The sequence below is a fragment of the Columba livia genome, chromosome 1, assembly GCF_036013475.1.
Source record: "Columba livia isolate bColLiv1 breed racing homer chromosome 1, bColLiv1.pat.W.v2, whole genome shotgun sequence".
NCBI lineage: Eukaryota > Metazoa > Chordata > Aves > Columbiformes > Columbidae > Columba > Columba livia.
Window position 1 is genome coordinate 122,761,809 of NC_088602.1, and position 60,948 is coordinate 122,822,756.

The 60,948-nt window shown below is 37.6% G+C and overlaps 1 long non-coding RNA gene across 2 annotated transcripts; it reads left to right on the forward strand.

The window, feature by feature from the left end:
• Positions 1-1,340: 1,340 nt before the first annotated feature.
• Positions 1,341-60,722, forward strand: LOC110358877 (uncharacterized). 2 transcript variants are annotated; one of them, XR_010475319.1, is made up of 7 exons: positions 1,341-2,315; positions 21,164-21,240; positions 24,230-37,849; positions 40,572-40,696; positions 47,656-47,749; positions 54,545-54,646; positions 56,338-60,722. It is a non-coding gene; the product is annotated as an uncharacterized LOC110358877 (long non-coding RNA). The 2 variants fall into 2 exon arrangements; XR_010475316.1 differs by lacking the exon at positions 1,341-2,315 and adding an exon at positions 16,806-19,066.
• The last annotated feature ends 226 nt before the right edge of the window (positions 60,723-60,948 follow it).

Consider the following 60,948-nt stretch of genomic DNA (forward strand, 5'->3'; position numbering starts at 1 on the left):
AACACTGCAACTTAAAAATTCCGTGACCCATTTTTTAGATTTATTTGCACTAAACAAGTTGTTTCAAGGAAAAAAGCGAAAAAGCAAACCATTTATACTGATTTTAGGAAACCCGCAAGATTATGTTAATTTCTGTAAATCACATTTTATTCTTGAAAAATAAAGTGCATTGTTCCAAGGGGAAACCTGTAATCTATGGACTGTGTAGAGTTAAATTGGCAGACTAAACATTGAGTTATAATTTGTAGAAGACAGAAGTGTTGAAAATCTAGACTTGGCTTTTTAGATCCTGTGATCTTAAACCCTACTTAGTTATCTACTATTGAAAATTCAGGCTTTGGTATACAGCTCACCAAAAATATTTAGTAAATGTGAAAACAGGAGAAAGAAATTGAGATCATCTTTATAATGTTATGTAGTGTTCTAAACATTTATTTATAAATACAGAGTTCTTCCTGCTTTTCTTACTGAGAAAAATAACATCTCTTGAAAGCAGGGTTCAAAAATGTTTTGCTTGGAGATGCCAAAGCAGAAAAAATAATGGAGTTAAGGAATGAGTAAAAGGTATATTAAATGTTTTAAAAAAGCCAGAAAACAAAGTAAAATGCCCTAGAAGTTGATATATTGCTTATGTATATTATGGCTGTTTAAAGAATGAAAAGTCAGGAGACCTGTAATATGTTGTGAAAGCTTTGTACTTGGCTTGATGCAATTATTGGTATTCTAAAATGTATTTGCTTTCAAGATACCCCGTGCAGCCTGCTGAAGAACCATTAGTCATTTATCACACTAATACTCTACTGTGACTTAGTTCATATGGCTTCTGGACAAAAATGGGGTGGACTGGATGCTGATATAAATCCCATTCCATTAATTCTGATTTTGTTCTTGAAGCCTTTATTTTATTTTTATTAAAGATATATGACCAGGAAAGCTGATGTTTTATCCTGTGAACTAGAACCAAACACTTTGTTTAATTTCCAAATTAGACAGTATTTCTTTTTTGTTATATTGTGTGTGCTAATGGTCTGTAAGTGTGGGGGCTGAGTTGGAAAATCAAGGCGGGCAAGGCAAATAATGTAGAGTGCCATGCCTGTCTTGCTGAACTCTCCCTGGTTTACTGCATTATTAAATATTGCATAAATTATTCAATGTCCTTTATATCAAACAAATATTTTTTTGCAAGCAGTACTGTGTGAACAAATGAGTATTAAGTAAAACCCCCAGACAGAAATGAAATGGTGTTTCTTTTTTGTTCCTTGTAAAAAGCCACTGCTCTTTTTTTTTTTTTTTTTTTTTTTTTTTTAATTATTATCACTCAGGCATTTGAAGGAATGGTGACAATTATGTGAACTACTCACTTTTTGTGTGATATTAAAATACTCCCTTTCTGAGGCAGCCAGCACCTGGTGCAGGACATTATATTGAGGGGAAAGGCAAATGCAGCATGTTAGGTCTGGGCCGTCCTCGGTCACTTGCTGTGGCAGGTGCGTTGCCCTCATGCAGGTGAGACAGTGCAGTTGTTGGTGTTTTGGCAGCAACAACCTACTTAGTATGAGTGTAGCCCCATTAGCTGGTTAGAGCCTGGCCACAAAATTTGCTGCAGAGAAGGCTTGCTGGGAGAAGGAGATAATGCCACATGAAAAAGAACCATACCTGTGTATTCAGCCCTAAGTATCTAGTGGCCAGAGACTACTAATTTTTATTTGGCTTTTTAATCTCTTTGTGTAGGGCTGTATGATCCTCACGCACCTCAGGAACTTTCCTCATGTCAGCCATTCCATTATATGCATGAAGATGACACTCCTATTTGTATGTGCAAAAACACCAGCTGGTTCAGGCCCCTCAAAAGAGACTTACTGTTGGAGAGGGTCTTGAAATGAGGAGGTGTCTGGAGAGGAGGGGAAAAAAAAAAAAAAGACACCGTATGGAATAAAAATGCTTTTAATGTGCATGGAAGGTGGCTGGGGGGAAGGTTGTGTTTTGTTTTGTGTGTGTGTGTTTTGTTTTGTTGTTGTTCTTTTTTTTTCTTTCTTTTATTTTTTCTTTTCTTTTCTTTTTTTTTTTTTTTCTTTTTTTTTAAACAAGGGGGAAGGTTCCCTGTATGAGCACTTGTTCTGAATATTGCGTGGTCAGATTAGCCATGCTGCTCTGAGCAGTTTAAGGAGGTCTGGGAACTTAGTAATACCTTCCTCTGCCACCCTCCACACCCATAGCAACAGCAAGGAGATGAACTAAATAGCAGAGAAATAAGGAACCAGGGATGAATAATGGCCCCTAATTCTAGAATGAGGAGTGGTGAATGCATTGCTGAGGTTTGTGCATCTTTCCGTTTCGAATAACTGGAAACCTGTAGGGGGAATTGGGCTGTGGGGAGAGAGAGGTTAGGGACTAGGGAGACTCCAGGCTTCATTACCAGATTTTGTTCTTCAGCTTTTCACAAATGAAGGGGTCGGTAGAGGAAATTCCTGTGCCTGATCTGTGGAGAGCTGGAAAGGAAGTAGAGGTTTATTAAGCTGCTTTTATTCTCATGGTTTATTTACAAAGATGTTGGTTTTACAAAGGGCAAACCTATGCCTCTTGTGGAAAGCAGTTTATGGATTCACAGCTTAGTACAGAGACAAACTGATTTTTATTTTGTTTTATTTTGGAGGGGTCCATGTTTCTGTGTGTGTGTATTTATTTTGCTATGGTTTTCCTCAGAGAAGATGACTGTCTTCAGTTTGTTTTTAGCCTCTGAAAACACACAGGGTAGATTTTGTCACTTGGCCTCAGTCTGCCCTACCCTGTGTGTGATATCATGAAAACCTTTTATAGCAGCATCTATATTAATTGTGCTCAAAGGTGAAAATGAAGTGGTATTGACATGTTAGAGGCTGCGCCAGCATCCACAGTTTTTTTTTTTCCAGTTGCATTTTATTAAAATAAATACTTGATGACCACATACTATTTGATTTCTGAGCAAGAGGCTTACTGTAGTTGCTGTTATCAACAAAGCCATACTGTACAAAGGGAAGTGTTTATAATTATTTACTGTGCTGCAGCAACATCCACAGGGTGTGAGCAGGAAGGGGCACCCTCTCTGGTTCATGTCGTGTAAACAGAGGAAGTCATAGTCCTGGTTCCTGGAGAGTTTATAGCCTTAAATCCTGTTTTTTCTTTCATTTCACGCTTTCTCTTTAATCCTAAATCATAAACAATGATCAGCCATTTTTCACAAAGAGAATATTTCTTTTCATGAAAACATTAATACTTGCATTGCATCAGTTTAAAATTGCTTACTGAATTCATCTGTTGTGTGATATGAGAAATGATGTGGGACAATACGAAATGGTGCATAATGGAGGGATAAAGGGCACAATTTTAAAATAGAGAAACACTGCTACTTAGGAACTTAAAGGAGTTTAATTTTCACGGATATAGTTCAACACTCAGGAAAATCAAATCAATTGTTTTAGACCGCTAGCTAGACAATGTGGGACCTCTGTTGTGTGAAACATACTCGGAGAACTGTTTGTTAGTTTGTTTCACCAGTCTGAAATCGCTCTTCGTCTGGTCCTAAGCTTCCATTGATTCCTAGAGATGTCCATTAAATCTTATTTGATTTCTAAAAGGAAAGTGATCATATTAACAGCTACATAGAGGAGCAGTACTTTTTTTTTTTTTTTTTTTTTTTTTTTTTAATAAATTTACATTCGGAAACCTAGATTTTCTGGATAATTGATATTGCAGGTCATTGTATTTTTTGATTATTTTTTTTTAATCTGAAAGCAATGAGTTCTTTCCTTTGTGGATTAGCTACCACAACCGCTTTATCATTTTCTTATAGATGAAGCATATTGCAAAGAATAGGTTGGTCTAGGACATATATTTTTGAATGTATAGTTAGGACATATTGTAAAAATCCTAGTGTCTAGTATGTATTATTATTGAGAAATGCTACGGAAATTGACTTTTTTATTTCAAATTTCACCAGGTGCACTTTTAATATAGAAAGTCCTACTTACAGGTTTCCTTTTTAAATAGATTTTATTAAACTTCCATAATAACAACTAAAAGTTCCAAATAATTTTTTTCACATTTTTTTTCTTTCATTTGTATCATAAATGGTGCATTTGCTACATTTTCTTTGTTATTTGAGGGTCTGAAAGCTCTCAGTATGATTGTTTTGCCTTTATTTTAAAAGGAAAATGAGACCGTACTGTACATCCATGTTTTTGTATGTTACACTAAAAAAAGGAAATAAGGACTCTTAAAATCATAATCTACTGATAAACAATCTTGTCCTTCAAATATTGTGTGGTTTGACCTAATGGGTGTTTCGTGACTTGTGTGTCTGGAGAATTTCATACAGCAGTTTTATATACGAAGGCCAGTAATTGCACTTCTGGCAGATGAGTTCAATTGATATTCAGTTTTTTTTTTTTATTAGAAACAAACAAAACCACCACCACCAAAAACCAAACCAACCAAACAAGCAAAACCCCAACTCCTAACAGCATTTAGAAAACTATACACAGAGAATTCAAGAAATCCTCTATCTGCCAACATTTTATTAGGATGTAAATATTGTTGGGTATCAGCTTCCAAGTTTTGTTTTGGGAGTAGTCTCATGTGCATATACAGAATATTTTTCAGATTTATGTGCTTTAAAAATAAGCCTTTTTTCATAGGGGATAAACTGCATTTGTAGTTTGAGACGGTACTCTGAAGGATTTATTGCTTTGTGTAATGGGAAGAAAACCGCAAAATACATAAGAAATGAATTGGTTTTGATTATATATCCTTTTTAGTTTAATAATTTTACTCTTCCTTATTGATATTTTAAATTCACTTTATAACTTTTATTTTAAGAAATTTTACAGCATGTTTTAGAAATTAAGTGCGTTTTAGATTTGCCTCAAAGACCAATGGGAATAAGAAATTATCTTCAGGAATTTGTTATAATTACATTATATCCACATGAGCACCAAAAGAATTTAGCATGATTAATGCTATTATAAGGCATATGAGGGTCAGGAACAATAGTTTGTGCCTGTTCTGAAGAGAATTAAGTACTTGTGCAAGAAAAAACGCAAGAATTTAGACTAGCATTTGTTTTATAGTTGAGAAAATAGAGACAGTAGTTGTTTTATTAACTACTTAGGCAGTTGGACGATGAGAAGCATAGTAGTAAATCTGACAAGTTTGACTTAATTCTGTTGTGGATGAAAGCTGACAAGTGGAATAAACTTGTAGAGAATTATACAGCAAGTTTTCTTCTCTGTTTTCACTAGAGCACATTAACTGAAGTGACTCAAAATTTACTCCACTTTATCTTGGAATTACCTATCACCCGCACAATAAAACAATGCTCTTTAGGCTTCAAATAGTATATTTTTGGTATTGTGTATATATATTAAGGCAAGGCTTGTGAATTTACTATTTGCCTGGGTTCTAACGAGAGACAAAACAATGAGTTTCAGCACTGCCTGTGCCGTAAACCGCTGTTGTTCAGTCCTGCACGCGGCTTTGTCCTCGGCTCTTGGACACTGTGATGCAACCTCTGTCTTTATCCTGGTGCTGTCAAAGGTGGAACAGGGTCCGTTATAACCTATTCTTGAGGCTTTTGTGTGCAAATTGAGGGACGATAAATGCTAAAACAAAATCTTCTGTTAAAAAAGACCCGAACACCGAGCAGTTTCACAGAAATGATGCACAGCAAAGCCAACCTGTGATGCAAGACACAGCCGTGTTTAATGCAATATGAACGAAATGTCAATTTTCCTCCTAAACTTCCTGCTCTAGCCCCGGTTTTCATCCCTCCGGGAAAGATGACTGTTGTCAAAGGAACTTTAAACATTAGCCTGTGTATTATCTTGATGTGTTACTTCTCATCCCTTACCTTACTTTTACAAGCAAGTGTTGTTTAGTACAGGTTGAATTTTGTCCCCCTGTGCATTTCTTCTGCAGCTCTGTGTATAAATGCTTAAAGAGAACATCTATTATTCTGTGATGGTATTAACTATCTCGTACAGCATTATTTGGTGTGACAGTGCTTTTGACAGTGCTTTAGTTGTCCGTAATCCAGTTGTCATTATGTGCGTGTGGTTAGGGATTTCTTTTGCTTTGTTTTGTTTAACTGCAGTGAAATAGGTTGCTTTATTCTTTTTCTGAGGGAGGACAGGTAGCGGTGGAGTGAATTTTGTTATTTTTAGCTACTAATTGAAGTGTGATTTGATCTGAATGCTGGGTTTATTAGCATACCTGGCGTTTATGATGCTATTAAATGAAATATTGTGTCTGAGACTGTGTTCTTAACTCTGGTTTACTCAGTTCACTAAAAAGTAGAAACTGAGCTATTTTTTGTGCCTCATGTAGCCCTACTGCTAGCTAAGGAACTGAGGGGAGTTTGCTTTGAAGTAACTATTAAACATGGCTTGGATAATTCCTTTATATAATGGGTACTGTCTCTACAAGACCATTTTTTAGTTAACGGTAGTCAAACGACAGTGATAACCGTGAACGGAATTTCACTGTCAATGGGATTAACCATAACCTTTTCTACCTATTATACCAGTATTTCTGTTTTACTCTGCACATGCTGTTTACTGATTATTTCCTTCTGCCACACCCCCCATTCCTCCTTACTATCCTTGATGGCAATATAGAAAAAAAATAGTAGCCTAAAGGACTACGATACGTGGCAGGTTTGACTTTAAATATTTTTTTTCCTCATATTTTGGCATCCATTCGTCTGTTTGTTTTGTTTTGTTTTGTTTTTCTCAATTGAATCATCAGTTCTTGGTTGTGGGAAACACGGAACAAAAATCCTTTAGAAGGGAACAAAATAATATACCTTTTTTCATGTATAAGTACACAAAGAGCATTTATCGGTGAATCACACAGAGGCAAACACAGTCCAAGTGCCCTGCTGGCCACAGGCAGCCACAGCCAGATGTCCTGAGTACTGTGGTGGTTTTGAGGAGAAGGGAGGTCACAGCAGCTTCTGCCAACTTCAGCTTTGGCCCAAAGAATACAACTGCTTTCAGCTCCTGTTCCGTTCTGAGTATACTAGCAAAACCTATAGGTTTGGCTTCTAGAAAAAAAAAATGCACCTCAGAGTAGTGTTGTAACCTGGTCACAGCTGCTAGTTAATTTTGCCATGGGTAATGGATGATTTCTTCTGGATCGATGAAATCTGTGTTACTAGTCTATATATAGGATAAGCTAAATTTCTTTTGTGCTTTTTTTTTTTTTCCTTTTTTTTTAGTTTGTCTGATGAAATACTGGAACGCTAAAAAGGTTTAAAATAATTACTCCACTCCCAAATCCCTCACTTAAGAGTTCAATGGCATTTTTTTTTCCCCTATTATATTTGAATCTTGTCCTAGTGTTAACATGCACTGAAATTCAGCAATGCTGACCTAAAAATTGATGTAAGCAGGGTTTTCTTTGAGAAAGGGGGTTCTTTTCTAAGGAATATTTTTTTATATATCTTGGTGAAGTATGTACAATTAATTGTGGTACATATGTGAATACTGTACGTATTACTGTTTACATTCAGAAATCCAAAGTCAGGTCATACCTTAAAATGGATTTTAAATTTTGAGCTTGAATCACAGAATGGTTGAGGTTGGAATGGACCTCTAGAGGTCATCTGGTCCAACCCCACTGCTCAAGCAGGGCCACATACAGCCAGTTCCCTGAGACTATGAAATGAACCTGAAGATCTTTCTATTTGTCTAATAGCTTTTCAATCTCTTTGTACTTTTGATTTTCCTCATTACAATATAATATTTAAACCCTTTTATTTTAAAAAATGAAGGTTAAATGTTTGACATAATCCCGTGGTTCAAAGATACAGCAAGTATTTGAAAGGGGCACAGGAGGGGCATTTGAGCTGGAGATCCAGCAAGGCGCAGAGAGAACAGATGAGCCATTGGGGCTCTGTGTGTCGGAGCGCAGTGAGCACACAGTCATGTTTTTGACTTGCTGCCTTGAGCGATTCATCAGGAGGAAGATGGATTTGGATTAACACGGCTTAGCGCATCACCTGCACACACAAGTATACTTCTGCTGGCAGAAGCCGGGCTGAATGTGTTGTATGTATTAGTAGATGCTCGAAGATGGAATGCAGTGAAATTGCTATTCAGACTGTGCAGAAAAGTGCCTGTTTCTGTACAATAAAAACTCCTTCTGAAATGAATGTTCACATGAGTTTGGTAATATAGTTTTCCATACTACGCATTTTGCATGATATATCATCTTTTAACAACGTGCTTGAGGCAGTGATGAGGCTTTTATATTTAAGTGTAGAATTCATTTCTTTAAAAGCTGTCTTAGCAGGATGTAACAATAATTTAGTAGGTACAATGTATTAATTAGGAGAGTTTTGTCTGACAGTTTGGTTTAATACAGAAGAGCTAAATAGTGGTTATTTCCTTTGTCTCTAAAAATCTGTCAGTAAGATTGTAGGTGCAAATAGATGAGACGTGCATTACCTTGTGGCCTTTGTAAGTCAACTGCTCATTAGACAAATATGAAAAGCGACAGGCTTCTTACATCACCACTTTAGAATGATCACAAATTTTATCTCAAGTGTGCCTAGTCATTTTCCACCCAAAATCTGGAAGAAGCCTCCCTTTAGATGATTGTTAAATTTCTGTTTATAGAAAAGGAGCTTGAACTGGTTTGAGGTTGGGGGTGAGAGGTTTGCTGTCTGTTGCTTTCACACCTCCAATTTGGATAATGCATGCATTTACCTAACCTGCTTCTGCGTGCTTAAGGTTCCTGCATATTTAAAGGCTGGGTATTCAGGGATTATCTGTCATGCTTTTTCTTTTTGTTTTGATCACGCAAGGAGAGGATACTAGCCCACATAACCAGAGCAGAAGGGCAGCTTTTTTTTCCAATTGTATTTTTTTCCTTCCGGAAAGCTTTACTTTTACCACATGTTCTGCCAGACATTGCATTTTGAGGGGGGGAAAGTTACCAGTCTGAGTGTGCAACTTTATAAATCATGCGTCTGTGGAATACTTGCTTGTTAACACGCACAAGGCATTTAGCTTAAATGCACAATATTCCTTTTCAATCAGTCCTTAACAGTGAAGCAGGAAATCTTAAAGGCAGGCATATGATAATCGGAACAGTGCTATGAACAACTGCCAGTAGCAGGGAAAGAAAATATTAAAACTATAATTAGTGCTCAAGGAAAATACAATTACAAAGTGCCTTACGAGGCAAGTTGATTAAAATTTCATGTTTATATATGACAAAATTGAAAATTACATTTATTTTACTAAGAAAGCTGGAAAAAAATGACAGTAATGCAAAGCAACACAGAGCATCACTTAATTAGCTCTCCACTGTAGATTTGTTGCTCTGCTCCTTAAATTATATTTCAAGTAAGGTTCAAACTGTTATATAGTTAATTAAAAACATACTGTACATATTTTGTTTTGTAATCATGACAGCTCCCTTCACCCTCCCTGCCTTCCCTGAGAATAGTAGCAGGTACACTGGTAGAATAAGTGAAAAAGAGATCAGCCTGATGTGTCAGAGAGAAGGAGTATTTTGCTACACAGCTTAATTAAGCCTGAGGTTGGATAAAAAGAGGTTCCATGTTCTGGTGACTCTCTGACTCTTATTTTCAATGTAGATAACTCTAATTTTCATTTTCAAATGAATGTAACTGAATAAAAAAGGTGGTTTTGGTCTTTTTTTCTCCCAGTGTTAAATCCTTAATCCCATTTTAAGTACCAGCAGTATTAATGACAGTTAACTGTAATTACTGCATGTGTACTTTGATTCAGAAAAAAAAACCCAAAACAAAACAGGGGGTTAAGGATTGGTATCACACTACTGGCATTCTGTGTTGCAAATTGTTTGCAGATGAGGTTAATTGACCCATCTCACTCCACAGCTTTTATTCTGACATGCAGGTCACAAATTGAATCATAAACCCGTATAGTAATAATCAGCACATACCCTTTAAAGACTATCCCTGATGAGACTCAGTATGAAATGAACAGTTACATTTCTCAAAACCTGCTTTGAATTAGCATCCACAGCACAGTTTATAGTATTAAAAAAATCCTGTTTTAGCATAATTATGTACATATTTTCATATATTAGTGGATATGTTAATTTACAGTAATTGTATAAAGTTAATGACTTATTTTTATTCAATGTTTCATTTTAGCAAATTTCTCAAATTGATTATTATAGAATTTTCTTAGATGTAATTGTTAATTTCAAAACCATACAGAAATTAAGTGTAGAGACTTCAAAAGCTGCTCTTATGTTTTGCAGTGCCACATAATTAGTTTCCCTTGATTCTCTAAAAAAATGTGTGCATCCAAAAGTCATAGTGTCTGCAGCAAGTGATCTCTAATGCAATGGAAAACAATGTAAGTGAAGCCAATTTTAGTAGTTTCCCATATGAAACTAGTTTTAATACAGCTCTCCCAGCACTGTACCCACCATGAAAATTTGAATGATATACTTGTGGCTTTGAAAGCATGAGAATTGTATGTCTTACAATTCAAAGCAGGAAACAAAAGAAGAGTGATGGAAGCAATTCATTCCTCTTTCTAAATATGTTTCACTTTAGAAATACTTCGGGAGTGGTCACAATATTCAAGCTTTGGAGCAAGATCTAATTTGAACTATAAACTGTTTAGAATTTCTGAGAGTTGAGTGGGAAAAAATACATTGCCTAACTCAAATTATCTAATTTTATTGAATCATGTTGAGTAAAATATATAAAGTAGAGGTAGAATCTCATTTCAGTTGAACACCAAGAGGACCCAGTAGACAGTATCATGAGATTTTGAACTTCTTGGAATATCTGTTTTACTTAAAAACATTTTGTATGTGCTGTGCAATCTATACATGCAGTACACATTAACAAGCATAGTAATTCAAAGAAATGAGGTTTCTAGACAACACTTCTTAAACTCTGCAGGCAGGTCTTCTCCTGTGCAGGCAGATTTTCATCACAATGCAATTAGGAATGTTGTTAGTTGTTATACTTGCACACTTGGGCATATATGTAAGAAATATGATGTTTTACTGTATAGTCCAGGAAAGTGCCTTTTTTATTCTATATTAATTTGGAAAAAAAAAAAAGCCTTGAATTTGTGGTAAAAAAGCTCGGTGTATTATCACATTATGTCTTTTTTTTTCCAGTGCAAGGTCAGAGAAATAAAAAACAATGGATGACACTTTTCAGTATAAAAGCATGAAACTTGTGTGGTTGTGTAGCACAAAGGATGTTGGCTAATCAGTTATTCTGCATTTAAATATGGGTTTAAACAAGATTAGGGATCCAGACTGTGGAAGAGATTTTCAAGTCCAGAGGTCAGAAAACATGCTAATGCGATAATAGGAAGTATTCATGAAAGCTTATCTGTGTTAGAAATTCAGTTCTCCTTAAAGAAATCCTTCCACCAAAATACTAGCGGATTGTGTTTTTGATGAACAAATACCTAAATGCTATCAGACTACGTGTTAATTTAGAAATAATCTAAGACTCTTGAGGAAAAATCTGAATAAATTATAAATATTTCTGTGGAGAGCTTTAAATACAAAACTATTTGGGATTTTTGGTGGGAGTTGGTGTGTTGCATTTCCTTACTCTAATTTAGTTCTCTGGTACACTAGTATAAAGCAGAACAAATCTGATTCCTATAGAGTCTTGGTGACACATAAATATGTGGAGAGATTATAACCTTATTCTCATCTTGCTTTATTAGTTTATATGTAGGAATAACAACAACAACAGCAACAATAATAATAATAATAACAAATCACAATAATATCTTATAACTAGATTATCAATAGTGGATCTACTGAAGAAGTGATTTGAGGTTGGTCTTGTGATCTTTACTCAGAGTTGCTTTGGATATTTCTCTTCTCAGGAGGAAGTGCAGAATCGAGCCATAGATTATTGCAGGTAGCTCTGCTGAGACTGAGGGGATGCGCAGCCATCCCTAAAGAGGAAATCTGATTTTCTATTTCATCAAGCCCGAAGATACTAGACTTTATCATTCTTAGAGATTAAATTTTTTAAGCTGTTCTGATGAAAATTCTAATGAAAAATGTGGGGTTATGGAAGAATGCATTTTTGTAGACAAATATGAATGTTTTTAACATCCTGAACAACATCCTGAACATTATTGATCAATATATTCTATTTTAACTTCATGCCATTTTTATTTAAAATTTTAAAGTTACATTAACAAATAATTTAAAATTAAATTGACAATTGTTTCACTTTTAAATGAATATTTTAAAACTTCAGAAAAAATGATACTTGTTTTTTAAATCAGCCTAAAAATGGTAGATATTTTGTTTGTTTGGAGGGTTTTTGTTGTTGTTGTTTGTTTGTTTGTTTTGACAAGTCCGTTAATAATCCAGTTAATTGTGGAATACTTTTATAAGATGTCCTACAATGTGGCACAAAAGCAGGTCTGTTAACCATAATGAAATAAATTGTAGAGTTCTGCAAATATATATAGATAACGAGGTACTTTCTCTCACCCTGGCTTGTTCAAGAGGAACAGAATTGTACCTGTCACGGATGCTATAGAAGAAAAAAATGTCAGTTTTCTACTTCCTCTTTCCCTTTTTTGGAAGATGAAATGTTTATTTGATGTATACATTGCCAGACACCATTTAAAAAAAAAGACTTTTTCCAATAAATTCTTCTGTGAAAATTTCTGCTTCGGTTAAGGGAAAAAATAATTGTTAAAAATAGTTTCTATCAGGACGGAATATTTTTCTTAATCAGCTTAGAGCAACTGTGGTTAAAAATCAGACCAAACAAAAGGTCTGAGAGAACAGTATATCACAGTCTGGATAAACTCAATCAGAATAGTAAGACTCGGGGGAAAAGTAATTACTCCAGGAAATGCATAATTGTTGCTGATCAGACATTATTACACGTAATGTAAAAGCATGTTGTTGGTGGTTTTGGTTTTTTCCCTTGGCACAAAGGGGAAAAAAATATTAGCAGAGGAAGGAAAATTTTGATGCTTCTCCTTCGAGCTCTTCTCCCAAGGGCAACTTTAGTGAGGTGAGCTGGCGGCAAGGGGCTCGGCTCATCCCCAGCAGTGCGGGTGCTCTGCTTGCAGGCAGGGGTAGCCGTGGTCTCCCTGGGCTCTTGGGCCCTTCTCCTGGGGAAGCGGGTGAATTCATGGGCTTTCCAAGGTATTTTTTAGAAAAGGTCTCCCCTCTGGGAGGCTGAGACGGCTGCCTCCAGCAGGTCGGGTTTGGGAGGGTGGGATACCAAGGTGATACAAACCATGATATTTTCCAAAAGCAAACTTCCCTCCCTCCAGCTTGGTCTCAGAAATGAGACATCGTTCATAGCTGAGTCTGCACAAAAAGTTCCTTTATGAGCAATTAAATAATTAACAATGTTGACATCTAAATTATATTTGCTTGGCATCTGAGTTAACCCCTCACTGAGACCTTTGGGAAAATTATACTTCTCAGAGCCAATGATTTAGACATGGACAGACATTTCTGCTGCATTTCTGTGGTTTCACATTCATCTTTTTTTTTCCTGCTGTTACAGATGGAGATTTAGGAGTTGATACCGCACTGCATTTAGCACTTTGATGCGATCCAGTCAGATACTTCAATATCAGAGTCAATGAGACCATTTGCGCACTTGAAGAGAAACATGTCCTTAAGCAAAATACTAATTGGATCAGCTCTTTACTGGCTTGCTTTTTTTTTTCCTCCTAAGTGAAATCAAGTTAAATTTTTCACAATAAACAGTGCCTATTAAAGACATACACTTAAGCTGTTTTTTGACTCTAATATACACCAGAAAGTTTAGCATGTTAGTGTTTTTTCTTTTCTTTTTTTTTTTTTTTACAGTAGAAAAATGGCAGTGCAGTTCTGTTAAGCTACAAATGAGGACATCTCTTTGTATGTATTTCAATGTGTCCTCTCCCATTCAGCTCTGAAATAATAAAAAAATCAAACGATGGTCATGTATCAGCTCACTTGTTTTTTACATCTTCTTAACTGATAAAAGTAATCTAGTCTCTATTGTTTCAAGACAACTTAAACATTAAAAATAGTGTTGTGATCAAGTCAAAACATAGCTTGTCCCTCAACAGGAGCCTGAAGGAGAGAAATCCTTCCCTCGGCTTTTCTTAGCCATTTATCTCAGCAGTGCAGGCTATTATCAGGAAATAAACTCAGATCCAATTAGCTTTATCACTTAATTAGAGATATATTTTTGGATTTATGCTTTACTGACCTCACTGCCACTGAAATGAAATTATTTAACTTCTGAAAAAAAAAAACAAAAAACAACAAACCTCTACAAGTTTACATCTGCCCATTCATTAAATTATGTTCTTTGATGCCAGGCAACCAGTGTTTCATTTGAATCCAGAAATAATAATATGATAAACATGTCTGGGTAGATGCTACTGTGCTCAGTTCTATGAGCAGAGAATGAATAAATGAATCCATATTTGTCTCTCAAACACACAGACATTTCCTGCCCCCCTCCACTTCTGAAAAATAAAAAACACAACAAAAAGAACAAAATAGGTTACTTGGAGAAGGAATGGGTAAAATCACGAGGACCTTTGAAGAGTGTTGAATAACTGCGCTACTGTGGTGTGAATTTTGTTTTGTTTTGTTTTTAGAATAACTGGCTTTTTAGTTGTGATGTTTAGAAGGGGTTGTTAGCTTTTTGGTTTGTTTCTTAAGCTAATGCCAGCTGCTACCAAGCCCAAACTCTAACCTCATGTTCTGGAGCCAGCTTCCCAGGCAGTGCTTTTTTAGGCTTGTGTCGTAAGGAAACGAAGTTTATTTAGTTGCTTTCTCAGTCACATCCTGTCTGTCTCTCCTCCCCTCCCAAAGTATTTTGAAATTCATTCCTCTGGTTTGAGTCAACTTGAAAATGAAGCTGAAGTCGCAAACATTATTAAAGGTACAATAAGTTTCCTAACAGATATCCAGGGAGAGGAGACAATAACCCAAATAATGTTTCAGTTGAAAGGGAATGAGCTTACCTTAGCAGTCCCACCTGCTGGCTGCTGTTCAGCTGCTGAACACATGAGTAGGTGCTCTGGTTGTTATATCTTAGGGAGGATTTACATTTGTTATGGCTGGTGAAGGAAAGTAGCCATCAAGAAAGTTCAAAGAACCTCAGAAAAGCAACTTTGTGACTTCAGGGAATTAAACAACCATACTACAGCCCCGACCATTTTTTTCTCAGAACCACCACAGTCAGTGTAGGAAAGCTGAGCGTGTTGCGATGTGCTCGCTCCATGAAATTTCAGGTTTTTGGAGCTCATTAATTTGCTTTCATGTGTTATGCTTTACATGAAACCCTTACTGTCTATTGGTGGGTGGGGAAAGAAACTTGAACACAGTATGAGGGCTGTCCTTCCAGAACAGGCAACAAAACATTTGCATTTTAAGGAAAAAAAATGATGGGTCTTTCCCCTTATAAAGTTGTGTCGCTGCCATTTGTTCACCAGTAGGAGATAACACCTGATGACCCTATGCCTGGCTTCTCATTATATTCCATAATTTAAATTTTGCCTTTCTCTTCCAGAGCTTCTCATTCTTACTCAGTTCTCTACTCAATTCTTCTTTCACGTATCTTTTATATAGGAGCTGTGTGTTCATGGCACTAGGGTTTGGATTGTTTGCTTACTTTGAAATAAGGAATTCTTTCTCCAGAGCTTGGTAGAAGCTTTGTAGGTAATTTGTTATTTGTGTGTTGGTTGGGTTTCTGATATGTGGGGTTTGTTTTGTTTTTTCCTCTGGCAGAAGGAGAGTTAGTTCAAAATGGGTTGAGCTCAAAGTAGCTGTGGAGTGCCTGAATACTGGAAAATACAGTGGAATTTTTTAAGAGAGCATCTTGCAAAGGGCAGTTGATAGAACTGAAAGTCAGAAGGAACTGAGGATAGAGAGATGTCTACAATTCAGCTGGCAGGACCCTGATTGCCCTTCAGGCATTTTCTCCTGGGGTAAAGGGTAAAAGGAGTTAGAATAATCAGGTTCCTGTAGGGAAATGAGGTTGTGAAGAGTGATTTCATAGGTTTCCTCAGCTTCCTCACACTGGACCCACTTAATTAGTCTTATTAAGTTATTATAGTTTTGCTGGATTATTTAAATCCACCTGTATATTCATCACCTCTCTTTGATGTAATGTGATTAATGTGTTAGTTTTTGGCAAAAGTGTTTGCTAAAGGTTTTGTTTGTGTTTGTGTCCCAGTTTATTGTGAGCCAGAGAAAAGGAATAAAAAAGAAAGCTATGCACAATTTTTCACTAAGAAACTGCTTTTTGAGATTTGCATTCATAATTATCCTGAAATCATGGATGTACTCCAGGGCAGATTAGCATTTGCTCATGAGAGTTTAGGAGAATTAACCCTGTAATGATTCATTATAGAACGGTCTCTCAAATTCAATCAAATTTGACCGACAATTTTTTTGCTTGTTGTTGAAACAGTGATTTTTTTTTTTTTTTTAAGCTTGGATTGAGAGCCAGCAATGCCTGGCTTCTAATCCAGGTTGTCATGCTGTCCAGGCTTGACCTATTGCTCCTTCCTGTTGTACTCCTTTTCTCCTCATTGACATAGGAATGACACTACTTACTTTTTCTGACATGTCATGCTATGGTCAATTAAGATTCATAACCTTTCTGAAATCTTTTGCTGATAGGATTTGTGGAACAAAAACTGCTGGGTTTTTTTCAGCCCTGCATCTGTGTTTCTCCTGTTTAAAAAGCAGTATGTTACAATCAGCATTTGAGTATTTCGTTCATCTTTTAGGTTGATTTGAAAAGCTCAGATCCTTGGTTTCAGTATTCTGACTGGATATTTTGTTAGGCTTTGAGATCTACTAAGAAGGTAACTTCAAATGTAATTTATTTTACTGAATGCAATGACAGAAAAGCTATGGTACTACATGCTCTGTGTATTTTAAAAGAATACATAGAACAGCAAAAAGGAGCATTTTCCCTAGTTAAGTTAAATTAAGGGCTAATGAGAGCAGTGCTGTGTCAGTTAGCTTGCAATTTTCTACTGCTACATCCTCCTCTTATATTTTGTCATAAATACTTTTATATTGGAACAATTTCAGCTCTTTTACATCTTTAAAACAGGTCCATTCTTCCACTGGAGGATATTTCATTATTTGCAATTGTACCCCAGTTATTACGGGGTGTTCATTTATAATTCAGGACTTAAAAATGTTTCTATGTTCTGTCATCTATGTGCTGTAGCCCAACCCCAGAAGGGTCAGTCCTTGGTGCTGTGGAAGTGGAAGATGTCTTTTTGAATTTCTTATTGTAGGAACTTCAGGGGAAGGGTGACAAATATGTGTTGCGTGCAAATACATGAGCAAAGCAGGCGTTAGAGGACTGAGGGGAGGGAACAGCAAGCTGGGGTGAATAATTCACTGAGCAATTAGGAGGATCCGTGAGGGCTGAAAGATGAGTCAACATTCTGTGCTGTTTTCCCCAGCCTTTGAAAGGAGCACCTGTGAGCCCTGGCGCCATTCCTGACCAGGTCATGTTTGTCCGGCTGCTACACCATCCATCTTGCAGTTATTTAATCCAGTTTAGAAAAAGGAAGTGAAATGTTTTAACTGGTTTCCTAAGGAAATGAAGCTTAAGCAGTCATTCCACATGCCAAATTTCACAGAATTTTGTGGAAGTCAGCATCTGGGATCAGAAGAGAGACTAAATTAATGTTGACGCATGGAAAAAACAAGGCAGCAGTCATCAGGATGGTTACTATGCGGAGGGCTGAACTGGTCACAGTGTATACTGTTCCTGGCCAAGCTAGTCAACAAGCCCAAAATTTTATGCAGAAGTCATCGAGGAAAGCTAAGAGTATTGTAGGAAAAAAAAGGAGGGAGAGAGCCGGGTTAATGAGAGTCACAGGAAGGATGGAATGAGGCAGAGAACGATAAGGTCAGGCTAAGAGATACAGGAAAGGTCTGAAGATATTGTGGTGTGGATGACATATAGAAGACCTGAGACAGAAATCCTTAGAAAAAATATTTTTTTATTTTTTTTATGCAGTTCCGTAACTCTGAAAAAATGTGCTTTTCTATCCTGAGACAGCATGAAAGAACAGGGGAATCAATATTAGGTGATAATGTCCCTGCATTTATAGGGGAGCCGAGAGGGAAGAATTTCTTCTCAGTGTTACTAATGCCAGTTACTAGTAGAAGCATTCGAGGTGCTTGAGATCAGTTTCCAAGTTAGTGTGACAATATGATGAAAACATTCTCTCCATACCTGGAAACTTAACCTCAATCTGTAATTTCAAATCTGTCCATCTTAATTGTGCACCTGATCCCTTTTCTCCAAAGCACCATCTGCTGCAGTACCAGCATGATGTACACATCACAGCATTTCAGAAAGAAGAGGAATTTGGCATGAAGCAGTGAGAGGAGATTGGAAAAGAAGGCAGGAATGCGTAGGGGACCATGTGCAAGTCGTGTGCGATGAAATACGCTGCCCTGGTAATAGAAATGGTTTAAAGAAGAATAGAGATGATTTAAAGGATCACGTGCAAGTCATGTGCAGTGAAATATGCTGCCCTTGTAATAGAGATAGTTCAAGTAGCAGAAATAGTCAACATGAGATAGATGAAGGAAAGATGAGTGTTTCTTGGATGGAGACGGAGCAGGAGAAAGAACACTGGCAGCAAATAAAGGCCTGAATGGGTAATTGAAATGCACTGCCGAGCACAGAGAACCAGCCAGGGAGCAAGCATGAGCTTTTCGTTCTTCTGCTTTCGTGTGGGGTGACAGAAACCAATCTATTGAAGTCAGAGAACACGTTTAAGTGCCTTTTGAATATTTTCTGTTAATGACTCTCCTGGCAGTCCTTCAAAATCCATAAGCTTGTTGGTTTAAAGAGCTTTTTTTATTAACACACTCTCCTTAATCACTTTCTGTTGTTCTCCTTCATAAAGGAGGAAAAAAAAAAAAAAGAAAATAGAAAACAAAAGAAGAAAAAAGAAAAAAAACATGAATAAAAACTCCTTAGTCTTTCTAAGGGGAAGAGGACTTGCCATCTACACAGGTGATATATTAATTTGAAATATGAGTGATTGGCTATATGTTGATACTGAGCACCTTGATAGGACCAGACTGCTATGAACATTCCTACTATTACAGAAAAATGAGAATTCTTCCTTTCAGCTTTGTGTGTTTTGAAGAGCACTTTAAGCAGTTTCCCATAAAAGCAAGACAGTCTTTTAAAAACGGATGTATTGTTGAATAAAAAAGAATTAATAAACTAGAGGTGAAGTCCATGTGCAACCTATTAAATTATCCACGATTTAGACTGTGTTCTCAAATTTTCCACACCAAAATGTCTAACCTTAGACATGCAATGTAATCAGCAGGTCCCCAAATGTGTAATAATGTTCTTCATAGGGTTCTTCTTCTTGTTTGCACAGCTGCCAGATGGTGTATGCCATATCCCATTTCACCACATTATTATTATTTCTGTCTAAAGGTTGGTGAGTGCTACAAGCTGGATGGGATATTTCACACTAGAAGCTAGTCTGTGAGTTTGATCCATGTATTAACAAAGACTGAATCTTTGCAAAGTCCCAGGCTGTGCAAGAAGTTCTTTTATGAAATGTTTAAGTTCTTTGGGGCAGATGGTCTTAATGCCTGTCTGCAGAATTCCTAATAAGCTTAGTGCAGTGCATACCTTTCTCATCCTCACACTCATCCTAACAAATTCCTTCTAATTGAGTTTCTTCTTTTTGCCTTGTTGTCACAGAACAGTTTGAGTTAGAAGGGACTTTTTAAGGTCTTCTAGTTCACTTCCAGTGCAATGAGCAGAGACATCTTCAACTAGATCAGGTTGCTCAGAGCAATATCCAACCACAGGTATTTCAAACTTGATCTTGACCCTTCCATATCTGAATACTATCCATTTGCTCCCTCACCTCCACATTCCTTTAATGACCTCTTCGTGACTGCTGTCTGCAGCCCTTGCCCTTCAGGTTCACCTCATATTCTCTCCAAATTGAATCCTTGCCTACATACTTCACTGAAACTGTCCTGCCTGCCACCCCTGCACATTGCTTCAGTGTATATTTTAGGGTGATCCATTAGTCTTGTCTTCCTCTATCCCTTCCCTCTGCTTCTTTTAGGGATCACCTTTCAGTAACTAAGACCTATCGCTGGCATGTCATCTTTGACATAACCCTAATTCTTGACTACACAAAAATGAGTGCTAAATCTTGTTCCTGGGAACCTGTGTCCAAGCACTCATATCTTGCCATCTTTTCTTTGCTCTTGATTGCTGCTACTGTACTTGGCTCATCTGAAATGCTGTGGCTAAAATAATCCTGCTAGTGCGTCACACTGGTTACATTAACTCCCTTTCTTCTTCAGATCAGTGGTTCTCCTTTCATCTCCTTAGATAATTTCAGCCTCTGGCATGTGCATGTTTTCTGAAGTCCTTTTTCAAGGCCTATGTGTGTGGAGACATATGAAATAGTAAATGTGCAATGGATCAAAGGCTTGGTCAATGAGCAGCTAAGTGTACAGTCCAGTTTTCCCAGGAATGGTCAGAGAAATTTGAATGAGTTCTGCTGTGGAAATCAGCATATGGATGTTGCTACTTTCTATTCTTGTCTATGTTGTAGCTGCTTTTTATGATCGTAGGGAATTCATTTTACACCTCTGTGTTTGGCTATTCCCTTGCATAGCTACAAGAATTGTAATAGACAATGCTGTGGACCTAAGCTCAATTGTGCACTAGGATTTGCTTCCATAGTACGGCCATAAGCATAACAGAAAATACTAAAAGAAGGAATGTGCGATGTTTACAGCTTTTCATAGATGATTTTCACACTCCTTCCCTGGTGTGTTTGTCTGTCCCTGTGTTTGCTTTCACACTCAAAAGCATTCTTGGCAAAGGTAATCTTCGAGTGAAGAGAATACTCCAGCAGTTTATCTATTATGGCTTTTGTCACCAGGGAGTCAAAAGTTGGACTCCACAGTAAAGCAATCAGTTGCATAGAATTTGGCTGGCTCTAACAGGAACAGAAGACAGCAGCTATTTAAAGTATCTGTTCGGTAGATTAAGAAAAAAAAAAATTTTTATAAAGCACATATCCTAGGTCTTGCATCATCAATGTTGTTGTTTCTCCAACAGTTGAAGGAAGCAACTCTTTGAAAGAGTTAGAAAGCAGAAAATAACAAGATATCTTAACCTGAACAACCATTTTTCCGGTAAGTAGTGAAAAAAGAGGCCAAAAATGGATTTGGTATTGGAATAGGCCGAACTTCCTCTGTCAACATTTTAGGCTGATTTCACCCATCTTCAATTTCTTGTACAGATGCATGTCACAGCCACTATTAAGCTAAGAGCATCTTACTTCATATGCTTGTTGTGATCAGATTTTAATAATTCTACAAAGACTGGTATTTCTTTTGCATCCCTAGGATGAAAGAGCACATGATTCATTGCAGTGTAAGTGTTAACTATTTTTAACAGCTTGTCTACTTCCAATGAAATGTGCCCATGTTTTAGTATACCTTATTTGTAGTTTTAAAGTTTAGGCTTGATTTTTCATCTGGTGTCAATTCTATTCACTTCAAAGTCATTCCAGTAATTCTCACAGGATTAGTGTTTAACCTCACATGTTGCATCCTCTTTTGTGTTTATACAAGTGACAGGATTGTACAGTCTGAGCCTCATAATATGAGATAGAATTTGATAAACAGAACTGTTGACTTTCCTACTTTTCCAGTACTTTCTATAAATTCTTATCCCCAAATTTCTAGGTAACTAGACCAAATTATTTAAACATAGTGCCTTAATCTGATCCATAATTAAACTCCAAAAAAAGCCTGATTCACATTTTTAGGACAACACCTGTTTCTGCATCAATGCAGAAACTTCTCTTGTCATCATAGTTGTTTCTTTAGCCATCTATGTGCAGATGCCTGTGTTCAGCTTAAGACTCTTTGAATAGTTGTAGCCCTCCTGGGCAACACTAGAGGACAATTTAATGTGTACAATAGAAGATGGTATTAAATAGCGCAGAAAATCCTCAAAGAAGCATGAATGAAAACACTCTACAACTTCCTTTATATTTATTTTTTGATCATATGTTAATACCTTTTTTTTTTTTCATGAAATTACCACCATAGTTGTTCAAATCACCAAGTGGCAAGGAGAGATCAAGGCTGGGTGGGACTCAAGGAGATAGCTCTGCATTTAAGGTTAAGGTTGAGGTGCAGCTGCAGGATAAGTTGTAAGATCAACTTCATCCCATTGTTTCCCTCATGGTTTTCTTCATTTTGAATCATACAGTCACAGAGCCTAAGATACTTATAGGCTAGTGTGCTGGGCATAGGTGCCAAAGTGCTGGCAGCTGGGAAGGCTGCAGGGGTGGCTTCTGTGAAGAGAGGCCAGGGGGTGCCCTGTGCCAGACACAGCTTTGGTGAACCCACTACAGGACGTGGCTGAGCCCATCAGCCACACGTGCAGCACCTCTGTGAAAATGTGTGTAAGAAAGAAAAAATGCTGCCAAGGATTGTAAGGAGCAGGTGAGAGTGTAAGAAACACTCCTGAAAATAGCAAAGCTGGAGAAGGAGGTGAGGAGATGCTCCAGAAGCTGGAATAGAGATTCTCCTGCTGCCTATGCAGAGGACCACACTGCAGAAGGCTGCTGCAGCCTGTGGAGGTCTTTATGCTGGAGCTGATCCATATGCCTTGAGGGAACCATGGCCCAGGGAGAACCCACACCAGAGGAAGTTTTATTCCTGAAGGACTGCATCCTATGGAGAGGAACCACGTTGTCCTGTTGGGGAGGGGGAATGGGAGAGTGACTGGGTGGGAGGCTGGCAGCCAGCCATGGTTGGCCCGTCACAGCTGGAAATGACAGGGTGGTTCTGCTTTGTCCCTTGTCCATCAGTATTGTCAAATTGTCATGTTGTAAAAGTAGGAGAAACAAAATAGGCAAATACTAATAATGATTGAGCTACTTGGGTCTGCTGCCCTGTGCATTTAAACTAAAATAGAACTTGACCCTTGTACTGTGCCACAAAATCACAAATTAAAAGCACAATTTTTCCCCAAGTACCATTTAGGCTTTTCTTGTACAGCATTAACCATGAAATGCACAGTCAGAAAAGGCATAGATTGATTCATATTGTGTTTTATTTTTCCCCAGTCAATAAGGTGTGTGTTCATTAAAGAAATACTATGTTAGCTTTCAGCAATTTTACAAGAAGCCTATTTCTTCTGTATCAGGATCTAAGCTTTAATGCAAGATCAGAGGAAGTAAAGAAGTTAAATATTGATAGGTCTTTAGAGGGAATATCCACCTGAGCCCAGTTCAAGACAAAATTCATAGACCTAAGGATGTTATTGATCATTTTTGCATCATGGAAGGAGCTCGGATCTCTGGATGGATCCTTGCGAAGAGTGTGTGCAGGGTATGGGCATGAGGCCTGGCATGCTTTCTGTCTGGCTGTTTTCCCTTACTTGTAGCTGAACTGTAACTCCTTGTTTGAATGTTTGTAGTCATAGCCCTCTACAAATAGCAACTGACTTTCCAGTTACTTCATTGTGCTTGCATATTTTCCAGTTAATATTTGTTTCTATTAGAAAAATGTTTTGTCAATGAATCAAGGTGCTCTATTGGAATGTGAGATTCCTGTGGATGTGTGGTCATAGATGCTTTGGAAGAGGGAACCTAAAAGCAAAATTTCTTGGATATTTTATGAAGAATAACAGAAAGAGTAATGTTAGGCAGTGGGAAAGGGCGAGGGACTGTGCAGCCATCTTGTCTCAACTTTCATGGTAATATGGAATACCACGGGACCAGGCTGTAGACCCACAGAGAAGTAATTTAGAGAGAGAAAGTCTTCTGGTTTTACTGTTTAGCAAAGAACTATTTTTTACCATGGAAGTTTCCCTGGAAGTGATGGGGAAGATGGCAGATGACCTTAATATGTACATACATTTTTGTGGCTGTCACATTACCCATTACCCCTTAGGGTGGAGAACTGAATTTTTTTTTCCTAATTGAAACTATTATTTATCTCAGTTTTTTTTGCCTGCCTGAAATTTGATAATATAACATCGTTTATTCACTTACGCTTTACTTACATCTTACATGCTAAGATTGGGAGAAAGCATTAGCCTTTTTTTTTTTTTTTAATATTTTTTCTTTTTTTCCTCTTTTCTCTATTTTTTTTTTTTCTGCAGAGAAAAGTCCCATCAGAGTTCCAGACCCGAGCGGACGGAGGAAGAAATGCAGCCGACTCAATATGAGTGATAAAGCATACTTCAACTTTATTGCCCGAGATAGCGTGCATTTATACCAAATACCATAATTATGCATACTTGTCTCTATCTAATAGGCTAAGCACATTTACTTACTCCACCTACTTGGGTTTAGCTAGCTATGCGCATCCCGCATTCTTCTGACTCTTATCTCTTCAAAAATATCCTGACCCTGCCTTAGTTAGTACTTTTCCGTTCCCCCTTTTCCCACGGCCTAACAGACAAGCTAACTAAGGCCTACTTATGTCAACTAAAATGGGCTCTGCTCGTACAGTTGCTTGGTGGACTCATGTCTGTGCTCCTTGAGCCAATCCCCGACATTTTTCTTCTTTTTTTTTTTCTTTTTCTTCAAAGATAAGGTATTTCTTCAGAAATGCAGATTTTTGAAAGAGTTGTGGTCTGTGGTTTTCACAGTTCTCTCTCAAACTTCAGTAATTTGTAGTCAGAAGAAAGTGCATCAGAATAACTTTTAAGCCGTTACCATCAGACAGCACTACAGTTTGATGGATAGAGGCAGAAGGTAGCACTGGTGTAAGAACATTTTTTTGTACAAGAAGGGATAACTCTTGTTCTTTGTGATACGAGCACTTGCTTAAATTATTGCAATATATCATATAATTTAATGAAGAGATCATAAAGTTACCTCTGAGGTTGATTGTGAAAAGAGCTGTGTATGACTTCAAGGCACTGAATGAAGGTAACTTAATGAAGAGAAGAAAAAAGAAATGGATAAAGGCCGTTTCAGAAAGTGCTTCACTTATGAAGTTTATGCATTCTTCATTGTAATGACACAGGATATTCAGCTGGAGTCTTCCAACCATATATTCTCATAATCGACATCTTTAAACTTGAGAAACAAGAAAAGCCAGGATTAGAGGATTTTCTAATAACTTGTTTTTATTGGCAAATCTGCTTTTCTTGATCAGTCTCTTTCATATGCAGGTTTAAGCGTAACTTGCATGAATTGAGTTTACAGATATATCAAAACAAAAGCTCTCTTTCCATCATTAATAGGTTGGTTTTGTGATTTTGAACTAGTCTGTCCTGTGAAACTAAGCTTAGAACTGTTCTTTCAATATCTGGGAGCACTCAAAATATCAATAACTCTCAACAATCTGAAACAAAGTAAAAAAATAATGCATTTTAATGACTAAGTGATATAAATATAATTTATCACTGTTTCAATGGAATCCAATGTCTGTGACTGCAAACTAACTTCAGACTGAGAACTTGCTTTACTTAAAAACTAAGCAACTCACATAGCCAGTGCATGTCTTGTTAATGAAAAAAAATAAAAGAAAAAAATCTTAGTATTCAGAGGAAGATATATTTACTTTGAAACAAGATTTAACAATTGAAAAATCTGTTTTTTATTTTTAAATGCGATTTCATAATCACAAATGTTTCTAACTGATATAGTCAGCACGAATAGTTCAGTCTGTGGCATGAGCACAGCTTGACAACATATAGTTATTGAGAATTATTACAGGGGAATAGAGTACTAAGCCTTGAGGACAAGTGGTCAATAGCAAACAAGACAAAAAGCAGAAAAAGTTGTTCATTTTTCATTTGGTGTTTGGATATCAAAGACATTTTTTTTTGCTGCATCTTGAAGGGTACAGAGAAAAGGAGCAGAGCTCTAGCCTGCTTTTCTGGACAACAAGACAACATTCGCTATCAGGAATTATGCATGTCTTTCATGTCACAAGGTCTGTAATATTTCAGAGAACCATTGCCAATGCATGTCTGAAAATAATTAATTCCTGAAGATAGAGCACTCAACATGATCTCAGCTGTGAAAAGCAATGACAACACTGTGCTTCAGTTCTCTGCTTCTGGGAACAATTTGGTTTGGGATCCTTTTTTCTTGTCTCTTTCTCCACATTTTAAAGCACTGCTTATTAAAAAAAAAAATACATTTAGCCATATTTTGTTTTCTTCTTTTTTCTTCTTCTCTTTTCTCTCTCATTTTCCAGCCTGGCTGAAGAATGTCCAAAACAGTCTGAAGTTCAAAGGCGTGCAAGCATGTATTCCAATGCATGTTAACATGTTTTTGAAACCATAAGAGTCCTGGCATCTTACTAGAGGAAGCTTCTATCATCTCCCAGTTGTGAAATTCTGAGAGCTAGATTGTGGTTTTATATGCTCTGCCTGTTATGACAATAAGTTTACCTTTTCAGAGATTTCAGTTTGTGAGCGCTTCCGTGAGCATTGCTCTCCCCTTTTCCCCTTCCTTCTTTTTCCTTCCCCTTTACCATAAAACCCAAACCAAAATAAACACACAACAACAAAAACCTAAAAAATATCCGACTGTGTACAAGACAGATAACATTTTTTAAAACAGTCTTTTAAATAGATAATCTGCCAAAAGAGAGAAGAGAAACTGCACTGCCATGCCCTTACCATTGGTACATGCATAATGCTAGGCAGTGACCAGGTTCTTGGTTATCATTTTTAACTGTTGATTTCTCCGGCTGTGTTATGCAGGCTTAGTAGCAAAAAAGAGGGAAAATTCTGGTTACACTGAAGATGAATTGTCTGAAACAAATCACCACTTCATTTTAAAAGTATATGAAGTCTGTAAATTTACTGCTCTTCTAAAACTTGAAAACTGATTATTTGATGAGAATACACGGCATAAGTGTCTGATTCACCTACCGATTTTTCACTGACCTTTCGACTTCCTTGCTGCTGGGGGACACAAATTCTGTGATCCTGTCTTCATGCTGTTTCTTTTTGTCATTATCCATGATTCATCTTCCCTGTGACTTGTCAAATTTGAGTTATTTTTAATCCTTTTCTGGGCCTCCCTAAGGGCATTATATCATATCTCTTGACACTGTACATAATCTCTCAGTCCCTATTGTCCTACTCTATTCAGATTCCTTGTGTTTATTTCCTACCCTTGACATCGTTCCAACTATTATTCCTCTTTTTAAATAAATCTGCAAATTTGGACAACCTACAACCACTTTCATTTTTCCAAACAATTTATATGAGCCCATTAAACAGAATCAGTCACAGTCACAGTAACACAGAAATCCTTCAGGGCCTCAGTTGTTATCTTCTCATTTGCAGTAGATTGTTCTGGGACACAATTTTCTGCTAAAATATAGTTTAGCTGGTTTACTTTAACCTCTCACTTCATTAGCTGTAGCAATATCTGGAAAAAGTGCAACCAATCCTACATGTTTAAAAAGCAGATTCTGTTTAAAACAAAAATATAGCTGTTGTGCTGGGCTGGGTTTTCTTTATTTATTAACTATTAAATCTGGGTATCTTGTAGAGGGGCTCCTTTACCCATTGCAATGCCTTTGTGCTTACTCAAGAAATGTAGTATTTGCAAGGCTTTTCTCAAAATAACACTTTTGCACACTGATGTGACCATTGATTCCAACTTGCAATATTTAAATGAAAGGAGACTCAAACCTGTTTGCATTTGTTCCAGAAAAGAAGCTGGAATTAAGGTTGTGTGTTTGTTTTTGTCATGGTGGTGTTTTGTTTTGTTTTTCACACCACTCACCCCCCGCCCCCAGCCGCCTTGATAATGTAACAGTTAAACTCTTGTGGCTAAGTAGTTCAAGAATTTTGACAATTCCACTAAAAATGATCTTCATAAACCTCAGGAATTTAGATAATCCTCTCATCTTTAAAGGAACCAGAACACTTTCAAAAACAGGAAAAGCACAGTTTAAACATCCAAGCAGTTGCAATTCTGCCATGTCATGACTTTTCAGTCTTACTTCTATGTAAATTACTGTTTTCAGGACGTAGAAAATTATATACAACAGTAGAGCTGCTGACATTCTTGCATGGGTTTTAGAAGAAAGTTTCACTAATGCTTAGGATCAGCTTAACTCATTTGGAGAACTGAAAACGGAGCTACAAAATAAAAACTACTTTGTTTCTAGAGTCTCTACTCATAAATGATATCTTTGTTTATTAATATTGCATGTGATTTACAGACTCTAAAGCTGTAATAGTAAATGACTGATTTCAATAGGAATTAGTGTTTAGACAACTGTGAAATATATATATGCAGTCCAGTGGAAGTTGTATGGCTGTGAAGAAAGTAATATTTTGCAAGTACCTATGTAGAATTAAAATGAGTGTGTCTGGGTGTGGGACTGAACCAGAGAGTGTTTAACTGGCATGCTAGTATTTTTTTTTTGTTTTTCATTATTTTTCCTTGTAAACTTAACAAGACTAGATAAAGATTAAATGTATGGAACAGTATGGGTTTGTTTTTTTTTTTTTTTTTTACATCAAGAAAGTGAGTTAAAATTCTCTTCATTGTGGGATGACTGAGATGTAACATCAGGAAAGATCATGCTGAGGATGAGACAGGGATTAGTTTTGAAAGGATGTGGGTTATTCAGAGTTACAAAAAGCCATATTTTAAGATGTGCATTAAACTGAGTCTTTGATTTCTCATTTCACCCAACACGGCCAACACAGGACATTATACTGATACCCTATAGTGTCTGACAGTTCTCTTTGAACTACCAACTGTTCCCCAGAGGCTAAAAAAACCTGAGACTAAATTGCTCCTCTTGCTGAGGACTTAGATGGATGCTCGTTACTGAGAGGGGCAGTTCGGAAACCTGGGGGGCTGCGTGACCTGATATTGGAACTGAGGGCTCAGCCTCATCCCTGACAGCTTCTTGTCAGGTCTCCTCACCTGGAGATGGTCAGCTGGTTAGCAAACTGCCAAAACCTCTGGCTCCTGTGTACTTCTGTCCAGGAAAGAAAATTCAGCTCTAAAAAGTAGGACTACTACCTTATTTTTCTAGGTTGATTTAAAATGCCAAAGATTCAAGCTTTATCAAACACATCAGATTCAATGTAGATCTGACTGCTTTTGTATAATGAAGGACTTGTCTAAGCAAAGCTTGTTCCACTGTTGTGGGTGGCAACACTTTCTGTGTAACTGAACTCAAACCTTAGGTCCTGGAGTTTCATATGCATTCACCCAATATCCTGTTCATTTCTCTAGCTCATCCAGTTAGTGGCTTATTTGAATATCCAGCCCATTATACACACTGAAACAAATTATTTTACTTTGTAAAACTAATTATATGTCCTGAAAAGGTGAAATGGTTATGTTTTCAAACCACCTATGGCTTAAAAAAATAAATAATTTAAAAAATCAGCAGTGATGTTTGCAAAGGTCATGAGCAGCAGGGATAGCTTAGGGTTTTTTGTTATTGTTTCCAGTTGCGTTGTGTGGACTACTGCAGTCTTTGGCTGTTACAAGAATGGGAGGTGATATAAGAAAGACTGATCATTTATGTGCATTTATGAATGCATTCACCTCTCTTTTGAAATCAGTTGAGTTAGAAGAAAAACAATGTGAAAGATTGATTATTAAATACTTCCAAACTAGTACAAAATTCTCATGTAAACTTGTCAGTAGTAGCTGAATGAATTAGTGAAAGGATTTCCAGCCACCAGCAAAGAAGAATAAGAAGAATAAGAATAGCAATAAGAAGTTTCCTTTCTAGTAGTAAGAGGCTCCTGGGCAGAACGTGGTCTTGATTTTGTGGAGTGTGTCTCAATCATATGAATTTATGGATAAGTACATCTTACTGTTTTTAGATCGCATGCCCTTCTAGTGGTGGATTATGAGTCTTAGATCTTGATAGATAGTCAGCTGGCCTTATCTGCTCCTTTCTTTCTCACTTTTGGAAAGCTTGTTTAATATTTATTCTGTACCTTTTCTAGTTTTGAGCTGATAAATACTCAACATTGAAACAATATAAAAAAGTCAATGTTTTTGGAGTTTTTCAGAATGAAAATGCCTGATCTGATCTTGTTTCACTTTTTCAGAAAATAAACAGGATGCAATAAATTTTTATTATCTTCTGCTCCAAAACTTTGGCAGATTAGCTGCAAAACAAGTTTTGTTTGACAACGTTGTATAAATACTTTTTTCTTGAATGGTGGTGATACCAAAAGATTTAAAACCAAAGGCTTTGAAGTATTGTCTAATTGTTTCAGTATATACTGCATTAAGAAATGTTTTAACTTTTGTAGCTTTGAAGGGTGTCTTAATATTAAGCAAAAGCTGGTGTGCTTCTGCACCACATGGAAATGAGGAAATATTCAAAAACGCTTTTCCTTTCTGATAGCCTTTTATTGGGTGATGCTGAGCGACCACTTCAAAGAGGAAAACCCTGCATTTGTGTGTTTGCATAGATCTTAGCTCCAGCCTAACAGGGGCCTAAGGAACTGGTGTAATAAAAAATGTTTGCAGAAGTTTTTGGGAAAAAAAGCAATGAATTAAATCACACTTTTGTGAAATTGGAATCTCAATCCCTTATTGTTAGAAATGGTGGATTATATGGGTTCCTTTTAAAAAATAGAGGGGAAGACTATTTCAATAAACAGTATCAGAAAAAATCAGACAAAATACAGAAAAAGGACAACCAAAATGTGTTTATTTTATTGAATTTGGTAGCAGAAGGGGGAAAAAAAAAAGAGAGAGAAAAAAAATAGATGTGAAATGTAAGAAAAAAGACATCAATAAGTCTGAAAAAAAAAAGAAAGCTCTATGAGTTTTCAGCTTAAAAAGAAAACCTTTTAAATATCTTAGACTATCCATTTTCAAATGCCCTAGTTGTCCATTAGGTTTCCTACTGGTGTAGAGCAGTGGTTATGTTGCAATATTCCATTCCAGCAGTTTGCGTTTATTCCTGCATTTGCAAGGGTAGGTACCATTTCAGGATGGGAACTAACTGGGTCTTAGACCTGTAGAAAGAACTTCAGAGGAAAAATCACTGAGTAGGAACTAGCCTTTTAAGGGTGTCACTTTTTGCAAATAGGGAACTCTGGAAGAGGAGCCTGAGGATGAAAGTAGCAAATAACTCTATGAAAAAAGCCTTTAGGTATTCATCTGCCTTTCAATTAGCATGTGCTCTGTGTTTGTGGTCTTCTTACCTTAAGATACCTTTCATCTCTGTGAATTTTTATCTCAACTCTTATGAAAATGGAACAAAAGATTGAAGGTTTTAAGTAATATTTTGAAGTATTGTTTTAAGAGAATATTGAGCCTGATGAAAAGAAAGAGGATTTTTTGAGTGAGCACTTGAAATATGTGAAATTTTATATAAATGAAAAGTTCACCTTTCAAAGCTTTCTTATGTTTTCTAGTAATTTCCCTACTGTGATACCTAAAAGAAAAATAAAACTATTAGAGGCTTTTCCTAGTGTGAGATAATAGATATTCTAATGACAGGAATAAATACATTGTATGACAAACAGAACAAGAGCAGGAACAAAGGTACTATTGTGCTTAAAACTGTTGGATGACATTTAAAAGATGACATACTTTTCCTAGATTATAAGGATGCAGTAACAGCGAAGGATACACATTCTACATATAGATACATATATTCAATATAAATATTTTATTTTCTTTTGCACTTGTCAAAGATTACTTTTAAAAATTACGCAACATTTATTTTATTCTCAGAAGTGTTTGACAGTGTTCGCTGTTGGTATTGTTGTTGTTTGGTATTGTTGCTGTGGTGGCGTGGTTTGTTTTTTTTTGTTGCCTTTTTTTTTTTAACAATAACTAATCGTGAAATTTAGCTCAAATGGAGGTTTTCTTGTTCATTCAATATTATTTCACTATAAAAATACCTATGCGGCATCGTAGATGGTGCTGTATGATCCAGAAGTACACAACCTCGTTAATCTCATGTGAAAGCCAGATGTGATTCCATACACAGATAAAAATGTCAGGCAATATAAACTAATAGCGTAGTCTTATGAGAAATAGTCTTTTGAATGGTATTTGGTTTCCCTATGCACATTTTCTCATCCTTTTCCAAATATCCACAGAAGACTCATAGAGCAGCTGACCACTGGACTTGTGAATTTCAATGGAACCAGACTTTCTGGAAGTACCAGTGAAAAATAAGCCAAAGGGAAATTTTTGTTTGATTTTTCTGGATATGTAGTGTGTATGACTTTTAGTTTACTCATGGGCTTTCCTGTTCATTAGAAGTAAATCTGGAGCTAGAAAACCCTTTAAAATTAATCTGTCCAATCTGGCTGAAGCACTCAGGTTTGCTTTTCCTCGTCTATGTAAATCTGACATCACAACAGCCCTGGGTGCTTTCAAAGAGAGAAAGGGGATGTTGCCAAAAGAGGTCCAGCACAAACATCCTTACTATGCTCCTGACTGGCTTGTCAGGGAAAATAAGACACAAAAATGTCTGGCAGAGTGAGCTTTCATAGAAGAAAGGAATGGATTGTAGCATTAGGTGAATCTCTTCAGAAATGCAGAGGTCCTCACATGCCAACCCATGGGTGCTATCAGTAATTATGATACAACCATAGCAGGGCGGAAATGAGGTGCTGGAGTGAGTTCAGAGAAGGGCGATGGAGCTGGTGAGGGGTCTGGAGCACAAGTCTGATGAGGAGTGGCTGAGGGAACAGGAGCTGTTTAGCCTGGAGAAAAGGAGGCTGAGGGGAGACCTCATCTCTCTCTTCAACTACCTGAAAGGAGGCTGTAGCGTGGAGGGTGCTGGTCTCTTCCACCAAGTAACAAGTGTTAGAACGAGAGGAAATGGCCTCAAGTTGCACCAGGAGAGGTTTACATTGGATATTAGGAAAAATTTCTTCATGGAAAGGATTGTAAAACATTGTACAGGCTGCCCAGGGAAGTAGCTGAATCACCATCCCTGGAGGTATTTAAAAGATGTATAGATGAGGTTCTTGGGGACATGGTTTAGGATGTTAGGGTAAGGGTTGGACTTGACAATCTTGAGGATCTTTTCCCACCAAAATGATTCTACAATTCTGGTCTATGATCTGAATGCCATACAGATCTTTGGTTTCTGCCTGGGACCATGAGAGTAGTCTGAAGAAATCTCTCTCCCCAAGTACTGCTGATTTTTATTTACTTGTAATCTGTTTCCTAGCTTCTAGGCTGACATCAGCTGCACCTTCTGACTGGGCTGTTCTTCCTTTCCACAGTTAGCATTTTGATGAGATCAAGAGCAAATGCTCTCTTAGGTAATCACACAGAAGAGGAAGATAAGAGTGCCTATGCCACTATTGCACTTTTTGGGTGCTCTTCTCTCAGGTGGGCACTGTGTTTAGAGAATTGTTTTGGCTTTTAGCTCTTTTCCAGTTTTTAACTCTTCAGAAGCTGGATTTCCTGCATGACAGACATATTGCTCTGTACTTGTCTGAAACACACAGTCTCCCTTTTCACCTCTCTTTGAAGTGTACCCTTTTAATGCGAATGGGCTACTTCTAGGGGGAGACTTAATTGCCTTTTTTTTTTTTTTTTTTTTCTGAACAAGGAATAGCTATTCCTTTGATTTTATTGTCTTTGGATGCTTCAAGTGGCTCTGAGGAAGAACATTTGAAATAATGTATTGATATTTCAGATAGATCTCTGACAGCCTTTCATGGCTACTAATGCCAAGCTGTGGTTTTGCTTTCATCAAGTTGCTTTGTAAAAACTGTATTGTTATGTGAGATATTCTCCTAATCTTTCATATTTTAAAGAGAAATAAGCATGCAGGGAGAAGTAACTAATGAGTGTGTGCACCAAGGTTATGAAAGGTTGGACTGAAGGCAGATAGAGATGACTTGTCTGTTGAGAACATCCTGGTGGCACAGAGCTAGTTTAGAAAAGCAACTCCCTGGTGCTCTATACCCAGAAGCACACAGGTGTCCCCAGCTTGTGTGGTCCCATTGCTTTGGGCAAGATGGAAAGCGACTTTCAGTGTTCTGCAAGTAGTGTATGTAACTGGGTGAAAAGGTTTGTATCTGTTTCCAAGCTGATATGATTTTGCCCAGGATAAGGTATTGCATAATTTTTCTCTCCCTTATACAGGAGTGCCACTTCCCATTGTTTGGTACAGTCTATTTATGGTGGCAGGGATTTCAAGTCATTTGGTACAGGAAAACTGCTAACATGAAAAGTTAGTTTTGCTGTTCCGGTAGAAAATGGTTTCTGAAGATAGTAGCAGTTTTAAGTAGCAGAAGTAGGAAAACATTTAAATTGCAAAGCACTTGCTTGGCTTCTCACCACCACTTATGTTGCCACTTACAAGCTTTTACATTTCTGCTCTTTGTTCTGCTGGAGCGAATATATTGGTAGAGATCTGCATATTCATATTATTTGAAGATAAACAGACACATACTGTGGTCTGCTTCTCAGTGTCACGTATTAATGAGACCCCACCTGGAGAACTGTATCCAGCTCTGGAGCCCTCAGTACAGGAAAGACATGGACCTCTTGGAGAGGGGCCAGAGGAGGCCACAAAAATGATCAGAGGTCTGGAATGCCTCTGTTATGAGGACAGGCTGAGAGAGTTGGGGTTGTTATGTCTGATGAAGGCTCCAGGAGAGACCTTATTGCAGCCTTTCGGTACTTAAAAGGGGCCTCTTAAAAAGATGGTGACAGACTTTTTAGCAGGGCCTGTAGCAGTAGGACAAGGTGTAATGGCTTTAAACTAAAGCAGGGGAGATTAACACTAGATACAAGGAAGAAATTCTTCAAAATGAGGGTGGTAAAATAGCGGCACAGGTTGCCCAGAGAGGTGGTAGATGCCCCATCCCTGGAGAAATTCCAGGCCAGGCTGGACAGGGCTCTGAGGAACTGATCCAGTTGAAGTTGTTCCTGCTCATCATGGAAGGGTTGGCCTAGATGACCATTGAAGGTCCCTTCCAACCCGAGCTGTTCTATGATTCTGTGAATATTGGCTATATAGATAGGTGTCTTAAACTTTTGTGTTTGTGTCATGAGAAGCTTGCAAAACAGTAGTAAAACTGAAGTGTTATCATCTGTATAGTTTTGTAGAAAACACAGAATATCAGCTGCAGTGTTCAACTCAAACCAACTCTGTTCTGCAAATGGCTCCCTGAGGGCAGAAAAGAGGAGACAAGATTAATTTTCTCATGACCGTTTGTTTGACTATTATCAGCCAGCATCCTCATATTAACACATTATTGTCCAGATAAGATGGGCTGAGACTAAATGCTTTCTTTGTGGCAGTGGGCATAAAACATCTCAAGAACCAGAAGAGATCAGAAAACTCCACCTGCTCAAAACCTGACTTTTTTGGGGCATGGATTTTGTTATTCCAAGAGGGACAAACTTGAGGGAAAGTGAGCTTGTATGTGGTCTCAACCAAGTCTCAAGTGCTTGTGAATCTTGATTGCCATACTGGGGACTTCAGTCATCACTCTGATGGTAAGCACTGCTCTTGCATGTGATTCCTGCAAGCCGTGTGGTGGTACCAGGCTGCGCTGCCCGTTATGGTGGCTTTCCTCAGGACTGGAATGTCGAGGAGTACAGCCCTCTCCTAAAGGTGGTTTCACCTTCCTGTGTTTTACTGTGATTTCATCTGTTTCTCAATAGATATCTTATTCTTCCTTTCTAAGTTTATAGATGGAAGTGAATGCAGAAGTAGTCTGAAAGGAAACTGTGTTTTTCTTGCCATACGTTATAGTAAAAACCCACTGAACACAATTTCCATAGTACTAGCCCTACAGCAAAGCACTGAATTGTTGAAATATCAATTTTAAAAGTTGTTCCTATGCAGATAGTGAAGTAAAAGATACAGATGGAGTGAGTTCTTTCACCTCCCGTTAATCCAGATATGACTTTTGATGCTGAAGTCTGAGCATCTCATTCTGAAAATGCTGCTTTGTTCCCAAAGTCTGATCTATACTGGTAAGATGATGTTACTCTTCTTGGACAGCTACATCTGACTCAAGTATGAAGTAAGATAATTCTCAGGCATTTGTGCCAACTATAACAGTTCTAGTCCTTTTAAACATAAATGGGAGACTACTGTGCTAAATCATTATGATTTTACATAGATGTGTATGCACCTACCTATCAGCTCATACTGTTATAAAGAGTCTAAAAGGTAGAATGCAGATGCCTTAAAATTGTGTATTTTCCATACTGTACATTTGTGTAATAAATGCTATATTCTTACCTTTATAAAAGTTACAGAAGTGTTTTCCTGTTGTTTGCAATATTTGCTCTTTATTTGCCAGGAGGAGCTCAACAGGATGAAACTCGTGTTTCACTCTTGTGTATTCAGTGAACTGGGTTTTATATTTTTAAATACTGTTTTTTTCTGGGAAGTGGTAAATATATTTTACTCATTACTTTCTTAGCTATATATTCAGGGCCAGTTAAAGACTATAGTTGAATTTAAATATATTAACTTTTATTGGGGGAACAGTTGCTTTTCTTTTTTCTTTGTAGGTTTCTTTTTTTTTGATAAAGGAAAGTGTGGTTCTGTAATGACATCTTTTTTTTTGTCTTTTATTATAGAGCTCCTTTTCAATTTTATATATGCATGTGTCAGGGAGGATTAGCTGTTATCTCTTTGGTCATTGTTATATTCACTGAGAAGTTTACATTATTCCTTGTAACTAGTGTATGAAGCCTTTTTCCAGAAGGATTCAAACTGAACCTCCGTATTTTTTGTACACAATCCACACACTCTTCTTGAAAAGAGCCAAGATAGTAAACTCAGAACACTGGACTGAGTTTTCCTGACCTCTGGGTTATTAAAGATAGTGATTTGGACTTTTTTGTTCCAATTCACTTTTTCTAAGAATGACTGTCTGGGATAAACACTAGTCTAAATAAGACTGGCTTAAGACATCTTTCTGAGGCTGTCTCTGTAAGAGGTTTTATGCCTTAAATTTGCATATCCAAAATGCTCTTTGGAAAACACACGTCTTTTATTTTTTTTAATTCCATTAGCAAACTTGACTACAATGTCCTTAGGGCTTCATGCAAAAGATGTCATATCAAAGTGGTTCCAATGAGAACATTACTTTTTCAGGAGTATTAAGTGTACTTGTACTCAAGAAATGCTAGACTCTTTCAATAGCAGAAACAAAATCTTTAATAGGGAGATACACCGAGGAAATGGTGAGCAAATGTAAATGGAGCCTCAGGTATATGCCTGATCTTGGAAAAAACTGCATTGTAAGAATCAGAATCAGTCTTCCATGGTCCATCCTCCCCAGCCCCACTCTCTAAAATTCTAAGTGATGTGTTGGGTATCAGATGTTGCCCCACATATGTACCTTGTGCCACTGGACTCATGTTGCATCTCCTGGGGTCCCCATGGGCACCTCCTTTGCTGCTGGTGTTAGTAGTGGCTCCCTGTGCTCTCTGTTGCTGCACAAATCCTGTGCTCATTTATATTCAGACCTTCAGTGTGTGGGAGAGTACCTAGTGAAAGGACCACACTTGCTTTAAAAGTCTGTTTGTTTTCCTTTTGTGAAATCCCATTATAAGGCACTTGACTGTTGTACATGACATGCATCTGATAGATGAGAAAGAAACGAACAACAGAGGAGTGGGTTGTTTTTCTGTTATTAGCTTGTTTTATGCAGCCACCTGTCAACCTCCACCCTTTTTCTACCTCCCAAAAGCTGATGAACATGCTGACCAACATCAACCAAATCTCTCCCGAGCAACGAGTCCCAAAGGGATGCGGTTCCTGGAAATGGATGCTGCTCCATGGAGCGTGTCACCACCCGGTGGGCACCTCTGTCTCTCATCAGGGCATCTTCCTCCTTGCACATAGGGATAGGAAGAGGAAGAGAGAGGATGGGAAAAGGAGCTTTCCTCAAGGAGGATGGGAGAGGGGATTGTGGTGGGCACCGGGGGCAGGAGGGGACTGTTTCAATGGCAGATCATGGGGAGCGGGAGTCACAGGGCATTTTTTTTGTTTGTTTATACTTAAATTTCTCATGGAATAACTGTTTTGGTTTTTAATGATCTATGAGGAATCCTGCCAAAATTCATTTGAATTTTAATTAAGCCGATTGTACCTATTATCCACTTAATTTCCATGAATATTCTGCAGAATATAAAAGGAATATTCACTGGAGCAATAAATGCTATGCTAATTCTTTGGGACAAAAATGGGAAGTGAGTTTTGAGTCCATAATTGTGAGTATTCAAAACGATAACCTATTTTATATGGTATTCATCCAAAAACATGCTTCATTTGAGTCAAAGTCAGAGGCTCTAGTGTGTTTCTAGACTTCAGGGTATGTGTACAGCTTCTGCAGAATTAATACATGAGCAATGAATCAGAAACACACTGAGCAAAACTGTGCCTAACCAAACTATTATCCCAAACAGCAAAAAAAACAAAACAAAACAAAACCTAGGGAACTGCAATTTGGTTATAGGTTTTTATTTTTTCAACAAAAATTTTATTATTCACAAGGATAGTTCTTCTTGACAGCTGTGGAATAATGGTTCCCTTCACTAGCAAGTCCAGCATGAGACCTACCATACAGGGGAAAATGGAGGGAAAAGATACAATAAAACAGTGAAACGGGATGAAAGAAATGGAAAGACATTCTGTGCTTAATCCCCAGACATAACATATTCAGTACAATGCTCCTGACGGAGCTTCTACAAATTAGATTTGAGACTTTTTCAATATGTGTTAATATTCACAACATTGTTATGTAATGTGTATCACGTTATTTTCTCCATATATTTTATATAATATTACCTAACAGCATCTGCTTGTACATAATTATATTTCTTTATTTTTGTTGGTCAGTTTCCAGTTCCACTTTCTAGGTAGCCATATACCTCTGATAACTAACAGAGATAAATCACTGAGTCTCTTATGCATTTGAGTTTTCTTACTGACTCACACAGAGTTATTTAAATGGGTAAGGAATCATGTTCTTAAGGTTTACTCTTTGAAAACACACTGATTTTTGCTCCTACACTGGATGTTCTGTGAGGGAAGTGCTTTGTTTTTCGTTTTTGTTGTTGTTGTTTGGTTGGTTTTTGTTTGTTTCTGACTCCTTTGGGCAAGGGGAGATTTTTCCATAATTTCTTGCAGTATTTGTTGCTGTCTTTAAACATTACATGGAGTATGACATAAGTTTTGTGACTTTGGTTCTGAGAGTTTACCTGTTTCTGGCATTTTACTGTTGATTTTTCAATAAATCACCTAGACTATTTGCATAATGCTATTAGCAAAAAAAAAAAAAATAGTAGAAAACAGAACATTATATATCTTACAAATCAATGTTTTGTAATTTTTTTTTTTTCTGGAGCTCTTCTTTTTATTATTAAACTTAATTTTAATAATACTAAAATTCAGTGTCTCTTCAGTGATTGTTTTAAAACTATTTTAACTCTTAGTTAAGACATTCAACAAAGTTTTTCCTTTGAGGCTTTTTCTGTCTCCTTCAGTGCAGACAGGTATTTTGACAGTGCACATATTAACGTGTGTGCTTTTAATTTTAAATGGATGGTATGGAGGATATTGCCTTTTATTTCAATTTAGTTGAAGTCTCTTACTTGCACCATAATTTAAAATGAATAGGGACTCTGAAATCTGGAATAAGTGTCCAGAAAGGATCATTTCACAATCTATTGCATATATCCATCTGAATGCATATTTGATATGCTGATTTTTTTTTTTTTCCCTTGGGAGGAAGAAGAAATCCTAATATTTATAAGCTGTGAGGTTTTATTTTCGTAAATTTATTTTAGCCTATATGAGACCAAGATACTGAACTTCAGCACCAAAAGAGCTTGATTGTCTTTTTTTTCTCCCTTCCAATGAAAATGCAAATCAATATATAGTATTTAATTATTTTGTCTATATAGCTAAGTTGATTTAGCACTTAGTTTTATTCGATATGTGTTCTATGTCTGACAGAGCAGTTATAAGGTGTAGTTGATTGATACACTCTCCTTTCACCTTTGGAGACCTCAGTTTAATCCAGGCATAGGTCACACTGAACATTAGTTTCGATAGGTGTGTTTTACTCTTTAATGCATGTTTGTCCACATCACAAACACATCAAGCAACATAATGCAGTTAACTGTCAATGCTGCGGACAAGCTGGTGAAGATGTTCAGATGGGATTTTGAAGAGTGTTTTTTGTCCCTCAGCAGAACTGTAATTCGGAGCAGCTGAGCTCAGTTTCTCCTGAATTTCTGGTTCTGACTTGTCACTCAATTACTTAGTTTTCATGGGCAGCAAATGCATATACTTGAAAAATATGTTTTCCCCAGTTGCCTTCCTGAATGAAACTCCTTACTGCAAGTTTTAAGAACCTAAGGACAACGCTAGCATGGGTATTTTGATGTAATCTGGAAGCATCCATTTAAAAACATCTCTTGTTGCTTATTTGATCTTTAAAGTCACAGCAGCAAAGTAAATCCAACCGTAACATTAGCAGGTATTCTCAGATGTGATGTTGATTTGTATTCCAGGGTTACTTGTGTGCCAGCAGCCCTGTGACCCCATCCCAGTTTAAGCAAGAATCCCTGAGGTAGAGCTTGGCACCAAATCTAGAACTCCACGACAGGAGCAATGTCTCTCTGTGACTAAAGTGCAGGTAAGAGCTTTATTATTTCACACACTCCCTATATGACTTCACCATACACACCCCCTATTTCTCATAAAATAACCGCGTGCTGAGCAGCAAAAAGGAAAAGCTAAGTGGAAACCGGTGGGGATCTGTCTGCAAGAGGCACTTGTGCCACTTACACATGCAGGTGCAGTAGCCTTGTCAACTGCAGTTCTTCTGTCTCACACCGAGCCTGCTTGCATGAATAAGGTTTCCAGGATTAGTTTCTAGGCCTTTTATTTAGCTTTTCAAGGTATGGCTGTATTTGTGACATGACTGTAGTGTAATCACAGGGAATAATTTTGATGGATATCAGAGCGGGAGAAAGAGAGATGCTCACTGAGCCCAGCTGATGCATATAGAGTCATTTATGTCTTGTCCATAAACATATGAAGTATGAGAAGAGACCCCTGGGAGGCCAGTGACACTAATGGAAAAGTTAAGTGTGAGACTGTACAACTGGACTGGATGCCATTTTCTTCCAAGTTGTTATTAATTTAGACAAAGCAATCTCGAGCTGTCAGGGGTTTAACCTCGGCATACACCTCTGTAAATTATCATGGTCTCTATCACCTTAATAACAGGAATTCAGATCTGGGTGTTTGTCTTAGGGGTGAGTCTCGACCTACTAGGTTAAGTTGTGACTTGAAAGGAAACAATTCATTGTTATTATCTAATATGTTTCTTCACTATTACCTTTTAATAAGTTTCTTCTTCACATGATTAGCAGCTGATCTTCTTGAAAGTGGTGCAAGGTGAAGATGTCAGTCTGTACCAAATATAACCTATAGAGTAATAGGAACTGGCCATTTGTCTAACCAGACTGTTCATGGCCATCAGAGGAAACATAGCCTAAGTTCTAAATATTCATACCAACTTTTGATATTGTAAGGAAAGGTTAGTGCTAGCAGCAGTGAAATTCTGTTCTCCTTTTCAGTTACAGTTGCATACCAGCTGTATCATGTAATAGCTGCAATGCTTTTTTTTTTTCTTTAAAAGAGAGTATCCTTCACCATGCTGAGAATTGCAACTGGAAAAGACCATTCTGATTCAGTGGTCCAAACTGTCACCTCCATGACCTTACAAAATAGACTTTTCAGCTTTTGTATATCACCTCCTGCCTTCTCTGTATCTTCTGCACTCTCATCACATCCTCGTCCACACTGACATTTGATTCATTGAACTGGATTTTGGTAGAGATGTCTTGTGTTAACCTCTCTTCTTGTGAGACTGACAAAACCTTTGTGATAGATAAACTTTCTTTTGAAAATCGAAAAAGCCTAATATATGCCTGCTTTTTTTTTTTTTTTGGTGATTCTGCACCCATTGGGTAGGGCAGAAGGCAGCTTAAGAATCAGGGCATATGTTTTATGACATTTTTAAACTCTGCCATGGAGAAGCAGAAGTTATTTCATATAATATTAAACAACAGTTAGATCTCTTTTCCCTGTCTAAGGAAGCATAACTCATTCTGTGCCTGTGTCCCTAATTAGTAACACTTATAAGCCTTGACCTTTCAACAGAGAGCTCGGCTCAGCTTCATATGTGCAGAATTGCCCCATAATGTAGCCATGCATAATAATAAAAACAATTTAAAACACATTAAAACATTAAAAAAAACCCACCACACTTAAAAGCTTAGACCCAGACTTTTCCACATTAATTCATGTTGAGCAGTAATTTGCTCTGGTAATAGTCCCAGTGGGATGGTAGTGACATACTATGCACCACAAGTAAGGGTGCCAGAGCATTACTTAATAAATAAGCAGTTGTGTCCTTCTATTTTGCTCGTTTATGGCTCAATGGTCCTTGTGTCCAGTGCATGATTTCTTCCCATGACCAGCCTAGTTTCAACATCCTTCTTCTGGCACTGTATGTGTACATATGTTCCTTTGGCTTATTTTTTTTGATTAATAACCTGAAAAAAATTACAGTCGTTAAAGCACTAGCTGGAGTCTAATGCTTTTATCCAGACTGGTGTCACTGTCAGGGAAGACTGAAAATGTTTATTTTTTCAAATGACAGTGTAGGCATGCTCACTCTTGTGGCAGATTTCTGGCACAGAAGGACTGGATCCTGGCAAGCTCTGTGAAATCAAGTCACTGATACCATCCATGATCCCTCATATATTTGGGAAAGTTCCAGCTTGTGGAAAAATAAGTCAGGCTTTGATATAGTCCTTTATTCTGTCTCTTTTGCTTCTCCAGCTTGTCTTACCTTTACTACCAGCCTAAAAAACAATGGGAAATAAGCTCTGTGCAAGAGTAAGACTTTTTTCTGAGTTTAGAACAACAACTTCTTATGCTTAGAGAGTGGTTGAACTGCCATGACCATATTTTGCAAGGCCCCAGTTCCTTACTTCAGATGATGAAAGTGTCCTCTGCCTGAAATAATTTAAAAATTTAGCAAACTTTGACTCAGAAACTGTACTTTATTGCACTTATCTATCTAGTTCAGAATTAAAAAAGGCAGTCACACTCCAAAACAGTATGTTTTCTTTCATCTGGTTCTGTGGTCTGATATAAGCCAATGCAATATGCAATTTCTGTCCTTCTGCACTAGTCAAAGTCTCTGTCTGTGTTTTCCATAGCCCATATCTCTGCTTTCTCTGAACTGAACTGCTCCCTTTGTATCAGTCAGTGATCAAACAAATGATGAGTGCCTACAGCTTACACTAAGAGAGCTGCTATTGCTAGTGCCTTAAATCTGACTTATGTAGGTCGTCATATTCCCTTATTTACACTTAGGAGGAAATAGTGGCTCTCAGTTTTATTCAGAGCTTTTAAAGAGGCATTACTATTAGATCAGCAAAATTTGAAACATATTCTGTGTATGCTCTCTCTTTTTTTGTGAAGCCGATAACACCAGTTGCTTGTTCTCATACAAGATAATAACACAATATACCTGTTATTATCCATTTTTCTCCTATCTACTATGAGACTTTTTGCAATGGAGGTGCCAAATCTATCCCCAGACAGAAGGTAATATTTCAACGCCCAACAGCTTGTTAAAACCCCTACACTAACTATGGTCTATGTTCTCCATCTACCTTATCAAATTCTCGCTTTATATCACAGTGATGCAGTGTGATAGTTACAAAAGCTCTTTGATTTACAGTAACGTGTTCTCTTAAGACTAAAAGAGAAAATATGAGCTTGACTGAAAGAGTTCCTCCTCTCTAAGACTGAAGAGTGTCCATCAAGATTGAGTCTATAGTTAATGAAGGCTGTGGTCTACTCTCATACGACCCGGAGGAACAGTCAGTTTGGTAGGCAGTTATGAAAGCTCTGGCTTGAGTTTGCTTCTGTTTGAGCTGTTCTCTATCACTGTCTCCAGTAAATCTCCAAACCTCTTTTTTTTTTCAAGGTGAATAAGGCATAGGTATCACTTGACTGAATTGCAATTCAAGAGTAACCGCACCATATTCAATTCACTTTTGTTTCTGTGAAAAGCATACCAACACAATGTGATCTTCATAAGAGTGAGCAATAATAAAGTACCTTTCTCCCTACATGATTTCAAAAAATCTGACATGATAGGGGAACTGGGTATGCAATACCAGAAGTGAGTATTGGAACCAAACAAGCCCTTTCTCAGGAGTGCCTTCATGTGCAAGTATATCCTAATACACTACAGACTATCCTTTCATAGGCTTTTTTTCCCTCCAATATTCCTTTTTTATAATGTCCACAAAGATGAGTACTACTGTCTTTGATCTAGTAAGTATGGATGTTTCTCTTCAGCTTCTTCCATTTTATTTCTAAATGAATAATACTTTATTTCAGTAATATATTTTCTTTCAACTGTTTAATAAGTGAAGTGATGCTCTTCACCACCAATTTAGATTTTTTTTTAATTTAACATGATTTTTTAGATTTAAATCATCTGAAAAGAATAACATGCTTACACCTACATCCCAGAATTCTGGAGTTGCAATGAAAACAATATTAAGGAAGAAATAATTAAAAATTGAGTGCTTCAACACTTTAAGTGCTGACTTTCTTTTGGTGGATGTTAACATATCTTCATATTGCTGACATTATAGCAAAATTGGCTAAATGCCCTTCTCTATGGTATTCTAAACTTCCATAGGTACAAATAGAGGAAAATGATAACCTGCTATTAAATACACTCAGTTTTCTTCATTTATCTATTAATGTTCAATCTTTTGCTTTTACATGTACACCTGATACTTTTGTAAGCGCCTTTTCCCTCAGCTATCATACAAAACATTGTATGTTTTAGATGGCTGACATAATATCAAACTCACCTCCATCAAAAGCTACTGATTTAACTCCTCTCCGGCTACTTGACCTAGGCTCCTTCTGAGCTGTTCAGCTGTGGAAACAACTCAAAAGAAAATAACTAATGATGGTAAACTGGGATGTCATGGTTCTCTTTATGTATGGTCATTTTAATACAGATACAGCAGGCCAACAATGACTCATCAGTAGCACCAAGCCTGCAATTTTGCTGTGTTTGCAATTTCAAAGAAGAAAAGAAGCTCACAATTACATGTATTAAACTTCCAGATGATGCAGAAATTATTATGTACATCTTTTATGTTATCAGTCAAACTGTAGGGAGATAATGTCAGGTCTTTATGTGGCCCAGGTGCACATTTCTTATAATTTAATCAGCACAAAGCACCCTCATTTCAGCAGAGAACTCTAATTCATGCTGTGAAAACCTACCATGCCCTCTGTCTTCCCCCTGCCACTGTCAGTAAATTACAACTAACAATTCATAACTGTTACCTGCATTTAATCTAGCGCCCTGTGCAGGGAGTTCAGCCAGCTCCGCTTTACAAGCTGATAACGTTATATAGAATGTCATGAATTATCTTCATGGAGATTATGGATATCAGAAGGGACTGCTTTAAAAAACACCCAAACAGCTAGTTTTAGGCAAATGCATGTGGGAAATGCATTCACGCTGACCTCTGGCAATCATGTCCCTCAGCTCACTAAGGATGCATCTGGGGTGGGAGAGAGCCATCTACCTGTCTGCTATCCTCTTTGTTTCTTGTTGCCTTCCTTTCTTCCCCCACTTCCTCTCCTACTCTGTCACAGGCCAGGGATTAGGGTAACAGGCTGAGGAAATAGCTATACTGATGGGCCAGATCCTGCCAGCAAAGCAAAGTTTGTAAACCCAGAAGAGTGTTAGAACAGAGAGATGACCTGAGGTGATGCTCAGGGGTGTGGGAAGAATTTGCTGGGTGTAGAAATGTGATGCAGGGCTGGGAAGAGTTTTTGGGGATGTGTATTTGTTTTTTCTACCTGAAATGTGACTGTTGAGCTTTGCTGTCAACATGGGTATGTGCTAATTCTTGCTGGCGTTGGGGGATCCTTATTGAGGAGTGCTAGGAAGGGGTGTTGGGCTATGAGGTGCCTGTGGATGAGGGTCCACCTGCCAGATCTGGCTTGTACCTCTTCCCCTGAACGTGCTGGAATGACTGCCTTCGTATTACCCCCAAAATATAATGAAGCAGTTAGGGCTGCTGTTTTGAAAGCTGTCCAAAGAGGATTTGGTTGCTCAGTTCTCATCAAAATCTGCTGGGAAAACAGGTGCCAAAATCCTGGCTTTGACATCATAAATCTGCCTGCACCAAATGAAAGCAAGAGAGAGAGCTGAGAAAGACAAATGTCTCTTCAATTGACTGAAACTAGCTGATATCATGTCAGGTTCAAAAAAATTATTCTTCTCTATATGTCTTTTCACCTTTGCCTACTCAAAAATGAAGAGTGGTTGTGGGGATAAAAACTCCATCTGGAAAGTGTAATAGTTATTTTGATGTTTTTAATTTTATCATATTATCGTATTTTAGTTTTAAAAGGAATTAAAAAATAACAGTACCAAAAAAAAACCCCAAACAAACCACCCCACACTAGTCAACGAAAAATTCATTTCTTGTACTCTTCCAGTGAAAACTGTTTCTGGGTACAGGACTGACCAGTCTGTGTGGATTGGCATAAACTATGTGAAAATATTGAAAATAGCAAAATTTACATTTTTCATAATGAAAATAATATTTTTGTACTCAAAGGATGGGGGAAGAAAAAGTAGTCATAGCTTAATCTCCACTTAACAAAAATATTTCCATTCATTTTACTTATAGGCATAACTTACAGGAGTTTAATAATAGCTGATGAGTTAAAACAGACTAGAAATAAAAACAAACAAACAAGCAAACCAACCAACCAGAAACAAAACAAAACCAAAATACATTAACAATGGCTCCTCCAGTTGCTGACTGTTTATGTATCACATTAAAGGGATGCTGTTAAAGATAAAAATGCTGTGGAGGACAGAGAGGACCAACATTCCTTATTTCTAAGCTAAGAGCTGAGCTCTGTCTTCGTAATCTGGGTAACTAGAGTATGTTTTATAAAAGGAAAATAATTTCTTTTAAAAATTCATTATTCCTGTTTTGGCATTTCTCTGATCATCTGAACTTTTATAAATTGAAAAGATACAGAACTAACTTTAGAAGTCATAGGAGAACATCTTTATTGGCTGGTGCAGAGCAATATTCTTGTAGTGAGCATGAGACCATCAAGTAGGCATCATAAATCCAAGCTAAATCCCACTGTATTACTGCACACAACTGTATTCATAAAGGTTCACCCATGTGATTGTAGGGAAAATGATAGTTAGATAAATTCATTCTGGTGACTAATGCATTACATATCATATACCGAGATACTCAGGTATTTCTCAGTTTCATTTTAATAGATTTGTTGATGTCATCACAACTCAAGATTAACAGGGGGCCCAGCATGTGAATGGGGTCACTTGTTCTTTGTGAAAACTAGAACAAACAAATGCAGATCTTCTTTCTAGAAAGGCTCTAAAGAGTGTCTGAAAAATAACACACAGATTCATGTTGCACATATCATACCTCACTGCAATTCAGGACCCCTGATCCTGATTTGTGTACATTGCAGATGGGAGAAGGACTCACCAGCTGAGGAATCATGTGTCACCTGTATAGCATGTCTACATCTTGCTGTAGATCAGTACCATGTATCCTAGCTAAAGGTAACTCTGATGTCTTTTCTTCGATTTCTTGATATTCCTGGTGGTGTCGAGGTTATCAGTGTTTCAACTAAATGCAGAATGACCGAACTGTGGGTTTTTCTTTCATATACTTTGTTTTTATTCATAGTTTGCCTCTCTGTAGTGGGAAGTCTATCGCTGCAGTAGCAGTGGTATCTAGTATTTTACAATTTATACTCTGTTAAGGACTGTCCAGAACAGTTTGTTACCTTGAGGCCAGAGATGGGTGTAATGGAGCAACAGGTTGAGGCAGCTCAATCGCAAATGTGGATTAGAACATAGAGTATTTTCTAGAAACCCCACCATGCTGGGAGTTTCCAGCAAAAAGCCATTTGCAGATGTGTAAATAAATCTGACTGCCTCTTACTGTGATGGTGATACACAACTCTCTACAGGTTTGCTGGCTATGGCAGAGCAGCTGAAGATTGTACATTGTTATTGAGGTGACATGTACAGAGTGTGTTGATTTGTACATGTTACAGATTTTGCTCAATGTTTATGGGATGCACAATTTGTGTACTCTGATGTTTTGCATGAGTGGTAAACACTTAAAATTTCAAGTGTGTTCAAGTCCATGAGAGTTGCCAGTGTCATAAAAAGGTAAAAAGTTACTGTGAACCATTTTCCCTTAGCTTCTTTACTGAAACACTTCCACTTACTTATTTTAGAAGGACCACATATTCCCCATATTCCCCTAGACGATTTCTTGGCTTTCCTGTTCTTATCAGTGCCAGATACCAGTGCCAGTGATTTTTTTCTCCTGCTTATTGTGGTTACAGTATTTCTTCTATAGAAATTGTCTGGAGACCACAGACTGATTTTACTAAACTCAGTAGGCGGGAATTACATGGCACTGACTCCTGGGCTCCCTCCGTCTGTTTCAGATTATAACTATTGACCTAGAGGTGAAAGGTTCTATATCTCATTACCAATTCCCTGAGTCATACGGTTCCTTATACCACTGCTTTAAACAGATGATGCAGGATTCTAATATTGAATAGCATGTGTACTAATATCACTTACTCAAATTTATTGGCAAAGATACATTCCAGATTTTGTTTTTTGAGCAACAAATATCCATATGTAGCTGCACTCATGAACTCTTTGTGAAATCCCCAAGTCCTTATGCACCTGAACTTTTTGTGGAGGACAAATATCTTAAACAAGAGTTAAAAACAAGATGATCTGGATTTGTTTTAGAATTCTGTCATGATCTTATTCACAAGAATACACTGGATATAATAAAAACCTCGACTTCAGAAAATCCCCTGGTATTACATTTTCCTCTGAATGCCAGCACAGTCCATTTCATTTGTGACTGGGGCTTAGCACATTTTCTCATTACTGCAATCTTAAAAGCTACACATCTTGGCATTTCAGCCCTATTGTTTAGTGTGTATATCTGAATAGAGAAGAACTGAGACAAAAAGGAGTGAGAATTAGGCAGGGTAACCCTTCTTGCTGTTGAATGCACTTGGCAATCTGCACCATCACCACCCGATATATACATTGGTTGGTTTGGTTTTCCATTTTTTTCAACTACGCTATTACTTTAAGCAACAGATGTTGTGTCCCACCCTGTGAGTGTTATCCTTTACCGGTTTTTGTTTATGTGATACAACAAAAATAAAGTTGACAGATATCTCAAAAATTATACCAATTTCTTATATTCTTGTGTAAGAAGTGTGTGATCAGATGCAGTGAAGATAGTCAAAGCACCAGAATTCGGTATGGAAGAACTTGAGTTTCTTGTGTCAACATAATTGAATCTCTATGGTTTGAATATTTATTTATTTATTTTCCCCTCCTCTCACTTACTTTGGAATGCCTCCACTTAAATCAAAAACTTTGTGTCAAATAAGTAGTTTTGGCCCATAAAACCAAAATTCACTTGCATAAATCCCAGATAATCTTTTGTAGAGTTATTCTGATATAAGTTTGTAGAAATAAGTTTTGCACAGTAGGCACTATAACTTAGAGTGGTCAATGTCTGATTCATGTTGAACTTCTTTTATAAGAAATAAATGCTGAAAAACAAACTGTCTCCAAATACATATAATCTATTACATTGCTTTTATGTGCTTCAAAGTAGCTTATAGTAGCTTATAGTTGCCACTATTCCTCATGCATCTGTGAAATGGTTATTTCCTGCCCTATTCTGTGGCTGTACTGCGGGGTTTTTTTGTTGTTGTTCTTACTTGTGCAGTGGTAAAATTGTCATAAAATGGCAGAGCAACAAAGACGTAGCTTTTTGACATTATCCTTAATACATTTGGCTAACAATTAATTATACATTTTAAAAAGTAATTCTGAAGCACTGGAGAAAATATGTGAAGATACATTAAGACCCATGAGGAAGTTGCTGTTGAGCTATGCATTTAGCATACCTTTGCCTAATACTAAGAAACAAGGCACTGTTAACAACTGATAAATTAACCACACACAGTTAATTTTAAAGGACACTATCAGTATAGAACCACAAACAGGAAATATGATTTTGTTTTCCCAGCACTTTGAATGTGTGAACTTGCAAAATGTATCTGACTATTATTTTCTTTCTTCTTTGACTCTATGAATATGGAAATGAAAAGACAATTTACTTTCTGGTGTCTTTTTATCTGTTACTACAAAACAGATGTGTATCAAGTGTGCAGATGTTGATTCAAGTGGCATAAGTTTTATTTGGTTTGTCAACAAGAAAATTGCTTAAGTGATGAAAAGTCGAGATTTGAAGAAGAGATGAGTTGCAGATACAGTATAAAAAATGGCAGCATACAAAAGCTTATGTAATGAGCAAACAGTGAAACAGAAAAGTATACGTTATAAGAAGTAAGAGTTACAAAGAAGCCTAAATAAAAGTAACATACAGTGTAGCTAGAAAGCTGATTCAGAGCAGCTTTTCTGGTACTATTCAGAAAATAATCTTGGATATGGGAAAAGGAGCATTATATGTCTGCTTTTATTTGAAATATAGCAAAAAAGAATCTGAGAGCAAAAGGAGTCTTTTCAGACAGCTTCTGTTTAAAAATCATCACCAAAGAATATTTATACTGTTCATTGCATGCAAAGTCAACAACAGAACTATTTTTGAGTATGTTTTCTCCTCCTGTCCTTCGAGGCACCTTGAAGTTTGTGAGCAGAAGTCACAAAATGTTTAGAACAACCAGTATGGAAACTCTCAGTTAAGAATGGCCAGGTTTTCAAATGAGATGTGCATTGCCAAATCAGAAATGACAAAGGCAAAAAAAAAAAAAATCTTAAAATTTCATAGGTTTCATTGTTGTTAGCAATGTTAACTGGAATGTGGAGCAGTCTGGAAGGAAGTGGACAGATTAAATATAGCTAAGTCTGCCACATTTCCATCTGCTTTTATGTACCCAAACCAGAAAAGAGCCACCTGCTAATCAGAAGCGACATATCTCATTTATGAATATAATTAATCTTTTTTAGTTAATCATCTTAATTAGTTTTGAAATCTTTAAACATACGGAAAAACAGAAGAAGATCAAAAGATAATAGTTCTACAAATGAAAGTAATAAAAATATGATGAGTAATCAAATTAGTTCAGGGCAAAATCATGAAAAATGCAACACACATAAGATTGTGCTAAAAATAGTAATTAAAAAACCAACCAATCTAAACAAAACATATGATTAAAAATGGAAGAGGGAGAAAAACAGTAAAAATTATCTCCCCAGTGCCTTAGTAACTTCCTTGCCTCCAAAAATCCCACAGTATAACACAGACCAAGGAAAAGGCAAACAAAACAAGCTCAGTTCATCATATTTAAGTGTGCTGCTTAATTACACAGTCCTTCTTCATCTAACCTTTAGTTGGTTCTTTTTAGACTGCATATGTTGCTTCTTCAGTTGCTTTCATGTAAAAAACCTACATAACTGGGTTATTTACCTACCAAACACTGATATTAGAGGCAATGATAAGTGTGTTTCTAGATTTTCTTGAGACTTTTGGACACCCTTTTGGTTTGTTTTTGTTGATACAGCTGTGAGCATGGTACGTTGCATCCATGGGATCTGTACAATAAAAAAAGGTGTTGCAGTTCTGTGAAAGCTTTCACTGAGGAGCATAACACCCCGAGACTTTGCAGACTACCTTTGGAAGCGTAGCTCTGTGGTACTGCACTGGATTTATTTGTCAGCACCAGTTTTGATCTGCTTCTTCTGGCCAGTTGTCAATTGGAAGCAGTTTTGGTCGGTTGGATTCCTAGCCTTTTAGGGTAAAATCCATGCCTTGAGCAACTTCAGTGAAGTTGCTGGGCAAGACCTGATTCTTTAGGTGTTTTACATTGCTTTTCCCTGGAGAAGGGATGGCTCCTGGGGAGACCCTATTGTGGCCTTTTGGTACTTAAAAGGGGTCTATTAGAAAGACGGGGACACACTTTTTAGCAGGGCTTGTAGTGATAGGGCAAGGGGTAATGGTTTAAACTGGAAGAGGGAGATTCAGGCTAGATGTGAGGAAGAAAGCTTTCACAATGAGGGTGGACGGGGCTCTGAGCAACCTGATCTAGTTGAAGATGTCCCTGCTCATTTCAGGGGGTTGGAGTAGATGAGCTTTGAAGGTCCCTTCCAACCCAAACTATTCCATAATTCGATGATCCATCTAAGAGTTCATTTCCACTTTTATTTTCCCTTTAATCTCCCTGGCAGCATTGGCCCATTCTTTCTGCAAATCTGCATTTCCAGGGTAAAATCCTCCCAGGACCAAGAACTGACAATAAGTATTTGATATTTTTGGGGTTTGCTGGAAGTGAGAAGCTGTGTTCATGAGAAGGCTAATGAGTACAGCTGCATTAGCAGGAGATAATGTCAAGCCCCACAGTCTTGTCAGCATCAACAGCCCACAAGCGCGGAGGTGCCACAGAACTGAAATGTGGGCTCGCACACCCAGCACTGGAGATTTGCCTGAGGCGCCTGTCAGTCAGAGAGAGCTTAGTCGCAAACTGGCCATATCAATAGACAGTGTATCTGGGACATCTGCAGCATGTCCCTGCCCTCCTCCTACTGTGACATCCCCACGGATGAGCTTCATGAGCATCTTTGCTGCTGACATCACCGAGGACACCTGTAACTTCAGCCCTAGGAAGACAAGCTGTAAGGTCAGCAGGCAGCTCACTGCCTTAGGCTCTTTTAACTACATCAGTATGAAGTAGGCTGCATGTGTTTCCTAAGAAAATAATGCTTCAAGCAGCAGAGCAATGCTGTCATTTTGCAGGTTGGTTTGCTACAAATATGTTCTTATAGTTGAATTCAGATGTCTCTGTTCATGTACAGGTTCCATGTTATGATCCGCATGTGTATCTATTTTCCTTAAGAGAGAGCAAACAGGTAGTCTGCAAGACATACCTTGAATGTTAGGGAATGATCTAAGACTGCCTTTTAACATGAAACAGACTTTTGGGATAAAGATGAGGAAGAGTGAGTTTTAATTAAAAATCCTCTCAGCTTATCTTCTTGCTCAAGGGAACATGATTTTTCAACCATTAAAAACAACTGGAGCGTTGCAGTCTTTTTCTTTCTCTCTCTCTATTTTTTTTTTTTTTTTTTTTTTTTTGTCTAGAGGAGAAGTAGGTCCTAATAGAGTGAGGCTTACACTGTGCAATTTAGAAAAAATTCAGATGTGCCCCATTTACTGTGCGTGCGTTGCAGCACTGTATGCAGGATGCAGTTTCTCCACCCCAACACCCTTTCAGCAGTGGGATGCACTTGGATGGCTGGACAGGAGGGTGTACACATAGCCCACCTTTTCCAAAATGGGCTAGATAACAGGTGGTAAGATAGGCAGGTGTAAGATGTCATGCCCAACTCCCATCATGCTGAAGAGGGAAACAACCATCAGCTGGATTAAACAGTAATCAGGTAATTGCAGGGAAACTTTAGATAACGGAGTCATCTTGAAAAGGACTGGAAAAGCAGTGTGAATCCTGGATTTTTGTGAGCATGAATTAACGTTTTTGTAAGTGTCCAGCATAGAGATTCACCTGCTCTATTGTGAGTGTTGATCCTGAGTGTGTAGCTCACAGATTGGAAGTTCTTTAGAAGCTGGTAATAAATTTATAAACTAATGTAAGCTATATGAATTGAGTGTTTTGGGTTTGTTTGTTTGTTTTGGTTTTTGTTTTCCCTGGGATGCTGGTGAGCAGTGAGATCAGACAGTTGTGAGAGAATGGAAAATGAAAAGATGGAACTGCAGAGAACATTTTGCTCTTTTACAGTGTTTGACTGTGGTGTTGCTCAGAGATATTATAGCTCCTCCGTGGGTTTTTGCCTTAAATATTGGTAGATTGCATTCATATTGTTATTTCTTTGCTTTGTAGTTGTAAGAAAAAAATATTTTATGGCCTATATTAGACCACAAATTAACTTTTTTCCTGTCTATATAATATTCATTATGTAATGGATGAAAGGGAAATAAAAGAGAGATAAACAAACCCACAACTCTTTCCTTTACCTCAATTACTGAAGGAAAACAAAAAAAAAAGCAAAGAAAAAGAGCAGGTGTTTGAAAAACCCTGTCATATAAGATTTCCACTTTCTTTGGAAAGCAAGAACATTGAAGTGAATCTACAATTGCTGGTTTCCTCTTGAAACAGTAACACTGACCTTCCTCTAATCCTTTTGACCTACTATTGTAAGGCTTCTTATAAACAGAAATAGAAACCACATGCTGTCAGTCAGGGCATCCTTAATTTCTTATCCCAAGTAAAATAAAGCTATATCCTTCATGAAAGAGCCCATGTTTTTTCTCCTTTCTTGCAGCTGAGAAGGAGCATAATGGAAAGTGACACTGAAAAATCACAGGTGGATAAAAGTTGTGGCAACACCTTTTACAGCTGAAAAATACCTGTCTCAAAGATAAAGGTATGTCTTTTTATTTCTCTGGATTTTGTGTGTGTGTGTTTGAGAGAATGCTCCTACAAACAGCTGTTCACTTGTCTTTAAGTGGACAGTTTCCCAAGCAGGTAGCTCCTGAAGGAGTCTACCATAAAATACTGAACAACCGTTGATCACATCCATGGTGATACTTGATACTGCCAGCATTTTTCTACTTGCTCCCCAGCATTTCAGAAAGACTGCTGGTGGCAAATATGTGGTGAAGGCACTCCTGCATTTACAGGTGGAAGAACGGCGCAGTTTTAGTGTGAACGGGGGGACCCAGTTCACCCACAGACCAATCCCATGTACCAAATGATGGTTCATGGTGCAGTCTTAGTGCATATGAACTAGAGTCCTTTTAAAGGGAAAATAAACTGTTCCAGGTGTTGCCAGTTTCTTAACATTTTAGTCCTTTAGGTAGTCATAACCGCACCTGTGATTCGGGTCCTCATCATGGCATTTATGCTAAGGCGGTTTTGATTATGTAAAAGAATGGGTTGCAAAACCATGTCTCAGGATTGGGTTAGGAACTAACCATCCTGCTGTAGGGTTGGGGCTACATTAAATCAGCTGCATTAATCCTTTAGAGCTCTATTTTTTTTTGTGCTATTCCATATCTTCTTGTTAGTGAATGCTACCATATTGTCTGGTATGCTGTGTATCAAGTAGCTTGGATGATGGATTGCCATTCCAAATATCAAGCAATTCAAGTGATGGATTTTCATCCCATGACAAGTCAGGACCAATTGCTGTAGGGGTCAGAAAAGAACTGATGGTGCGGCTGTAGTTCGGAACAACACAGAGATTACATAAAACCTTATGTTTCCATGGAGTTCCTCATTTGCCCCAAAGTTCCTCATTTATAGTAAAGAAATATGGCTGGATACTTAATTGTTCCTAGCAACTCAATATTTGAGTATTTAAGAAATAGCAATGAAAATTAGATATGACAGAATTTTTCTCTAAGTTACTTGGAGGCCTGTGTGTATTTAAGGGATCAGTCTTCACTTCTTTTTCAGGGATATGGAGTGACATAAAATAGTAATTGATCAGAAATCCCATTGCTTGTAGGAATGGTTTTGGTTATGAGGTCGAGTTGTATGAGGAAATACATCTCAACTCTGAGATCAGGTTTCTCCTGAAAGAAAAGTAAAACCAGTTAGCTGTATATAGCAAGACCTCTGCCACAGATGCTCATTATTTCAGATTTTCAAGCCACACAGAGCACATTCATGTGCAAAGTTCTGTTTGTGTGTGCTACTCCTACTGGAGTATAAAGACTGGGTCTCCTGTACCTCAGGCTTAGTACCCATCACTTGGTGCTTCCACCTGCTCACACATGGGTCCTGCTCCATACTGCTGCTCCACCTCATATAACTATTTAATTGGATTGGAGATTGATTCTGTAACCCATCCACCTTGTATGTTAAAACCTGGCTCCAAAGTGTTTGTTTGTATGTGTTTGTATATATAAAGTGGATGGCTGTCACTAAGGCTGAAAAATCTACTACAGCTAAGAAATGGCCCAGGGAAAATATTGTGGGAGATCCTGGTTTGTATATTTCATACTAGAAATCTTTTGTTTAGACAAATCCCATATTAAAAACAAATGGCAAATTGTTATGATTTTTTCAACTGAAAATGTAATTACAACATTTGTATTTTTTTTTTTTCAGATTGTCCTTTAAAGTTGTGAGAAGCTATTGGTTTGGGGAAGAAATCTTTACCAAGGTCATTCTATTTGCTGCATAACTTGCACTTGTTCGCTTACATCAGGAGGACCCTGCAGTGCACAGCAGTACCTTGAGATGACAGTTATTCTGATTTGGAATTTTGTGTACAATAATTAAACAGTCAGGTACCAGCAGACATGTGTTACCCTGAGATAACACACTCCTTGGAAGTATCATGAGGCAGAAGGTGAAATTAGTGCCTCCAATGACCTGGGAAACACATTATCTCACTACTGCACAAGCTTGAGAGTGTATTGTTACTGTATACCAACTATTAGCATTATTAGTTGCATCATGATTGATTTCACTATGTAAAACATATGTTTAAAACATGTTCACCGCTGTGCATCATGTGATAATTATGTCTGACTCTGAAGGCCCAATATATCAGCTGTGAGTCAATAGAGCACATAGTCTTGTGTTTTGTTTCATTTTGGTTTTTTTCACTCAAATGTGTAAACTGGCAAAAGTTATGTCGAAAGGGACTTTAGCATCAGAGTCTCTCAACTTCAACAAAACTGGCATCCATAGTGCAGCAGAGAGAGGACTCATACCTGATTGCCTCAAGTGGACGGTTCACGACTGTTGTAAATTACAGACGTGTAATGCTTTGTTACAAATCTGTGCATGTGTCTGTGTGTTTGCATGTCCCAAGTGATCTTCACACTATTTATTTTTAACCTGCAATTATTTTTGTCCTCCCTTCCCAGTGCCTGGTCCTGTCAGTTGTTTCATTTTTCAAGCAACTGACAGGAAACATTTTTTCCACTGCTGAAGAGCCTGGCACAGTACCCAGGACGCGGGCTGGCTGGTTAGCAGAGCCCTGGCAGACAAAGGGCTTTGTGCTGCTTGCTCCTTCTTGCAGCTCTGCAGCAAAGGCACCACATCAGAAGCAAGCAAAGGTCTGTCTTTGAGCTACTCAAGAAATCAAAGGATGTGGATTAAAACAAGAATGGTGACTGATTCCCGTAGGAGATCACTTTGCTCCTTCATTTGATATAATGAACAGGATAATCAAAGCAAGGTTAGAAACCCCCTGTTCCTTTTCTCCAAGGATTTTTGTGATGTCACTTCACAAGGTATTGCAATAATTGAACACATATGTGATAATGATTTTAAAAATGGTTTCCTCTTTTTACCTTAGAATAATTTACATATAGCTGCTCTGGGAAGGTGTGTATCTCATGAGTCATCAGGCTTGTAGTTAAACAAGTTAAGCCTTATTACACCTGTAGCTGTTTGTTTCTTTGCCTCTTAGTATCTTTTGGTCTTTGTTCAAAATAGTTACAGTGCCTACATAAGGAGTATATTTCAAAGAGATAGTGGGATGTTGCTTTTCAAGTTCCAATCTAAAAATGAAGCAGAAATACAGTTCACGCTCAGAGAGAGGAGCATGAGAAGGAAGACAGACGCTGTGGTAAGAGACACCAGGTTTGGCTGGATTAACAGCCTACTGACTCACAGTAATTGCTCTTTCCTTTTAAAATCAGTGTGCTGCCAGGACTGTGCTGGTTTCTCAACAAGGTTCCCTGGAAGATCATGAACAAATTGCTACCCACGTCCTGCATGCATGCTGTGGCCAAGCGTGCTTCCAGGGGGTAAATGTGAAGTGGGTTGACCTCTGGGGCTTCCCTGGTGGCTCCACATCAATGTCTCCCTTTGTGTACCCCTCTCAATGCTGGGGGATGCCATCCTCTTCCACTGCCTATGCATGATGAGGGGTGTCCCATGAGCCACATCCAGCTGTGTTTGCTGTTGTGTCCCAGGAGAATCCAAGAGAAACATTTTCTGGGCTGGCAGTAATGCGGTGACCCTGGGTCTCCCCACCACCTCTTGTCATAGCTGGTACCATGTGAAAGCACAAGTAGTGCTTTAATGTGAAGGGGACCGTTATGTCATTTACTGGCAAAACCTGCCATATAAGTGAAATGTGCTACCTAATGTGTTTTAGACAAGTTGGTGATGTTTCTTTTTTTCCTTTTCCTTTTTTTACAATGAGGTTAAGATGGCAGTGCAGGATCTCAGCTAATTCTATGCTGGCTTTCTTTGCACTTCAGTTGAATCCACATGGGATATTCAGCTCCGCATTACTGCTATTTCTCACTTTAATGACCCTGGTAAATCTTTAATGATTGCCATCTCTGTCAGAAGGGCACAAAGGGCCCTCATCTGTCTTGATGCAACCTAAGAAAATATGCTCACAGATGTCAATTAAAATAATGGCATTGGTGGTAGGTCACTTGTATTTTTATGAGTACCCACCTCTTCTTGCAAAAAGAGGCCTAAAATTCCACTCATAATCATTATGATCACTAGAAAAATGGTAAAAGTAGATGTCCTAGGTTTTGTTTCAATTAAGCAGCGTGGAACATTCTAGGCAAAATGAATTGGGATGGGCACTTCACAGAAATGGCAGGATCATTTCAGTAAGCCAGAGTACCTGAGATACAAGCTTCTGTGTTTTTTGTGTTTTGCTTTTGTTTGTTTGTTTATTTTTTTAAATTAGGCATTCTGAAGTGTGAAACTTTTGTCCTCTAATACTTGCTTAAAAGTCTGTGTCAGAGAAATTCATTTAACATTACAACAAAGATTTTTCCACCACTTAAACAATGTTTCATCATGACTGATTTCTCTATCACAATATAGCCTTTAAGACATAATTCTCTCAAATTATGGGGTATGCTAGCAGCCCTGTGAGCTAGGAACTGAATATACAGATCTCCTGTTTTCATTAATAGCAGTTGCCTGCCTAATTCACTGAGCAGCGCAGAGAAAATGTAGCCCCGTGGGTCAACATCAATGGATTCAATGAGGTCTTCACCCTCTAAAAATGTCATTAGTGGGAGTAATAGCTGGCTGTGGGCTTTAGTGCTTGCTACAGCTGCAGCAAGCTGGCTCTCCAGAGGGCAGAACTCAGATGCAGTGGTGGTCAAGCATGTTGGGGAAACTCCCATCCGTCACTCACTTCTTGCCAGCCATTTGGGGTCTTAAGAAGTCTGTAAATCTTTTGGAGAGTTAGACTTTCAGCCTAAAATTAGGCTCACCTTCGTGAACCATGGGCTACTATATTTGGCAATGTAGGAACAATGTCTATCACTCTTCTCCTTCCTTTGGCTTGTTGTGTATCACCAGCCCACCTGACTGTGAAGGAAAGACTCTGACCCATGGCCACCTACCTCCACCCCTCTCAAAATTAAATTTTCCTGTCAACCTAGGTCTTGAGAGGGGTTCAATGCACACCAGGAGGTGCCCCTGTGCAGGTTTTCATACCTGGTTCATTTGCATGGCTGAGGACCCACTTGGCATGTTGATCTATGGGCTTTAGTCACAGACAGCGAGAAGGTTTGTTTGGACACCTCTAAAGTCTGATTCTGGGTCAAAAAGTTGGAATTAGATATGTTTTTCCTTATCATAATATATTTAACTGCATATTAAAATATCTTTTTTTCTTGAAGATGCTTTCTACAGAAATGTCAGATACTGTGGCTCTAGACTTGATGAATAAAATGGGATTTTATATAGTAACCCACCTTCTTGTATTGCACTTCAAAATGGAGAAAACTTGAGAACATTTTTGCCTTATGTGGCAGTTAGTATTTTAATCCACACACCATCCTGAGTATGGGAGTAGGGAAGGGTGGATGATCTAGGAAAACACTGTGTAATCTTAATCTTATTAAAAAACAATATTAAAGTTTTCAAGCATTAATATTGTATACTTTAGGTCATTATTTCATACATAAAACATATATTCATAGTAGATTTTTATTATACTTCTGTGTTCACCTAACTTTGTAGTCTCTTTTGATTTTATTTTTTTCTGTAGTTATTTCCCACTTCTAAGTCATTTGATCTATGTTTTCCTTTAGACCTCTGCCTCTTTATATAGATTACTAGATGGGAGTTCAATTACAATTTTGTCTCTGATGTGGATATTTATTTAGTGAAGGTTGTACAAAGACACATCCTTCCTCAGGCTCCATTTCAAACAAAGCTTCAAATGCAAACTAAAAACAAAATTTAAAATAACTAATCTGAGTAGTCCCAAGACGTGCTTCATTTCAGCTTTCATGCACAGCAAAAATTTCAGTCTTCAGTGCTACATAATTTGAGTAGTTTCAGGTCTGCTAATTTTCTACTCGTGGATTTTACATATGGCTCCTTATAAAAAATAGTGGGCTCTTGAAGAATGTATGATAGTACCAGATACATCTGTAATTTCAGCATTCAAAATCCCTCTGTTAAATATGCATTTTTTGCTTGGATGTGGGAATTCCTGTCTGCATTTTGTGTTTTCCTCCTGCAAATAAATATATTACAAAACTTTACAGTCTGATCATGAGAGTGTTATTGTGGGAATACATTTTTTACACATTTTAATATAAACTAGGCAATAATCAGTTAAAATTTTCACTTAAAATATTTTAACCCACTTTGTCAGATATGAATTATAGAAAGACTGTTCACCCTACATTTACAGCACTTACTTTGATTGCTGAGTGAGTTCTGTTAAAATTTACGACTAACACTATTAATTAGTTGGGTTATACACTT